This window comes from Phascolarctos cinereus, unplaced genomic scaffold (genome assembly GCF_003287225.1).
Source record: "Phascolarctos cinereus isolate Bilbo 61053 unplaced genomic scaffold, phaCin_HiC Scaffold_7;HRSCAF=346, whole genome shotgun sequence".
Classification (NCBI taxonomy): Eukaryota; Metazoa; Chordata; class Mammalia; order Diprotodontia; family Phascolarctidae; genus Phascolarctos; species Phascolarctos cinereus.
Window position 1 is genome coordinate 83,834,471 of NW_027556180.1, and position 72,089 is coordinate 83,906,559.

General features: G+C 37.2%; 1 protein-coding gene across 3 annotated transcripts; it reads right to left on the reverse strand.

Annotated features, from left to right (window-relative positions):
- Positions 1–13,957: 13,957 nt before the first annotated feature.
- On the reverse strand, positions 13,958–43,853 carry ICOS (inducible T cell costimulator). 3 transcript variants are annotated; one of them, XM_020972852.2, is made up of 5 exons: positions 43,677–43,850; positions 20,918–21,256; positions 18,496–18,605; positions 17,221–17,311; positions 13,958–15,891 (listed from the first exon to the last, which is right to left on the reverse strand). In XM_020972852.2, exons 1-5 carry the CDS (start codon positions 43,732–43,734, stop codon positions 15,878–15,880), a joined length of 612 nt encoding a protein of 203 aa, XP_020828511.1. In that variant the 5' UTR covers positions 43,735–43,850; the 3' UTR covers positions 13,958–15,877. The 3 variants fall into 3 exon arrangements, with proteins under 3 accessions (XP_020828511.1, XP_078003622.1, XP_078003623.1); XM_078147496.1 differs by having other exon boundaries at positions 13,958–17,311; positions 43,677–43,853; XM_078147497.1 differs by lacking the exon at positions 17,221–17,311 and having other exon boundaries at positions 43,677–43,848.
- Between the last annotated feature and the right edge of the window lie 28,236 nt (positions 43,854–72,089).

The window sequence follows — 72,089 nt, forward strand, 5'->3', positions numbered from 1 at the left end:
AATTAAATTCAATAAATGTTTATTAAGTACCTATTATATGTCAGGCACAGGACATTTATCAGATTCATATGTGATGTAGTAGGAAACACTAAATCATGGATCAGGAAATCTATGCTGTCCCTGGCTCTGTCACTGATTCCCTGTGTGACCCTGGGCAAGTCACTTAATCTTTCTAGGCCTCAATCTCTCTATCTGTAAAATGGGGTGGTTGGACTAATTAATTTCTAAGGTCCCTTCTATGATGCTATAGTTCAAAGAGATGGAGGTCTGGATTTTAGGATGTTTTAAGAAATATTAGTTAACTGCCATACTAAGCTTCCATCCTATTCTTGAGTTATGTTCTTACAAAAGACAAAGAGTTGGTCAATAAGTCTTTTAAAATCATTTATCCTAGAGAATAAAAAGTTGGGGAAGCATTGAATGGTCATCACCTGGTATGTAAAGAAATATCATGGAATAAAAAAAAGTCTGCAAAGACTTTTATGAAAGGTCTTCAAGTAGCAACTGGATGACCATTTGTCAAGTATGTTCTATTGTGACTTTCTTTCAGATAATTGTTGGACAAAATGACAGCTGAGATCACTTTAAACCATAAAGCTCTGTGAAATATAAACTAAGAGATGAACACTAGACAAGTTTCTGTTAAAAAGATCTAGAGGACTTCTGGGAGCCAAGATGACAGAGTAAGCACTAAACCATCATGACTCTCCATATTAACCTCCAAACAAACATAAAATAGCACCCTAAAAAAAATCCTGGAACAGCAGAACTAGCAAAAAGATGGGGTGAAGTGATCTTCGAGCCCAAGAAACTTGGAAGATTAGCAGAAAAGGTCTCCCTCAGATAAAAGGAGAGTGCAGTCTACGACAGGAAACATCCCAGCAAGCCAGCAGGAAGCCTCACCTCAGGAAACCAATAGTAGATCCCATACCCCAGTGTGGTGGAGCAGGTAAATGCCAACACCAGGGCCCACCCTCCCCCAGCATAGCCAGGAGAATGGGCAGACTCCATCTCTGAGAGCTGACATGTGCTTGAGCATAGCTCTGGACAAAGAGGCAACCTCCAGAGAGCAGACTTCATGAGTTTCAGTATAGCCCCAGGCAAACAAGTAGACTCCAACCCTATGGGTGCCTAAGCAAACAGACAGCTGCCAGAATTGGCCTCCTTTACAAGCTTCAATGTAGCCCTGGGAAAACAGGCAGACACCAGCTGCCAGACCACCATGTGCCTCAATGTGTCCCAGAGAAAGACAGAAACACCTCCACTGGCCTCAGCACATGTCAGACACCAGTACTAAATCCTTGGCTCAGCACCAGGTAAGCTGTCAGACCCCTACAGCCTCCAGCAATACCAGCCATCCCCCACCCCACATCCTTAGCATAGCACCAGAGACTAGGGTCCCCCATGGGCCTTAGGACAACATCAATGCAGCACCAGGTAAACAGCCAGGGCCTGAAGTCCCTGGCACTAGAACCTGAGACAGCACTCCTTCTACCATGGGAGCAGAACTCAAATTTAACAGAAAGAAAAAAGGCCAAAAAAAAAGATGAGCAAACAACAACACAACAACAACAACAACAACAACAAAGTGCTGACCATTCAAAGTGATTATGGTGAAAGAGAAGATCAAGACAAACTCAGAAGAGGACAACAATGTCAAAACACCTGTGAGCAAAACCCGTAGGTTTCATGTCCTAAAAAAAGGGAACAAGAAGTGGTCTCACGCCCAAAAAAGAACTCATGAAAGAGATCAAAAGGGAGTTTAAAAATCATATGAGGGAGGTAGAAGAAAAATTGGGAAAAGAAATGAGAGTGATGCAAGAGAATTATGGGAAAAAAGAGTCAACAGCTTAGAAAAAGAAAGCAGCTGCATAAAAAAATAGAATTGGCCAAATGGAAAAGGAAATACAAAGATCTGCTGAAGAAAATAATGCCTTAAAAAGTACTATTGGCTAAATAGAAAAGAAAGTACAGGAAAACAACTCCTTAAAAGTTAGAATTCGGCAAATGGAAGCTAATGGCACTATGAGACATCAAGAATCAATCAAACAAATTCAAAAAAATAATAAAAATAGAAGAAAATGTAAAATACTGCATGAGAAAGACAACTGACCTGGAAAATAGATCCAAGAGAGACAGTATCAGAATCATTGGACTGTCTGAATGCCATAATCAAAAGGAGGGCCTGGACAGCATCTTTCAAGAAATTATCAAGGAAAGCTACCCCGATATCCTAGAACCAGCGGGCAAAACAGGCATTGAAAGAATCCACTGATCACCCAGGAAAGAGATCCCAAAATAAAAACTCCAAGAAACATAATAGCCAAATTTAAGAACCTCAGGTCAAGTAAAAAATGCTGCAAGTGGCCAGAAAGAAAGAATTTAAATATTGGGTACCCACAGTGAGGATTACACAGGACTTAGCAGCTGCAGCATTAAAGGATCAGAGGTCATGGACCACGATTTACTGGAAGGGCAAAGAAGCTGGGACTACAACAAAGAATCACTTACCTGGCAAAATTAAGCATAATACATCAAGGGAAAAAAATGGTCATTCTATGAAATAGAAGGATTTCAAGCTTTCATAAAGAGAAGACCAAAATTAAACCAAAAATTTGATCTCCAATATCAAGACCCAAGAGAAGCATAAACAGGTAAAAAGGGGAAAGAAAACAAAAAGGAACTAAATAGAGCTAAACTATTTACATCCTTACATGGGAAGATGATATTTTTAATTCTTAAAAGTTGTATCACTAGTAGTAGTTAGAAGGAATATATATATAATATATATATATATATATATATATATATATATATATATATATACATATATATATACATATATATATATATACACACACACACATATATATACATACATACATACATACATACATACATACATACATATATATGGTATAGGTGTAAGGTGAATTTGAGGGAATGACAAAATAATTAAGGAATGGGAAAGAGGAGTACACTGAGTGCAGAAGGAAAGGTAGAATGTGGCAAATTATTTCACATGAAGAGGCATGAAAGATGTATTACAGTGGATGGGAAGAGAGAAGGATTAGCACTGCTGTTACCTGACAGGGAAGTCAGAGGGGAGAAGATTAAGTAAATGGGTGGTGAGAATGGGAGAAGAGAGGGCAGGTCGGGGGAAGTAGTAGACACTAGAAGCAAAAAACGAGCAAGCAGGGAAAGGCTGAAAAGAGAGAGGGGACAAACAGGATGAAAAATATGATGAAGGGAAATATATAGTTAACAATCATAACTGTGAATATGAATGAGATGAACTCTCCCATAAAAAGGAAGCAGATATCAGAATGGATCAAGAACCAAAATCCTACAATATGTTGCTTACAAGAAACACACTTGAAGCAGAGAGACACACGCAGACAAAAAGTAAGGAGCTGAAGCAGAATCTATTATTCTTCAGCTGAAGTACAAAAAGCAAGGGTAGCAATCCTGATCTCAGACAAAGTAAAAGCAAAATAGACCTAATTAAGAGACAAGGAAGGAAACTACATCTTGCTTAAAAGTACCGTAGACAATGAAGCAATATCAATACTAAACATATATGCACCAAGTGCTATAGCATCTAAATTCTTAAAGAAGTTAAGTGAGTTACAGGAAGAAATAGATGACAAAACTATGTTAGTGGGGGACCCCTCTCAGAACTCAATAAATCCAACCAAACAATAAAGTAAGCAAGTAAATAGCATGTTAGTAAAGTTAGATATGCTAGACCTTTGGGGAAAAAAACTGAACGGGAACAGAAAGGAATATGTGTGTATCTCCGCAGCACATTGCACCTACATAAAAACTGACCATGTCTTAGGGCACAAAAACCTCAAAATCAAATGTAGAAAGGCAGAAATATTAAATGTATTCATTTTGGATCATAATGCAATAAAAATTACATTCAACAAAGGGCAGTGGAAAGATAGATTAAAAATTAATTGTAAACTAAATAATCTAATGCTAAAGAATAAGTGGGTCAAAGAACAAATCATAGAAATAATCAATGATTTCAATAAAAAGAATGACAACAATTAGACAATATACCAAAGGGATATTGGGATATAGCCAAAGCAGTACTTAGGGGAAATTTTGTTTCTCTAAATTCTTACATCAACAAAATGGAAAAAGAATAGATTAATGAATTGGACACGTAACTAAAAAAAACCTAGGAAAAAACCAAAACCAAAAACAAAACTAAAAACAAAAACAAAAATCCCCAATTGAACACCAAATTGGAAATCCTGAAAATCAAAGGTGAGATTAATAAGACCGAAAGTAAATAAATAAAAATAAATAAATAAATAAACCAAACTATTGAGCTAATAAACCTAGGAGCTGGTTTTATGAAAAAATCAATAAGATAGACAAGCCCTTTGCTTAATTTGATTTAAAAAAAAAAGAAAGAAGAAAATCAAATATCCAGTATCAAAAATGAAAAGGGTGAAATCACCACCAAATGGAGAGGAAATTAAAGCAATCAATAGGAAATATTTTGCCCAATTATATGCCACTAAATCCAACACTCTGAGTGAAATTGATGAATATTTATGAAAATATAAATTACCCAGATGAACAGATCAGTAAAAAGAATGCCTAAATAGGCCCATCCCAGAAAAAGCAATTAAACTAGCCATTAATGAACTCTTTAAGAAAAAATTCCCAGGGCCAGATTGGTTCGCAAGTGAATTCTACCAAATATTTAAAGAAAATTAATTTCAATACTATATAAACTGTTTGGAAAAAAAGGCAAAGGAAAAAATAGGCCAAGCTCCTCTTATGACACAAATATGATGCTAATACCTAAACCAGAAAGAGTTAAAACAGAGAAGGAAAATTATAGATCAATTTTCCTAATAAATATCAATGCAAGATTTTGAACTAGTAAGGGGATTACAGTAATATATCACAAAGATTATACACTATGACCAGGTTGGATTTATACCAGGAATGCAATGTTGGTTCAATATTTGGAAAACTATCAACATAATTGACCATATCAATAATAAAACCAACAGAAATCGTATGATCATCTCAACAGATGCCGAAAAAGCTTTTGACAAAATATAGCACCATTTCTATAAAAAGAGATCTGTAAAGAGAGGAGTCATCCTTAAAATGATAAGCATTATCTATCTGAAACCATCAGCAAACATTATCAGTAAAAGGGATAAGCTAGAAGCCTTCCCAATGAAACCATGGGTGAAGCAAGGATGCCCATTATCACCACTAGTATTCAATATAGTACTTAAAACGTTAGCTACAGAAATAAGAGATGAAAAAGAAATTGAAGGAATTAGAATAGGCAATGAGGAAACAAAACTGTCAGTCTTTGAAGATGGTATAATGGCATACCTGGAGAACCCTAGAGAATCAACTAAAAAACTACTTGAAATAATTAACAACTTTAGCAAAGTTATAGCATATAAGCTAAACCCACATAAATCATCAGCATTTCTTAATACTGCCAACAAAGCTCAGCAACAATAAATAGAGAAAGAGAAATTCCATTTAAAATAACTGCAAACAATATAAAATGCTGGGGAGTCTACCTGCCAAGACAAACCCAGGAACTACATGAATACAATTACAAAACTCTTTCCATACAAATAAAGTCAGATCTAAACAATTGGGAAAATATCAATTGCTCATGGATAGGCCAAGGAAGGTTGCCTAGCCACACAAGATCTAAAATATATTATTAAGTAGTAATCCTCAAAACTATTTAGTACTGGCTAAGAAATAGAGTGGCAGATCAGTGGAATAGATTAGATATACAAGAGACAGCAGTTGAAGATCATAATAACCTAGTGTTTGATAAACCTAAAGAACAGAGCCTTTGGGATAAGAACTCACTATTTGACAAAAACTGCTGGGAAAACTAGAAAACAATAAGATACAAACAAGATATCTCATACCGTATACTAAGATAACGTCAAAATGGGTACATGATGTAGACAATAAAAAGTGACACCATAAACTTATTAGAAGAACAAGGAATAGTCTACCTGTAAGATCTATGGGAAAGGAAGAATTCATGACCAAACAGGAGATATAGAACATTAGAAAATAGAAGATAGATCATTTTGATTATACAAAAGTAAAAGGCTTTTGTACAAACAAAATCAATGCAATCAATATTAGAAGGAAAGCAGAAACCTAGGAAAAAATCTTTACAGCAAGTATCTCTGATAGTGGCCTCATTTCTCAAATATATAGAGAACTGAGTCAAATTTATAAAGATACAAGTCATTCCCCAATTGATAAATGGTCAAAAGATATGAAATGCAGTTCTCAATGAAGGAATTAAAGCTATCTATAGTCATATGAAAAAATGTTTCAAATCACTATTGATTAGAGAAATACAAATCAAAGCAACTCTGAGGTATCACATTACACCTATCAGATTGCCTAATATGACAAAAAAAGAAAGAAAATAATTGGAGAGGATGTGGGAAAATTGAGACACTAATAGATAGTTGGTAGAGTTGTGAACTGATTCAACCATTCTGGAGAGCAATTTTGAACTATGCCCAAAGGGCAACCAAACTGTTCATACTCCTTGATGCAGCAATACTATTACCAGGTCGTTTCCCAAAGAGATCATCAAAGAGGGGAAAGGACACATGTGCAAAAATATTTATGGCAGCTCTTTTCGTGCTGGTAAAATATTGTAAATTGAGGGGATGCCCATCAATTGAGGAATAGCTGAATAAGCTGTGGTATATAAATGTAATAGAATACTATTATACAATAAGAAATGATGAACAGGCAGATTTCAGAAAAACTGGGAAAGACTTGTATGGACCAATGCAAATTGGAATAAGCAGAACCAGGAAAACATTGTACACAGTACCAGCAACATTCTGTGATGACTAACTATGAATGACTCAGCTCTTCTCAGCAACACAAAGATCCACAACAAAGGACAAAGGACTATTGGACACTGAATGCAGATCGAAGCATATTATTCACCTACTTTATTCTTTTTCATTTTATTTCCCTTTTGATCTGTTTCTTGTTTTACAACTCTGTCTAATATGGAAATATGCTTTACATGATAGCGCATGTATAACTTATATCAAATTGCCTACCATTCTCAAAAGATGGGAGAGAAGAAGTGAGAAAATTTTGGAACTCAAGATTTGGTAAAATTGTCTTAACTGAAAAGAAATAAATTAATCTAAAATTGTCTTCACATGTAATTGTCTTGACATGTAATAAAAATAAAAAGATAGATTCTAAACGCTATGAGTCAACCACGTGACATGGCAGCCTCAAAAAGCTAAGTCTAAACTGGGCTTCAGTAAGCAATGTATAAGGTCCAGATGAGGGAAGTAATTATTCCCCTCTCCTGTACCCTAGTCAAGGCACATCAATAGTTCTCTGTTCAAGTCTGGGTCCCTCAGAAAAAAAATCTCTTTCTGGAGCATATCTAAAAAAAGCACGATTGGAAGGATGAAGAGTTTAAGATTATGCTGAACATAGATCTGATGAAGAAACTATGTATTTATAACCTGGAAAAGAAAATCTTGAGATCTGTTCAAGTATTGGAAGGCTTGACACTTTGAAGAGGGTTTAGCCCTAGGAAACAGAGCTAGAAATTAATGTGTGGAAGATAGATTTAGGCTCAATAGAGTGAAAAACTAACTATAATGAGTGTTATCCATAAGTGGCTGCTTAGTGACTATTTGGAGTCTTTTTCATTATTGATCTACAAGCAGAGGCTGAACAACTGTTTTCAGGCAGAAGTGGTTCTTGATCAAGTATGGGTAGAATGGGATGGCCTTCAATGCTCCCTTCTTATTCTATAAAATAAAGCAAAGCACATGTACAGCAGCAGGTTTGTGCGCGCGCGCGCGCACACACACACACACACACACACACACACACACAATCAGAACCAGAAAAAAGGAGTACACACTAACTACTGCGATACAGGAAAAAGTATATAAGAATGATTGGACAAAGAATCCTGATGGGGACTTAGTGAAATATTTCAACTTTGTGAATTTAAAATAATTCATTTAAGTGTAAATAATTACTAAGCATTTTTGTTTTCTTGCATTGGTGTTCAATGTCAAGTTTCTAATAACTTAGAGAGCCATGTAAGCATGTGGCAAGGGCCAACACTAGGAATTTGGTAGCTGGGTGACCCAGTAGATAAAATGCTATATTTAGAGACAGAAAAACCTGAGTTTGAATCCTGCCTCAAACACCTAATAGCTGTGGGACCCTAGCTAGTCACTTAACGTCTCTGCCCCTCATGAGTTTCCTCATCTGTAAAATGGGGATGTCCTACTTGCTGGCTTCTGATTTCCCTTCCAGCTGTATGTCTATGATTCTATGACATGGAGAGACAACCATTGCCCCTGCCACACCTAGTCTCAATTGAGTTCTCTTAGAATAGAGGTTAATAACCTTCACCACCCCTTCTTGGTTCAACTGAAGCAAGGCTGAGATTTTTCAAGACTATTACTAGTAAACGGGAGGAAGTAGGTGAGAACAAAATCCCAACAATGAGTTTACAGAGCAGAGATTTCTATTCCTGAGGTAACTAAAGTCTAACCAGATTGGCTTAGCTGACAACATTAAGAATACTCAATATCCCACACTATTCCATCCCTCAATTCTGACTCTAAGGTCCTGTACCCTTCAGGGAAGCATAGTGTTTTCATTTCTTATTCTAAGCTAGCTATACGATATTATGGTAAATACTGCCATCCATGGGGCCTTTCTTCCTTATGGCAGTTCTCTCCAAGGACCAACAAAAGACTTTCTTTTCCTGTTTCAAATCCCACACACGCATTGGACCACCTCCAAAGTCCAAACTTCTGATCTGAGAAATGACTTCAAATTTAATATCATCAGAGCAGAGATGATTGCCGTACTCTGAGCTCACTAACTGATCAAGCTGTTTCCGCAAGCAGGAAGGCAGCAGGAGTCGCCAAAAGCCATGATGAGGGCACCAACCTATTCCCTGGCGCCTGCTGAGGCAACCTGTGCCACGCTACAAAAGCAAAGCTAACCCGAGTTTCTGGGCCAATTTTTATGCTGCAGAACTGACTATATTAAGAGATGATAAGGTGGGGCTTATATGCGACAAATCAGTGAAGTTCTAGAAAAAATTGAGGTAGCTGGGTAGCTCCTCTTGTTTGACTGAATAGATGTTCTCCTTTGTGGTGCGCTGGGACCCTTATGATATCATCTCACAGAACTTTCTGGTAAGATCCCTTTCCAAACTCTAAATCAAATAAGCCAACACTGATACTGAAGGTTTCTGGGTAAATGAAGATGAACCCCAGCCCCTACAGATAGAAAGATGGTCCAAAAGAGGCATTGCCCAATCAATATCCAAAGAGTTTCATCTAGGAGAAATTCTAGGACTTTGAGGACAAAGGTCCCTAGTCTACCCGCAACCATTTTCCAAGTAACTGCTATTCATTGTACTAACCAGCATCCTAGGAGCTCTTGGTCTGGTGCTCTTTGACAAATTGTCCCCTGGCTTCATCTTTTGTGTTCTTACCCATCTGGCTCATTTTTGTCCTAAACCTTGCCAAAGCTTGTCCTGCCTGACTTCAACAGATAGAAAGAAAAGCTATACAGTTCCTGTTTTGTTTCTGTCTCTATCAAGGAAAGAATTTTTCAAGCTACACAAGCCACCATTTTGGTGAACCCATGGCAGAGAGAGTCCCCTAATTCTATGGCGACATGAGGCTGACTACCACTGAGCCAGCAGGGAGCCCTGAGGTACAAGAAACTCTGTATCACAACCATACCGGTAAATTTTTCCAGAATCCTGCAGATAGGAGGACAGGTCTATTTCCATTTCACTCAGGTATTTAGGGCTAAGGACTAAAATTATTTCTTTCACTATACATCTATAATGTGTTCTATTAGTCTTTACAAGGTTGCCTTAACCCAAAACTATACTTGTGAATATCTATCCAATATTGTTAATTACTAAGAGGCAAGAAATGTGCATTGTCTAGGTGATGGTTGACTCATAAAGGTAATATCTAGTTGACTGGCAGAGGTACAGCCCAAAATAGATGACATAGGAGTCCACATGCCCTGAAGCTGGCAGAGCCTTCAACGATCTCCTAGCAAGTCCTATATTCAATATTCACAGATATGCCTGTAGGGAGAAATGATGTTTGCACAGTATCACCAGCACAGCTGAAGCAGAAGTGGACATAATATATCTGTTGGCCCATGACTACACTGACAAAGAAAGTTTGGGTGAGAGAAAGCACTGCTTCCATAAAAGGATGATTATATTAGACAAATTTTCCTTTAGGTGGCAACCTTTGTAACATAAACCTCCTTATATCATGTGTTGCCTCCTGCCCTGCATCCTGTTCCCCTATAATTATGATGACAAGACATTGGAATGACTTCAATATTTTATGATATAATCTTTGGGCATGGCTTTATTCACCATTCTGAAATTCAATTTTTAATGCTTGTAAGGACTAGTATAACATGAGCACTTCTCCCTGCCGGCATCACACACAATCCTTTCTTTGGCCCAGTCTTCTCAGGCTCATATAGCCCGTGGCCAGAACCAGTTGTCAGGAGGGTCTTATGATCAAGTAGCTTTTCAAAGAGTTTCCAGTGAATTAAATCATACTATTTCATCTATATGTTGCTTTTGAATAGCATCAGGATTTAACTTCTCAGTAAACATACATTCTTATCCAGTTTCCCAAATGTCTTTGACAAACATCCCATGGAAACCCCTCATGTGTCCAATGGAGTCTATACCATGTAGACTCCTGAGCTTGGAATCTCTGAACTGCCCTCCTACATTTAAGTGTTCCTGAGAAACTTTCATTCTTGGCCAAGCCCAGCCTCTAGCTTACACCCTCTTGTACATAAAAACTTGGACCATAACTCTCTTTTCCGTGCTGACATCCCCTCAAGCCTAGTGATTTGTCCAATCACTGGCATATGTTAAGGACCTTTTGCAATTTTTTATAGATGGGGAAACTTGTGTGGATAGAGGCAAACTAACTTGCCCAGAGGTCACACAGTATGTGTTGGAGTTAAACTCAAGTTTTCTGACTCCAGGTCCAGCTCTCTATCCATTGTACCACCTAACAGTCCCTTCTCATGAAGCTCACAGTTGAATTAGAGAAACAGCATGTAAACAACAAGGCTGAACAACACACACACACACACACACACACACACATTTTCCTTTTTTAACTTTAAAGTACCAATCCATAGAATCCTCTTCACTCTGGAAACTCACTTCACTATGGAACCCATTTCACCCCTGGGTGAAATAAATGCCATCCCAGTGGCCTCTTCCTGTATTTAATTGGCTGGTTCCTCCCGGAACTTCCATTTTACAAAGAATGTCCAGGCCAGACTTGTCTTCATTCCAGTCCAGGCTACACTTCTGACTCTCTGAACTTTCTCTACAATGCCCCTTTCATCTCACCACACACACACACACACACACACACACACACACACACACACACACACACGGATGCACTTTTCAGCTGCCTTTTATGTGTTGACTTCTTCCATTAGAAGGTAAAATCTTAGAAAGGAAAAGACAATTTCATTTTCTCTTTGTATTTGTATTCTCAGTGCTTTGCACAGGACCTGGCACATACTAAGTGCTTAATAAACCTTATTGATTTGTTGACTTAAGGATATAAATGTTAGCTATTAAAAGGATATTTAGACTGGTAGATTAATGGAATGTCTTAGACATAGCATACCTTGATTTTATATGGCATTTGAAATTGTTTCTCATGATATTTGGGGACCCAATATCAAGATATGTGAACTGGATGACAGCCTGATTAAGTGATTTTGTGACTGACTTGCTAGAGTCATGAATACATATTATCAGATGGATTCAACTCAGAGTGAGATCAACCAATCAGTAAACATTTATTAAATGTCTACTAAGGACTTTGTAATCCAAGCACTGTGCTAAATGCTGGGGATTCAAAAAGAGATAAAAGACAGTCCCTGACTTCAAAGAGCTTACAATCTAATGAATCTAATGAGATCTCTGGTGTTGTACTTAAGGTTAGGCAACCATTCTTTTTATTAATGATTTGAATAAATACAATAAAGTATATTATCAAATTTATATATTACTCAGAGCTGAGTGGGTTAACTATATAATGTTTGATGGCAGAATGAAGATTTTTAAAATGCCGGTATCCTAGAACCACTTAGGATAAGTAAAATAAGTTGAAATTTATCAGGGATAAATGTAAATTCCTGTACTTTAGTCCAAAAAACCAACTGGATAAGTAGAAGATTTAGGAAATGTAGGAGGCTTACTTGATATGTAGGAAAATATCTAAGAGTTTTAGCTGACTATAAGTTCAATATGAGCCAACAAGATAACATGGCTGCCCAAAACAAAGAATAAAACCCAGTGATGTCTTAGATGGAATACATAGAAACATAAAGTATAGAGTAGGAAAGCATGAAGGGAATGGTCCATGTCCAAAGGAGGGAAAATCATGATGACAAAGAGTCTGGAAACAATGTTATATGAAAGATGGGTTGAAAGAAATCTGGAGATACCCTGAGAGTGAGAAGACTTAATGGAGACATAACTACTGTCTTCAAGTTTGTTCTTTCATTTATTCATTCAACAAATATTTATCAAGTTCCTCATCAGGCCTTCATAATCTCACATCTGGGCCATTGCAATAGCCTGCTAATTGGTCTGCTTGCCTCAAGTCTCTTCCTACTCCAATCCATCCTCCACTCAACTGTCTGACCATGTCATCTGCCTCCCCCCAATCATTAAACTCCAGAGATTCCCTATTGACTCCAGGATAAAATATAAAATCCTCTGTTGGGCTTTTGAAGACCTTTATAACCTGGCCCCTTCCCACCTTTCTTATCTCTTACTTCCTCTCATATACTCAGCTACCCACTGACTCTCATCTCCTAGCTATTCCTCAAACACAGCACTCAATTCCCAACTTTGAAAGTTTTTACTGGCTATCCTCCATATCTGATTTTTTTCTCTTCTCATTTCTGCCTTTTGATTTCCTTCCAAGTTTCAACTAAAATCCCACCTTCTAGAAGAAGCCTTTCCCAGTCTTCCTTAATCTTAATGCCTTCCCCTGAAACTATCCCCAATTTATCCTATATGTATGCATGTGTGTGTTGTTTACATGCGTTGTTGTTTATGTATTGATTCTCCCATTCAACTGTGAGCTTCATGAGAGCAGGGGCTGTTAGGTGGTACAATGAATAGAGAGCTGAACCTGGATTCCAGAAAACCTGAGTTAACTCCAACACTCACTGTATGACCTCTGGGCAAGTTACTTTGCCTCTAGCCACACAAGTTTCCCCAACTGTAAATGGGTATAAAAATAGCATCTACCTCATTGTAAGGAACAAAATAAATGTTTAGTACAATATCTGACACACAGTAGGTGCTTAATAAATGTTTCCTTACCCTGCCTTCCCTCTATGCCCCAGGGCTTAGCACACTGCCTTACATATAATAAGAACTTAATAAATGTTTGTTGAATTATTTAATTATTGAACATGATTGGTAAGTGTAAAGGCAGAGGAACTTGGAAACTTGCTCTGCCTCTAACTGCCTGTGTGACATTGATCAAGCAATTTCACCTCTCTGAGCCTCAGTATCCTCAGAGATAAAATGAAAGGGTGTATCAAATGATCTCTAAATCCCCTTCCATTTTGAACATCCTGTGATTCTGATTCAGGTGCTAAGGCAGCAATAGTCTGAATTTGAAAAGTCAAGGACAGAAGTTGCTACACAGGTCACTTGCCTATGATTGCCTCTGGTCCTAAAATGAAATGGTGGTGAACAGGTCATAAGTGAAATAAAGATTCCTTCCCTGTCGCCCCAACCCAGTTAGAGAGACACTTTGAGTGAAGTATTCCACACTCGAGAAAATAAGAAAACTTAGACTGTAAAAAAAAAAACCTTTGTCTTTATTACTTTTTTAATTCATTTGAAAATCTGATACTGTTAAACCAAATTCATTTAACAGGAATTTTGCCTTTTAATAAATTTACTTTGAAATGTTCAACGCTATTGACAGAAGAAGCATTGTATTAATGTGCCTGTTGGCCAAAAGGCCAACATATCAAAATTCAGCCTATTTGTCCACTCTCAATACACTTAGTCAAAAAAGACTTAGTAAAAATCTCTTCAGAACTACAAAGTTAGTCCAGGTGACTGAAGGCAGTGAACATCAAAACTTGATTCAAATTACAAGTTCAGTATTATACTGTACAAACTCAACACTATGCACACTTAAAGCACATAGGTATACATAATGATATCAATAACTAAAACATTAATGATTCTAGACTATCATTTTGCATACTACTAGACACTCAGTTCACATAAGAGGCAAAAGAGAACTTACATACATTTTTGTAACTTGGAAGCTGTGATTATATAAAAGAAAAATGAAGCTGAGAGGATATTAGAACCAAGGATTTCATTTTAAATGTATTCCTGATAAAGGAGGTTTCAAAAGAAATCCCTCCTTTGACAAAGGAGGTTTCAAAAGAAATCTATCTCATTCTATTCTAAGCATCCATCATGAATTCAGAGTTATTCTATGATCCTATCAGAAACTCAGAACTTCCTAGTGGGTTTTAGGGTGAACTGGTTCAGCATGAGGTCCCTGTGACTCCTCCAGTTATTTGCAAACCCTAAGGCAAAAGGAACTGGAGCTAGGGCATACCAATGGAAGTCATTCAACCTTTATGAAGGAGACAGACCTCTAGTGCTTATTTCAGGACCATGTGGACTATCACAGGTCCTTCCATCTTAATTCCTTGGGTCTGGGAGTTCTGAGAGCTCCTCTAGCATATAAGGATGCAAGGTTTAAATAGCAGTTTTATTGAGATTGTTGGCCATGTAGGCAGCCTAGAACTTTTCAAGTAGGTTACCGGACCCTCCACTAGAAGAGGATCACATTGCCACAGAAAATCCTCTGCTTAAATTGGATCTATGAAAATGACATTGGCTGGTAACCACCAAATACAATAGAAGACTGATAATATCCGAGGAAGCTACAGCAATGCTGAGTAGTGTTTCATATCACTGATGATGCTGAAGTAGCTGATATGATCAGATAAATTTGAAGTAACAAGATAAGTTTCTGTGACAGATCATTTGTTTTAGGGAAAACAGATTATATTTATCAAGATCTCAAAATACCATATAGTCTCAAAATACCATATAGTCTTTCTGAACTTCACAGAAATAATTTAGAAATATCCCCTTGACTCCGCTTGATAGAAAAGTAGATGCACAGAAGGAAATGAGCAAATAAGAGAATTCTGCTAGAAAATAAAATATATTTAAACTCTTTCTGAATTGCATCCTGAAGTTCCTAAGGTACTTGAAGTCAGAACAATATTGCCCTGCTGCAGGGCTACCCAATATCTTCAAAGTCCTTAGGTACAGTGCAAGTGTTTCCCCCTATTATCCTATGGGTATGTTTCAAGCTTCTAAGGTGTTTGCTAAGTACGATAAACGACTCCATGGAAAAGAAGAGGTAGTCTGTAAGTGATCTGAGAAAAAGTGCTAGACATTTTCCTCAGAAGAGATTTTATAGCATTGGCTTCATTCTTTTTTTTTTTGAGCTTTTTTTTCCAAAGGTGGATGTGTTTATTTTTGTCAGGGGCCGATGTCTGAGCTGGGCCCAACTGTCCCAACCTGTTGAAAAGCCATTGACAGATACAGTCACTGGGATCCACGTATAGTATAACCAAATGAATTCAAAGCCCCTGGTTGAATGAGAAGAATAGAGAATTCCAAGTAGAAAGAGTTGACTTGCATGCTTCCCAGCATAGACACTCTAGCTTCTGATTATGTGCTCATACCTGTAATGCAAATTTAGAATTAGTCATAAAGATACGACCATTTGCCTTTCTTTTAATGAATTACCTTGTGGAATGCTCTTCTCTTTCCTCTCCAACTATCCAAATCCTACCCATCCTTCAAGGTCTGTCTCAAATCTGACTTCTTCACTGATTCTTAAGCTGTTAAAGCTAGAAGGGACCTTAGAATTAATGTAGTCCAACCAGCTGCATATTACAAATAGGGAGAGTGAGGTCTTCAAAAAGCCTTCCCCAATCACCCCATCCCACTTTTTTTGACTTCCAGTTTTTGAAACTGCCCATATCTGTGCCATTCACTTGGCATTTAATGATAGTGCTTAAAAGGGAATGTAAACTCCTTGAGGGGAGGGGCAATTTCATTTTTCTCTTCATAGCCATAGTACCTAGCAACATACCAACATATAGGCTCTTAATAAATTGCTAATCTATTAATAAATAATAAATGTTTATTACTATGTATTATGATAAATGCTTATCATAAAAGCTTAATAAATGCTTATTTATTATATATTAAATGATTGATTGCTAGCTAGCTAGGTCTTCCAGGCCTGAAGGGAGCTGTCCTAGGTGCTCTTCAGGGCTAAGAAGAAATATATTTCCTATTCTGAAGAAGCTTACATTACATTACCTTCTTTCGAAGTTCTTTCATTCTTTGTACTTTATTCTCAGTACCTAGCATAGTTCCTGACACATAGTAGATGCTCAGTAAACATTTTATTTTTTTATTTGTTGAAAATAAAGTCCTATCAGAATCCTCATTCAAGATATATTTCTTTAGAACTCAGAAGATACAGTGCCAACCAGTGATTATAAGTAGTACCTAAATAAAGCTGAGTGTAGAACACTCATGGTTGAGCAAAAATACTTATTAAATGAGGAGATTAAATTCCATCTCTAGGGCTATGTTTTTATTATTTCTAAGATCCTTTCCTGGCCCATGTTTCCATGTTCATGTCCCTTTCCCAAAGTCAGTTGGATAGTTACAAAATGTGGTGGCCCACAGCATGCTTATTCCCTCTCTTCACTCTAGTCCTGGAGATTTATGAGCTTTTAAACTAACAGTGAACAATTCAATGCAAAGAACTAGAATAAGCACAATTCCTGAGTTCTACTTTTTAGGTAGTTAACTGATTCATTTTTCTCAATGTACTACAGTGAGAGCAAACTGCATTCTTAATGTGAAATTTCTTGCTTTTTTCAAACCTACTAGAATCAATCCAAGAAGAAAGGTACCTTTACCCTTAAAAGAAAACATAAATATTTAGGCCCTAATGCTTCTGTCATTGATTAAAGTCCTGAATTGAGACCTACCTTTGAATCCAGGGTTTTTAGCTGCAGTCACTGCTGCCATAGGCATATATTCACTATTAGTTTCATGCAAACTAGATTGGCTTTGGCTCGTCTGAAAAGAAAGAGCATCCCATGAACAAGGTGAGTCAGTTACTCTCTGTTTCCTAAACTCAAACTGCCAGCTTTGTTTTCCCTCCTTTTTCTTTTCTCTGTTGGAAGTCCCTGCCAGATTCTGACCCTGGGCAAATAATTCAACCTTTATGTACTCCAAGCAACTCCCTTGGATTTTTCTAAGTCATAGATTTGTGTTGGTTTTGGGGGTAGAAGAAAAAGGGTGTTCCCATAGCTGATGAAATCACAGATCCTTCAAATGGGTCCTGAAGTTTTAAGAGAGCTTCAACTTAGGCTTTTAGAACTCATTTATAACAGAAGCCAAAGGGAGTCAGTAAAGAGCATGAAGAAAGAGAAAGTCTGGGGCCAGAAAACCTAGGTTTCACTTCTTGTGACCTGGGTGACTTAGGCAAGTTATTTAACGTCTCTGTTCTTGAGTGTTGTTATCTACAAAATGACAACACTCTTGCATTTTATAGATGATGCAGAGGTTGTACTTAATGACCATTAAGGTTTCATCTACTTCTGTACCTATGATCCTACATGTCTGGTGGTAACCCCCAAAGGGAGAATTTTCTACACAAATACCATGCCATTACGTACATATTTTTAAGTGCAATTTTCCTCATTTTTGCCTTGGCTCCTCTACGCATACCCTGTCCTGAAGTTTTACACTCTTCCCCCCCCCTTTGAAATTTAGTCTATCATGGATTCATTTGTTTCTTTCTATTGGTATCAGGAATATTTGTGTGTTAACAGAACATTTGGTTAATTGAGGCTTCAGCTCTTTGAATTCAGAGCCACAATGAGCTATGAAGCTAAAACAAACCCAATGAAGCTAGGAAGGCTAAGGCCCTCTCATTGTGTCCTGGGTGTCTTTCATGGTTCAAGTTCAAAAGGCCGGGGAGGTAAGTCAGACTGGCATCTCCCTACTCCACTTATCATGCTGTGAACAAGCCAACAGGCAGATTTCCTCCCTGAGTACTCTTGCTGATTTATATTAAGGGCTCTTCTTCCCTTCTGATCCAGATGATTAAATTAACCAGGAGCCACATCTGGTGAATGCAATTCATCCTTCCCCATAACAAGCAAATCTCCCTGATGTTCTTCAGCCGGCTAGGTCCAAAATGCATCATCTATCTTGAAGAGGAATGGTTTTCACAGGAAAAGACAGAATCTTCTCACCTTTTTTCTTACACAGTAAGAAAACGTGCCAACAAAAATTCCGGTAAAACAGAGGAGAAATGCAATTCCAATAGATAGCCATAAGACCAGAGGGAAACAAGACTTTGATTCTAAATTGGAAAAAAACGAGACAAATATCCGTGTTAGGAGTGCAATTTTGAAAATCTTTTTTCCTGTACTAGGGAGTCACAAATCAAAGAGAGATCTTAATAGACTCAAGCTATGCTTTTTAAACACTCACGACATTCAATAAATGTAGAACAATCTAAACATCAGCTTACATTAACTCAGACACCAAAAAAAAAAGAATATATATGTGTGTGTGTATATATATACAGATATGCATGTATATACATGTATACATATATACACATACATACATATACATATACACACACGTATAGTTTATGTAGCCTGTGGTTGGTAGATAAGCCTCCTCTACACAGTGGATAGAGCATCAGCCCTGGAATCAGGAGGACCTAAATTCAAATCCATCCTCAGACACTTACTAACTGTTTTACCCTAGGCAAGTCACTAAACTGCATTTGCCTCAGTTTCCTTATTTGTAAAATGAGCTAGAGAAGGAAACGGCAAACCACTCTAGTATCTTTTCCAAGAAAAGCCAAATGGAGTCACAAAGAATCAGACAGGACTGAAATAACTGAACAACAACAACAAATATCTGTGTAAAGAATAAAAATTGCAAATGTTCAAAGTAATTTCTTCCACTCTGTTTTGTTAATCTTATGTCAAGTGACATGTTATATTCTTATATTCCCTTTATTAGTAATAATTCACAGTGAGAGGCAGTCTAATGTGAGTAAAGGGTGAACCTTGTAGTCAAGAAGGCCTAAATTCAAGTCTTAACCTCTGATGTATACTGGCTTCATGACCACACATAGATCGCTTAAACTTTCAATCTAAACTTCATCTTAAACTCTAAGACTATATGTTATTGGACATTTGCTGATTTGCATCAGTGGAGGGAGTGCCCACACTAGAAAAAACCAATATGGTCAAATAAAAACAAATGATGGACATTTCTATAGTCCTGTTAAGATTTGCAAAGCATTTCTTCACAACAACCCAGAGAGGTAGCTATTGCAAATATTATTATCCCTATTTTACAGATGAGAAAAAAAAAGAATCAGAGAGTTTAAGTGACATTCTTGTTGTTACAAATTCAATTCAATTGGACAAAACTTTCAAGCCTACTATGTGCAAGGCACTGGGGAGCCAAAATTAAAAGTGAAACAGGTCCTACCCCCAAGGAGTTTGTTTAAATCTGCTGGGAGGAAACAATGTCTATAGGGATTAAGCAGATGCTGAAATTTGAGAAGGGATTGAGGATTACTAACTGGGGAAACAGAAAATGTTTTGCCTAGGAGATGGTGCCTGCACTGAGCCTGGAAGGGAAGTAAGAAGGGAAGTAGAAGATGGAGTATGTAGTGGAGATGGGGAGACCTAAGACAGGCAGGTTATCAGAGCTGGAATCTGAATCTAGTCTCACAATTCCACAGTCAGCACGTTTTCCACTGTACCACAGTTAGTTTAGCTAAATATTTGGGAAGTTTTTGTTCATAACCTTAGATTTTAGGCTTATACTATCATCAGTTCAGGTGTGGTTATTTTTTTCTTAATATTTTTCTCAGTAGATGTTAAGTTCCTTGAAGGCAAAAACTGCTGCTCTAAATCTTTCTTAGCCTCCAGCACCTAATACAACACTTTGCACATAGTAAGGGCTAAAGAAATGTATTTTGAATCATTATTGATTTTTAGCTTTTAGGGACATGCATCTAAAAAGAATGTGTTATTAGGTAACTAAAGGGCAAAATGTAGAGAATACTTGAATCAGGAAGATTTGAGTTCAAACCTTGCCTCTGGTACTTGCTAGCTGTGTGACCCAGGGCAAGTCATTTAATCCTACTTATCCTTAGTTTTCTCATCTCTGCAAAGGGTATAATAATAGTACCTGTCTTGCAGGGTTTTATTGAGGGGAAAATTAACATATACATACATACATACATACATACATACATACATACATATGTGTGTATATACATATATATACATATATATATATATATATATATATATATATATACATACATAGTTTTGCAAACCTTAAAGAGCAATATAAATGCTAGCTATTTTGGATTTTTCACTATCATTGAGTAAAACGTTCCTATAAATTTGTCATAAAAACAAAGTTTTATGTAAAGTTATCGCCTTATGTTTTCCCATTAGAAAATAATTGTGACTTGGTGAAGCTAAAGGAATACCAACATCAAAGGCTTTTGATTTGTTGAGACATTTTATAATAGTTGGCAAAATGCATGTGCACATGTCTCTCTAACAGAATGGCTTTTTTCCCATTTTCCCATTCCCTTTTAAGCAAAATAGATTTTGAAAGCTCTCTTACCGTAGATATGTACATAAACTCCATTTGAAGTACTGTTCTGGTAAGGAGGAGGAAAAGTAATATGTAGACTACAGAAGTAATGGCCAGTATGAGTGCTGTTCAAGTCAGACAAGAAGAAAATTACACTTGTCTTGGAAAGCTCGGGCTCACAAGACACCCACTCCTTGGTCTTTTCAACAACTTGATTATCCTTTTTGAGTTCACAGATTTTTTGCTTTCCAGTCCCATTCAGCAACTGCATTTTAAAGTCCCGGGCATCTTCAGGATAGTGACAGGTCAATTTTAAGCCTCTATTATGGTATTCAATCAACTTCAGCTGGGCAGACTCATTGAAATTTTCTGCAGGAGGAAAAAAAAGAACAAGTAGCATTTTGTGTGTATGTGTGTTTCTGAGTACTGGTGTAAAGATATAAGGATAATCATCTTTCACATGTTAGCTTAAGTTAGAGCTTTATAAACTAAATAACAACATAAAATCAGGATCTTAGGAAGCAAAAAATGAATGGCTATTGACAACTGGCTAGCTTCTGTCAGTTACATCCATTGAGGTTTCTTAGTATAAATTTTAACAAAAATTACTTGACTTATAACAGTAAATAACATATATTTATGTCATTAGTTCTATTCCTGTGTTGACATCTAACTTGGACTCACAGAATCTCAGAGCTGCAAAAGACCTTAGACCATCTAGGTCAACCCACATCTAGATAGGAATCATCTTTGCCTGGACAAGCAATCATTTATATTCTACATGAAGACCTCATTGCCTAGACAGGTCCATAATACAAGATGTACCCAATAATCTGTAGATATTAATAACCTAGACTGTTTCTCTGAATAGGAAACTATTCATGTTGATTGCTTGCATGTTATATATTCTATTTGGTATATAAACTCATTTTAAATTTAGTGGAAGGGATGGGGCAGAGAATGAAGTGAATTATCTGCCTCATAACTATTCTGTCACTCTGTGACCTTGGGCAAGTCATCCCATTTCTCTCGGCTTCCATTTTCTCATCTGTAAAATGAGAGTGATGGACTAAATGGTCAGTCCTTTTCAACCCTAAATCTTTGATTCTGTGCTCTATTTTTATTCATTCAGCACCAGATGGAAGAAGTCAACAATGTTGACCTTCCCTAGGTCTTTTATTTCTCCATAGGTCAGTTGTTGGAGCTCTGGAGATCTTGAAAGTCTCTATTATCCCATACCTTATAGTCTGGATTCGGATCACGTAAATTGCTAAAGGTCCAAGATTTCTCAGCTAATAAAGAATATTTTTGAATCATTGATCCAGTGATAAAGAAATTGAGTGCCCTCAGTCTCTTTAGCAGCACATTACTTAGCAGAATCAATAAACATTTGAACAATTGTAAGCAGCCCGGTCAAAAAAGGAAAACCATGAAAATAGGACAATATTAAAAATAAAATTCTAGAGGGACAAAATCATCCAGCCTAAATATGGGTAGAGATAATTACTTTAAAAATTCATTCTTTCTCACTAGAGAAATCCTTTAGATCTTTTAGGTAAAAGATCAAAAAAGCTCTTTTCCCAAAATGAATATCTGTGAATCAGGCCATATCTACTGAGAAAAGAGAGGGAGGGAAATGGAATTGAGAATGAAAGAATAATCAGTTTCATCATTCAATCAACAAGCAAATGTTTACTATTTGTCAGAAATGGTGGGACTTTAATGAATTCACCCCATATTTTATGTCCCGGCAAGTCTGAAGATGAGGGCAGACAAAGGAGGAAGGTGTGGTTTTCCTGGCTAAGCAGCAGAAGTCTCAACAACAGATCAAGATTAACTCTAGAATGATAATTTGGTTTTGATTGAGTTTTATATTGCAAGAGTCCTACCAAAAATGCAATCAAATAATTCTGACCTTTCTTTTTATACAGAATTTCCATGTTGAAAATGATATCATCATCCAGAAGAAAATTATAAACAATATCTGTCTTATGTAAACTAGCAAATGGATTTTTAATTTGAGGATTTGATGCTAAGGAGTAAACAGGAGAAATAATGTTTGCTCATTTATGGGTTTAGTCCTTTACAATCAAAGAAAAAAGAAAGAAGAAAGGATTAGAGGTATACATACCTATACAGGCATAGCCCTCCTATAATTAATTCTATGCAAAAATAATAATACTAGCTGGCATTTTTATAACACTTTAAAGTTTTCAAAACCTTTAAGTACATCATATCATTTGATCTTTATAATAATATTCTGAAATTTATTCTTGGAGTTCAGGGATTGGCACCTGGAGCAGAGGCAAGGTAGGCATAGGTGCCTCTAGTGTGAGTGGTTGTCACCCCTAAAACACTCATCCAAGGACTCTAAAAGAAGTATCAGGATCTTTACCTAATTCTAGTATTTATGGCAGAAGTCAACTTTGCTAAGTTGACCTGTGAGTAGGGAGAGTTGTGGTAAACAGATTATCCTCACCTGTGTGGAATTGTGTGATCATGCTGAGTTCAAGCAGTGCATACACCCTTGGCATAAACAATGAGTAGATGAATTTCTTGATGGGAGCTGGGAATCAGTCCTTGCATCAGGGAGGGTATATCACTGTTAAGGGCTAAGCTAGTACACATGTCTGTGTAAATGTACCCGGACACAGAACCCTAGATAAGTTTAAGAGAATGTGAGCTTTCTGGATACTCTGGAGGTCTGGGGTGCAGTAGGTGTACATCGAGTCGCTTTACTTTAGGACTTCATCACTCTTTACTTAGATCAGTCTCCTTCTCACCCACTTTATTTTATTTTTCTTTTCCATGCTTTTTTTTGGGGAGGGAGAGGACTTGGAGGGGATGGGAGCAGCCTACTGATTAAAAGGCTACTGTAACAGGGAAAGAATTAAGGAAATACAACTTTTTCTCTCCATTAGGCCACCTGAGGAGAGTTACTCGACTTTTGGTGGCTCAGCCCTACATCCCATATCCTGACCTTCTTGGACTGTGCTCTGGCCCTGTACCTGTGTGAGCCAGGTAAAACAAAGCTACACTCCTGAAATACAGGGCAGAGGCTAGGCAGCTTATCAGGTATACACTAATCAGAAACCACCGTCCCTCATCTTGGGGGTAAATCAGAAGCTGAGAAAAATCCAGCGGAAAAAACAACCCAGAAAAGGAGGCTCCATTAGTGTCAGGTTAGATCTCCATTGGTTTTAGGCCTTTCAGGAAGTCTGAGGCAAAAAGAACAGATTACAAATATAACCATGTAGGAAGGGCTATGGGGCACACGTGAGATTTTTAAAGGCAGGTTAGATCGCAAAGAGAAAACAGAGCTGTTGACATCTGTTTTAGACAGAGGATGACTAAAATCAGCTTCTCTTTGTGTGTCTGCTGTCCATTGCTACTTGTCTTCCCAGGCCTCTTTGTGATTTCTAGGTACTACTCCTATCCCCACTCCCAAAAAGAAGTAGGGAAAAGAGAAAAATAAAATGAACTCCCTTCTAAACCTCCAAAAGAAAAAAGAAAAAGAAAAAGAACCTGGGGTGTGTTGCCTTCTGCCAAAAGTGTTTGTGAAGGTATAATATAGCCCAGCAACTCCTAAATATGTTTCTTGGTTGTTTCAAGTTTTATCAATAATAATAATGCCAGAGGTATTCTGGTACCAGTTCAAACTGGGTCTCTCTGATTATTATATGTTCAGCATGACCTTGAAAATCTGCAAATGCTACAAAGTCAGGACTTGATTTCTTATATGGTTGATTATCTAAATTTAAGAAAATGATAGACAAAATGTTAATAATGAAGATTAAACTTTAGCATGTCTGCATGTTTTTCTTTCTCAGAGAACCAGTTGGTAAACATTTGCTGGCACACTCCAGACAATTGCTCACATTTCCACTGTACTTTTCAGTTTATAAAGTGATATAGATATAGATCCATCACATGAGTCTTAAATCTATCCCCTGATGATTTTACCCCAAATTTAGACGAGGAAACTGAAGCACAAGAGAAGGTGACTTTCCCAAGATCCCATGACTACTCTTAGAATGAAGACTTGAGCTCGGATCTGACTTGAATTTGGTATCCGTTGATTTGTGATATTGCCTCTCCTTTGTGGTATGAGACAGACAAAACAACAACTTTATGGAAAGTCCAAATGACCAGGATTTGTGAAGCTTCTGCACAGATGAGCTATGTGAATTTAGACAAGCCACTTGAAAAATGAGGATAATTTTGAGAGTGCTTAGGGATCAATTCTCTCAAGATATTTGAAGGGGAGGAAAACACTAAAAAGGAATAGAGATGCAAAGGCAGTGTAGTGCCATGGGGGAAACAGTGACGTTACAAATAATGTTATACCTCTTAATGGTGGTGAGGAAGAATTGAGAAAATTGATTTTTTGCTAATTTTTTAATTAATTAAAATTAACCAATTAATTTAAAATTTACAACTTGTAAAAAGACATTGAATTGAGGTTCAGAAGGCCTGAATTCTGATGCTGGTATGCCACTTGCTACCTGAGTGTGCTGATCTGGAGCAGGTAACTCTACCTCTCTATCCCTCAGCTTCCTCATCTGTGAAATAAGAACACTAGACAAGGTCCTTTACAGCTCTAAATCTATGGCCCTATGATAATATCTGCCCTGTTCTCCTCACCAAGTGGTGAGAATCCAAGGAGACAGTGTATTCTACTTTAATTGAAGAGCAATTATATCAGCAGTGAAATATCAGTAAGGGAATATTAGTAAGCACATGGAACTGATAGGAACCCTCTTCCAGAATCAGATTCAGTTCCATTCTTTTCCAATCCATAAATACTTGTAACTTTCTTTGAAAATATCCTTTTTTTTGCTGCTCCTTTTGGAATCTGCTCAGCAATTCCATCTTTGGTTGATATTTTTCCAGTCTCAATGGCAAAAACCAGTCCATAGCTACTATTATCCCTTTCTGTGGTTGAGAGATGTTTCTTCCCTTCAATTTTTCTTGCCCACTAAAAGTCTCTAAAAGGCCTCAAGATTAATTTGGAGATAACATTTTCACATAGTCTTTTCCAAGGTCTATAACTTTAATGCCTTCTTTTAAACCAAAAATACCTAGGAAGTCTTTTCTGCTCCTTCCTCACCCCCCTGATATTCTTGGCATGCTCTCTTTAAGCTCAGGTTTACCAATGAGTATCATATGTTCTCGTTTTTGTAGTACTAGGCTGGATAAAAGGCTAGGCTTCCATTTCTGGTCCCTATTATTTAAATTTAAATTTATAATAACTCAAAGAATAGACTTCAGGAAGCTGTGCCTCAGTTTCTCTCTGACAAAAAGAGTCAGGAATATTTTCTGTGTGGGATGTCAAGGGCTCATAATTGGTCGGGTGTACACTCTTACCTCTCTGTATTTTCATCATATTCTAATTTCAAAAGCCAGTTAAGCTTTTTTTTTCATAAACATAGGACTCCAATGATTTCCAATAATTTGTTTATTTTTAACTAACAGTCCAAGTAATGCTTGATCAACTGTATTCAAATTACTCTGCATTCTAGCATTTAAGTATTTCTTCTGGGTGAGAATGAGGAATGGGGACATGAAGAAAGGCTGTGCTGCCTTTACTTTTTAAATTATATGGGTATCCTGGTCTTCATCGCTGTTTTGCGCATGTGCAAAATGTGGCTAAAGAGAGTTAGCCCTTTATCACTAAGGCATATAATGTAATGGAAAATAGCATAACGATAACCAGAAAATTGAAAGAAAAGCTGAACTTACTAGACCTTAAAGCCTTGAATGCAATTTTTCTTAATCCCACTCTACTTTTTCTTATGTCCTCCTATCTCTTCTTTTCCTTTTTCCTTTATCTGTTGATTTTCCTCTATACTTAATCTATACTTCTCCACCTTGTGTGAATATATACATACCCTTCTTTAATATCTTTTGTTTTAGTTTTAGTTATCCTCACTAACACACTTTTTGTCTCTGATACCCATAACCTAATTATGTTTCAATCATAGTTGAATGTTTGATACCACTTTCTACGAACTAATTCAAACTCATTTTCTATCATGACTCATGCCTTCCTAAACCCTAACTTCCAGTCTCCATCTTCTTTGTTCTTACTCTCTTATTACTGATTTACCCTGGAGAAAGTCACATAACAATGATAACTAGATCCACTACAAATTTATATTATCTAATTTCAACTTGGCCCTCACTGCTGTATGGCAATTCTCTTATTCTTCCCCATTGACTCATTATCATACTCTCCACAGTATCTATTCTAATACTTCTTCTTTCTTCAAGTCCCCTCTATAATACTCCCTAATCCTTCCCTCTCAGAAAGCGCCCAAACTCTTATTTTATTAAGAAAAGAGGTTTTCTATTCTGATCCTCCTCTTCTGTCCCAGGCTTGAAAATGCCTCAACATAATTTACAATTTTTTTCTTCCTTGTGCTTGTCTTAGGGAAATAAGTGGCTCTTCTTTTTCAAAAGTCTCTACTTATTTTCTCAATCTCATCCCTTACCATACTCATTTTCTCTGGGAGCTTGCCCTCCTCAAACATACCTTCTTTTTCAACTTCAGCTTCCAATACACTGGTTCTTTCCTTGTCACCTACAAGTATGCAAAGGTCTCCTCTATCATTAAAAAATAAAGCTTCGTTTTGTTACTTTCACAGCCTGGCTCCTAGAAATGGTTTTCTACACTAGTTGGCTCTATTTTCTTACCTCATACTCACTTTTCAATCCTCTAATTCTTTTTTGACCTTACCATTTCACTGGAATTCCTTTCTCAATGAATTACCAATGATCTAATTACTAAGCCAATGACCTTTTTTTCAGTATTCATTCATTTTCTCAGTACTCATTCTTCTTGACTTCTCTACACCTTTTGACACTCTCAATCTCCCTCACCTCCTAGATACTCTTTCCTCCCTTGGCTTCTATGACACTACTCTCTTTTGGTTCTCTTCCTGTGTTCCTGACCATTCCTCAGTATCCTTTACCATGCCATCATCTACTTCTCAACCATTAAGCATGAATGTTCTCTGAATCTCTGTCTTGGGCCCTCTTATCCTCTTTTCTATAGATAGATAGATAGATAGATAGATAGATAGATAGATAGATAGATAGATACATACATACATACATACATACATACATACGTATTATACGAATGTAACTAGCTGGCATTGTGAATAGCGGACTGGCCTGGCAGTCAGGAAGGCCTGAATTCAAATCCTGCCTCAGGTACTTAATAGCTATGTGACTATGAGCATATCATTTAACTTCAATGAGTGTTGGTTTCCTCACCTATAAAGCAGGGATAATCATAGCACTTATCACACCAGGTTGTTGTGAGGACCAAATGACATCACATATGTAAAGCACCTTGCAAAACTTGAAGTGCTACATCAATGCTATTATTATTATTATTATTATTATTATTATTATTATACTCTTTCTTTGTGATTTTATCAGCTCACGTGGGTTAATGATAATTTCTATGCAGATGATTCCCAAATCTATATATTAAGCCTTAATCTCTCTCTCTCTGAAAAATTGAAATGTGAAGCAGTTGGTGTACCAAATAGAAAATTATCCTTGGCCTGGAGAAGAGCTGGATGAAGGTTCCACCTCTGATAATCACTAGCTATGTAACCCTGCACAAATTATTTTATCTTCCAATGGCCCAGATGTCTCTCTAAGACCATAAATTGTAGCATAGTTGTTGGTCTTCATTGGTAGAGGGAGTTTCCTCACCAGCACATCACTACTCCAGTGCAATCTTAGTCCACACTGTCCTCTCTCCTGAACTCCAGTTCCAAACAGGAGACTCCCTGGGGGACATCCCTATCTCATTGTTCCATCAGCATTTCAAACTCAGCATATTCAAAAACCAATCTCTAACACTTGTGACATTTTTAAAAGTGGAAATAGTAAAGACACCTGCTTCACAGGGCTGTTGTAGGGATCTGATGAGATAATATATGTAAAATGTTTTGTAAAACTTGAAGTACTGTATAAATGTCAGCTGCCAATAATTAATAACATCTCATTATGTCACCACCTAAACATATCCTTCCTTCAAACCTCCTGATTGGTTGACAGAGCCACCACATTTCTAGCCAGCCGCCACATTTCTAGCCAGCCATCCAGCCTGAAGTTTGCAACCGTAAGGTTATCTTTGACTCTGTCCTCTATACATAAATACTCAAAATTCAGACAATAGGGAAGATTAGAAGTCCTAATGCAAGAGTTGGATTTGACTTCAGAGGTAATACTGAGATTAAGCAGAATGAAACCCATGCCCGGCATAAAGCTCTGGGAGCCTTTAGAAAGGAGTGCCTCTTTCAGATTGTGGTAAGTTGTATGTTGTAAGAGATAAGGACAGAGGCCATGGGAGACTTTGAGAGGTAGATTTGTATGAAACAAAGTATTTGTCCCCAGAACATAGACTACCACAGTACCTTGTTTCTCAGATACTCATTTGCTTAAGATCAACAGAGGAAACTTGGATTTAAAAAAATAAAAGGAGGGTGGAGGCCTAACAACCATTTGGTGATTGTTGGGCAGAAGATTTGAGAAATGTGCTGTATGGTCACCTCAGTTAAAAACGTGGTCTCACATTGAGGGAACTGAACCTTGACCCGGAAAGTGTTTTTAAAATTAATTCTAGAGGCTCTACCTTTCTACACTGCCACTTGATGCCTGGAACAAATCCAGCTGAAAAGAGGAACAGCTCTCCATAAGAGCAAAGTATCAGAGTCTAGTCAACAGTGGAGAAGTCCTTCCAGTAAAGGTCTGACCCTGTGAAAGGCAAACCCAACCTATTGTTGGAAAGACCCATTCCAGGAGCAGGGCCACTCAGCCCAGCCACAGAATCATCCATTTAGCACAGACACCATGCCCAGCAGTGAATTTAGTGGGGACAATTCAAGAGAAAGAGGAGACATCAAGGCCATTTTGTTCTAGACCTCTGAGTTGTGTTGGCCACCTGTGTTCTTCATTATCATGAGACTTTAAGTTTCTACCCATTCTATAGGTACTCATGGGAGAATGCACCTCAAGTTTATGGGAGAAATGTTTTATAGTATTTGTTCTTTCCTATGCTAATTGATTTTTAAAACCTCCCTTAAAAGTTGTCTACTGGCTAAATGTTAATTGGAAGCACACTAGTGGGGTCTCAGGAACTACAGTGTCATGATTGTGACTACTCACAAGGGTTGTCCCAGAAACCATGAGAGTAATAGGAGTCTCCCCTCTGGAAATCCAACCTACAAGTGTGAATGTGAGTTAGGGTACTACACATTTAATCCTATTCCAAACAAGATAGATAGCAAGTTCAGTGGAAGGGTGGAGGAGATGTAGTAAATAGAGAAGGTAGCATGGAGAAGCATTGAGGAAAGCATCTGGGTTAAGATCAATGAAGGAAGGGAGCAGCTAGGTGGCACAGTGGCTAGAACACTGGCCCTGGAGTCAGGAGGACCTGAGTTCAAATCTAGTCTCAGAGCAGACACTAGACACTTACTAGCTGTGTGACCCTGGGCAAGTCACTTTGCCCTAATTGCATAAAAAAAGAATAATTGCCATTTCTATTCAGATGACTTCCAAATCCATGTAGTCAGCCTTAATTTCTTTACTGAACTCCAATTCTGTGTTGCCAATGGTGTGCTGGATATCTCCACCTGGGCATCCACTAGGCATTTCAGATATGTCCAAAATGGATTTATGTTTTCCCCAAAGCCCATACCTCCTCCAAATTTTTCTGAAAATGATATGAGTATATTCACAGTTACCAATGTCTACAACCTTGGCTTCATCCTTGAATCTTCCCTCTCCCTTATTCGTCATATCGAATCAGTTGCCAAGTCAGTCAGTCAATGATCATTTATTAAGTGCCAACAATACTATGTACCAGGAACTGTGCTAAGCTCTGTGGATACAAAGAAAGGCAATAGACAGTCCCTGCTTTCAAGGAGCTCACAGTATATTGTGGGAGACAACAGAAAAGCAACTATGCACAAATAAGATATATACTGGATTGATTAGAGGGAAGACACTAGCTTTAGGGGACATCAGGAAAGGCTTATTGTAGAAAGTGAGATTTTAGTTGAGACATGAAGGAAGTCAGGTAAACTAGGAGGCAGAGATGAGGGGGTAAGCATCCTAGGCATGAAGGGAAGGCCATGAAAATGCCCAAAGTTGGGAGATGGAGTGTATCTCAGTCCTGATTAGTGTGAACAAAGAATCCCCTGAGTGGTTAAATGGATTCAAATTCACTTTTTGAAATTATATTTACCTAATTTTGAAATTTGAAATTACATTTACATAAATTATTTTATATTTACATAAAAATTACTAATTGGATTCCAGGATTCTGTTCTTGGAATTGTGCTAGTACTAGGAATACAAGGATAAAAATAAAACAGTCCCCGCCTCAAAGAACATTCTAAGACTTACTCTCTTTATCTGTAAAATAGGAATTCAATACAACTCAATTAAACGAGAATCACTAATGATCTTTTTATTGCTAAACCAGTGGCTGTTTCTCAGCCCTCATCCTTCTTGACCTCCCTACAGAGGCTTTTACTGCTTCTCTCAATGCTCCATCCACATATTTTGTACACGTCCTATATTTACTTCTGTGAATGTATTGTAGGCTTTCAGTGGAATATGAGCTCCATGAAGGTAGGAACTATCTCTTTTGTCTTCGTGTTTCCCGTGCTTAGCACACAAATAGTAAGAGCTTAAATTTGGAGAGGGTGATTGATTTTTTGAAACCTTTAAGAAAAGTTTCTTTGCTTGAGAACTACAAAGTTCTTAACAATTTACTCAGAAGCATGGTGACTGGGAAGACTCCTTAAATATTATTCATTGAAATGGGAACAAAGGCATTCTCCAAAATAAGACAGACCTACTTCACTTCATGCTACTTACCAAAAATCTCTGGAAGCAAATGGATTTTTGCACTGATGATAGGGCCTTCAGAGGAGCACATATTCAGGGTAAAGTTATTGATAAGAAGATAATTAAGAACATGAACTTATTAATTGATAAGTACGTGGAGAACACTTGATTTTATGATGTAAATACTCCCTCCAACAATGTAGACGTCACATGCCTTCATCATCAATCAGCAAGCATTTGTTAAATGGTTACAGTGTGCTAGGCACTGTGTTAGGTGCTGGGATAGCAGTACAAAGATTGATGCCATCTCCATTCTCAATAACTGTTCTTGATAAGTGACTGTGACCACTTTCTGGATGGTGCTCTGGGACTGGGCATTTCTGAACTAAGCCTCTATGGTCCTCATATATACCCAGTCAATATATCCAGTCTAACATTGGGCTGAAAGGAGGGCCTTTCCAGAGCTCATTGGTTATTAGTACATCCTTCACGAATGCCAGGTCATCTTATACCATGATAAGGCACCAGATTAAGGCTCTGTGGGAGGGGGAAATTTTTTAACTTCACAAGTGTGTATCATGATGAAAAATGAAAGAGAGACCTTCCCATAAAAATTGTTTTGCTTTGCAGTGATGAAAAAATCCCACAGGTGTTAACTCAGGTGGCCAGAGCATCAAAGTAAATTATTTGTAGACTTATTCTCTTATGTCAGTCACTACTTTGTGGTTTTTTTGAATGGTTGTTTTACCAGAAAGATACCATGAGGTTAAGTAAACCTGCCTTTTTTCACAGCAGTGTGAGTTATGACTGAAGTATAAAGAGAGAGAATTGCATCCATCATCTACGGAAAAGCAAGATGCCCATTCAACAACCCAAGTCCCCCCCCCCCAAAAAAAAATAGGTCCTAGCGCACAAACCAGAGCTGGCAGGAATTGTAGTAAATTCCTTCAGTCCCTTTATTCCTGCACGGTTATTCTTCTAAAGAAATAGTCTAGTGGGAAAAAAAATTAGACTTCTAGTCAGCTCTGAATTCAAGCCCTAGTTCAACTACTAATAAACTAGCAATTTGACTTTGCATATTCTATCGTGAATAGGACCCTAGATTTGGAGTCAGAGACTCTAGATTCAAATCATGCCTCTTTTACTTACTTCCTGTGTAAAAAACAGATGTTTTCCCCTCTCTGGTTTCTTGTCCAGGAAAATGAAAGAATTGATCTAAATTAGGAGGTTTTAGCTTTTTTGACTATGTGTCATGGACTGCTTTGGCACTCTGGTGAAGCCCTTTGGACCCTCCCCAGAATCATTTATTGTCATTGTTGTTGAGGAAAATGCCAGATTTCAGTTAGCAGTTAGCGAAAATAACCATGTAATATTTCTCTCACCCAAGTTCACAAACTCCCTGAAACCTATCCATGGACCCTTGTTTAAGAACTTCTCATATAAATGATCTTTAAGGTCTTTTTGAGCTCTGACATTCTGAGATTCCATGATGAAATAGTAAAGGAAGCAAGCCTTTTTCCCCTGTACACTTGGTAAGTACTTGTCCTCTATCACCAAGGAGAAAAACACAGTTAATTGATTCCCCAAAGAGCCTGCAGTTACTAAAATATCCAAGCTATTAGTGGCTGTCATTTTGAGGGGTATCATTCCTACTAGAAGCAGATGGCAATTTTGAAAAGCGTTAGTTGGTGAATTAAGCAGAAAGTTGGGTAGAGCCAGACCCCACTGTTTCAGTACCCAAAATATGGTGCAGGCACACTTCAGCAGGATATAGGTGCTGAGGGCATCTGTTTGCTTTGAGCCCTGTTCTCAGGCGACTATTTGGTTCAGGTCTTTTAGAGAGTCTCCAAAGCTGGGGCACCTGACAAGCAGCACCAGACTATGTCACATGGTAGAGAATGTTCTTTTGTGTCAATTAATCTCAAGACCTGAAGCTCCTAAGTTACCTCAAACCTTGTCTTGCTTTTAGTTACATAAAACTAATACAATGGAAGTAAGTTTCCACAGTCTAGCTTCTTTTAAAATTCTTTGTACACTTGTCTTATTTCCCCTTCCATACTCTAAGTTTCATGAAGTCATGGATTATTTAAATTGTCTGTGTAGCCCTTGTGTGTATGCCCAATCCCTTCTTCATAGAAGACAGTTAATAACTGTGAATTGGAATATGTATGTATACATATATAAATATATATTTATATATATACACACATACATGCATATATATACACATACACATAAGCATATATGCATATAAATGTATGTTTATGTGTATATATATGTGTGTATATGTATGTATACACATATGTATGTATAGATATATATATATATATATATATTAAAGAATTTCATACACTTAACTCTTAATGCAGAAGCTTGCAGGTGCTGGCTGTTACTTTGATGCAGTCTCATAAAAGAGACAGCTTTTCAGTCTGGGTCTTTAACAATTTGTCTTCAAACAATGTTTAGGGTAGAAGGGAAATGAGTGTTGGCGAAAGTAGAGGGAGAATTGGTGAAGTTTCTAAAATGAAGACTTGAGAAAGTAAAATGGAAGAGAGAAAAAAGTAGGAAAGAAATTAAAATAACATCAAAAGACACAAAGGAATAAAATAGTAAACTGATGAAATGCTCATATTGTTCATTTAGATGAAAAAATGAGCAAGGAGAGTACCTAATAATTGCACATTATTTTTATTTTTGTTTCAGTTGCTCTTGTTATAAGTGAGTCTATCTCCCAGGCTCATGAAGCTACAAATGCAAGGGCCATTCACACACTTAGTCCACCACAGAAGCTTTGACCGGTCTCTGATCTGGAACTTTTTGCCACTCCCTAAAGCCCCTGGGGGACCCCTCTACAGAAGGCTAGTGATATTAGTACCAGAATTAGTGTAAAACTCCCTTGGCTTAGCCCTACTTTAGCTCAGAACTCTCTAGCTCAAACAATTCATCAGCCCCAATAGCAAAGATTACAAGTAAGTACTACCAGGCCCAGTTCAAAAATGCTTTAAATAGCCTTACTATTGGAGCCAAGTGGATCTTATCTCATTGAAAGGATTATCTATTATGTACAGAATGACATTTTAGAAAATCATTTTAAAATATTGAATTGTTTCACTCCTAACAAGTTGATTTTACTAGTTATCAGTCTCACTAACATTTATTGATCATTCTCTTTGTCAATAACACCGCACTCATGTTTGAGAGTTTACAGAATTTGGGAAAGACATGACTCTACACTCACAGAGTTTAAATTTTAAAGGAAAAATTCTACCACCAAGTTATCTGTGAAAATTCCACAGACCTCAGTCACTCAGTTTATAAGATAAACCTTATAAAAATACTTGAATCTCTCTGGTGTCCAGTAGCAAAAAAGAAAAAAAAGAAAGAAAGAAAGAAAGAAAGAAAGAAAGAAAGAAAGAAAGAAAGAAAGAAAGAAAGAAAGAATGTTTTGACACAAAATTAATCTTGATTATAATGAATATGAAATCTCAGATTTTTGTAAAACAAAAAATTTTCCTCCATTTTAACCTTACAACAACCCAATGAGTTAAATAGATGAGCTATGATTATCCCCCATTTATAGACAAGAAAATGAAGGCTCAGAAACATAAAACATTGTTCAAAGTTACACAGCTAGTGATTGGTCATATAAATCTAACTGTAAGTAATTAATTCCGTGAAAAATTCTTAACAAGTTGATAGATTAAAGATAATGACTATTTGAGGCATTAAGAATATTTAATCCAGTCACCCTGTTTAGACACAGCCAAGGTTTCATCCAAACTTCTGAATATAAAAGTTAAAACAGAAGAAGTCAACATATGCTATACTATGTATGTCAGAAGATTTTTGATTCTAGAATTCGTGGTTATTTCTATATACACACAAATGGCTTTACATTTCTATCAACTCAGTTGGTAAACTCACTGGTCAACTGTATTTTAGTTTTTTAAAAGCTGAAGCAAAAAAAATTGGATTTTGACTAACAATAGTTTGGGAATACCATTGGGAACCTGTACTAAGAATAGGTATCTTATATTTCCCAAAATAAAATGTTGAATTCCAATACAATACTTTCAAATGCCATAAGTTATTTCATGTAAAAGAATAAAAATAAAGCAATCAGCAAAAGATGCCTTTGGCTGCCATTTTTAAAGGAACACAATTGGTTAGGACAAGAGCCCCACAGACATCCCATTCACAGGAAAATTGTTGAGATTTTATTTGCCATTGTAAACTATGAATAATTCATTAGGAATAATGTCATTTTGTCCAAGCCTAATCAATCATTTTATAAATCTAACTAAATCTTCTTAGTATTATTATACATGAGCCTTGGTCATAACCTTTGGAAGTCTAGCAAGGCCATGGGTAGTTCAGCAGTTAGAGTTAAGATAAACATTTAAGTTTTCCCTCTGTGTGTATGTGTTTTGATTCCTCCCAGAAAAGCTAATACATGTATGTGTGTGTGTGTATACATACATATACACAAACATATTTTAAAAACATATTTTTAATCTCTATGTGTACTTTCATTATTTTCACTCTCAATCTTCTAGAATCTACTTATTGCATGGTAGTTATCTAAAATTGTTTCCTTTTTTCAATGTGTCTTCTATTATGGTTTAAAGTTTACAAATTCTCCTTTAAAAATAACTTGCACTTATATAATGCTTTATAAGAACATGCTTAACATAACTTATCCCCTTTAATCCTCATGACTCTATAAGGTTCTGAGCACAGTAATACCTATATTTTCCCAATAAGGAAACTGAGTCTCAGGGAAATTAAATGGCTTGCTGAAGGATACATAGTAAAAGTCAAAAACCAGGACTCCAACTCAAGTCTTCTGACTTCAAGTATCCTGCTCTTTCTACTTTGTCATCTTATGAACTCATAAATTTTCTTTTATTATCCTGGTATTTGTAAAATTGAGGTGCACATATACCTATTTGTGTCTAATGGTTGCCATCTCTAGGCTAGTGGAGGGGAGGGAAGAAAAAAAAAGAAGCTTTCACTATAACTTTAATATATATCTGAAAGGAATAGCAAATTGTACGTAATAAATTTGTAGTTTCATGTGCATTTTTTACTATATTATGTTATGGAAATGCTTGTTTTATTCCAGAAATTAAAAATAAAATAAATAAATGTGGAAAAATTTGAGATACAAATGATGGGTTAATTGAACCAGAATTTTTTTTCCTACTTTTTCAATCCATCTCTTCTTAGTCATCTTTCAGAATCATAGTTATCAGAGTGTTGGAAGGAACTTCAGAGGCTATCTAGACTAACACATCCTTGAAAAAGGACCCATCTCTGCATCCCAAAAAGATCATAAAAAAAGGAAAAGGATCCACATGTACAAAAATGTCTATAGCTCTTTTGTGCTGGCAAAGAATTGATACCCATCAATTGGAGAATGGCTGAACAAGTTCTGGTATCTGAATGCAATGAAATACTATTGTTCCATAAGAAATGGTGAGCAGGCAGATTTCAGAAAAACCCGGAAAGACTTTCAAGAACTGATGCTGAGTGAAGTGAGCAGAACCAGGAGAACACTGTACACAGTAACAGCAACATTGTGTGATGACTGACTTTGTTAGACTGAGCTCTTCTGAGCAGTTCAATGGTTTTAAGACAATTGCAAAAGACTCATGATAGAAAATGCTATCCACATCCAGAGAAAAAAATATGGAGTCTGAATGCAGATCAAAGCATACTATTTTCTCTTTTTTGTTGTTTTTTCTTTCTCATGGTTTTTCCCTTTTGTTCTGATTATTCTTTCACAACATGACTAATGTGAAAATATGTTTAATATGATCACACATGCATAGCCTATATCAGATTGCGTGCCATCTTTGGGAGGGGAGAGTGGAGGGAGGGAGGGGAATTAGAATTCAAAATCTCATAAATAAATGTAAATTAAAAAAGAAAAAAGACCCATCCCTTTTACTATGTACCTGATAAATTTTACCTCTGTAAAATGAGCACAATAACAGCACCTCCCTCCCAGGGTTGTTATGGAGATATGTGAGATAATGTGCTTTGCAAACCTTAGAGCACTATATAAATGCTATTGTCATTATTCTACTCATTGGCTCCTAGTTCTACTCCCAGTACCAATTAGAACAAAGTGAATAAGGGCAGCTAGATGGTGAAGTGGATAGAGCACCGGCCCTGAAGTCAGGAGGATCTGAGTTCAAATCCAGCCTCAGACCAAACACTTGACACTAGCTGTGTAAACCTTGGCAAGTCACTTAACCCCAATTGCCTTAAAAAAAAAAAGAACAGAGTGAATAGCTGTTCTATCTGAGAGCTTTTCAAAAGCTTGAAGATAGCTCTCATGTCCTCCTACCCCAATGGTTCCCTTTTCTAGACTAAATACTCCCATTTTCTTCAACTGATCTCCATATGACATAAGCTCTAGGCCTTTCACTATCTTGGGAACTCTCCCCATGATATATTCCAAACTTATCAATGCCCTTCCCAAAATGTGTTTCCCAAAAATGAATTAAGTGTTTCAGGTGTGGTCTGATAAGGGTCCAAGAGAATTATCACACACCAGGCTCAAAATATTCCATTGGTTCTGTAAGTTTATCGATCTGTAAATTTGTTCCAGTGATGCAGTTAACAACTCAATACCTTTGTCCACATGTTAGCACCTCATAGCTAAATAAATTTCCCAAATTTACCGACATCGTCATGTTAATTTTGCATCCAAAACATTTCTATTTGCTGTAAAACTAAGTCTAGGCTCATCAACCTACTACTACTCAAGGTTCTTCATAAACTTACCCTGAAGTAGACTTAAAACTTCTCTCCTATACCATACTCCAGTACAAACACTGGACTTTGGTTGTCTCCTGAACTCCCCACACTTATTTCTAATCTTCTGCCTTTACTCATTCTGTTCCCTCAACTTGGAGTGCCCTCTCTTCCCTTCCAATTATCTTTCAAAATCCAACTTTGGTACCAAGACTTCTCTGAGCATTGCAGCCTGTGGATATGAATCTCTTCCTTTTCTGAAATTCTTTAGCAATTGTTTTCCATGGCATTTGACTGGTCCATCATTATATATTATTTTGTATTGTTGCTTAGCTGTTTCAAATACAAGTCCTTCAACCACATTGAAGGACCAATGATTGAAGATCAGCCAGATTATTCTCCTAGAAATCAATGACTGTATCACATTTCTTTTGTATCCCTCCCTGTACCTGGCATACTATAGGGCTGATAGTTGGTATTCAATAAATAATTACTGAGTGAATAAAAGTGCTCCACTTGTTTAACATGGAAGGGAGAGGAAGTTGAAATGGGCCAATACCCAGAGAATCAATATGATAAAGTAGATAGAACACTGAACTTGTCAGAGAACCTAAATTATAGTCCCAACTGCATTGCTAATCAACTATGTGCCTATGGACAACTGACCTTACCCTTCAGAGCTTCAGTTTCCTCATTCATTAAATGGAAATAATATGTGCACTAATCATATCATATGGTTATTGTGAGAAAAGAACTACACATATTTGAGTTCTTTGAGTTGTTATCACCACCTTGGGTTTTTCTCTTAAAATATGCATGCAAGATACCTATATAAAATCTTACAAAATGGCAACTAAGTGGTACAGTAGATGAAGTGCTGGAGACAGAAGGAATTGAGTTCAAAGTCAAATATGCATTAGCTATGTACCCCTGGCAAGTCATTTAACCTCTATATGCCTCAATTTCCTCTTCTTTAAAAATGGGAATAATAATGACACTTATATCACAGGGTTATTATGGGGATAAAATGAGATAATATTTGCAAAGCATTTGAAAATCTTAAACCATTATATAAATGCTAACTCTTATCATTATCATCATAATTATTGTTAAATCTTGTACTAAGTAGTACTTCCATGAGTACTCACTGAAAAAGCAAAGTGTGTTAATAATGCTAACATGTATATTAATAGCCTTTATTTTAGGAGAATGTTTTAGGAACAAAAAGAACCCCCCAAAAAAAACCCCAAAGAGCACACACTCATGTGTGTGTGTGTGTGTATGTGTGTGTGTGTGTGTGTGTGTGTGTGTGTGTGTGTGTGTGTGTGTGTCTTTTCCCCAAGATGAGATAGACATGTTTGGCTTGTAATTTGAGGACGGGAAACCCTTACACAATTTAAACCCCATTTCATTTGTAGACAAAGATGTATTTTTATTTTCAGCCATCCCCATGGGTGCTAACTAGACCAGGAAAGAACAAAAGGTGCTCTGTACTTCAACTCATTAACAAAACTGCCAGACGGCTTCTGACTCAAGAAGCTGTTATTGGGGACAGTGTGCTATGGCAGATGATACATTAAGTGGAACAGTTGGATGAGCTGTACACATGCTGAGCTGGGATATGTTACAGGCAGTTAGAACTTAGGAGAATGGGGGAAACTTAGTATACATGTCACTTGTGGCATAGAAAGATGCTATTTTTATGGGATAACTTCTGGGTTCTTAACTCAGTGTCAGGAAAAAAGGAAATATTTTTCTCCTTATGGGTAAGAAAAGCATGAAGTCTAAGAACCTGTGTGTAGAGTGAAAAGGACACTGAATTAAGAGCCACAAAATATGGATTCTAATCTCTGATCTGCCACTGACAAGCCACATGGGTATCTCACTTTGGCCACATCACTTAACCTCGAGGAACTTCCGTTTCATCCTTGGTAAATGTGGATATATTTAGACCATTCTTGACCTTTGCCCAGGCTACGAAGAACATGCAGGTTCTTTAAATATTGTAAAATTTGCTGAGCATGGTAGCATATGGCTATAATCCTAGCATCTGGGAGTGCTGAAACAGAAGGGTTTCATAAACTTGGGGTTTCTGAGCTGCAGTAGAGACAAGCTGATATTTGCACTAATCCCTGTGAGGTGGGGGGAGAGGGACAGACTTGGGCACCAGGTTGCCTAAGAATCATAGGACCACGTCAGAAATGAAGCATATCAAAGCTTCTTTGTTGATCAGTAATGGCATAGGGCCCATGAATAGCCCATGTACTTCCAGCCAGGTAGAGATGAGGAGATCCAATACATACATACATACACACACACACACACGTATACATATATACATATATACATACATACATATATACATACATATATATATATATATATACACACACACATTGCTTGCATTATTTCAATAAATGTTCCTAATGCTTTATGGCAGAGGAAGGAATAACACAGTGTTTTATACATAGCAGTTTCATCAATTAATTAGTAAGCCTTTATTAAGTATCTACTATGTGCCAATCATGCTAGAAACACAATAACAAAAATAAAATAGCTGCTGCATAAATGTTTGTCAAATGAATGAATGAAGCTAGGAAAGATTAGCTTACCAGTAGCCTTTAAATGCAGTTAAGAGTTAGAAATTACCTACTAAGTCAAAGCTGCTTTATATAGAAAGGAAACAAATATTAATTAAGCACCTACTGTGTGCTAAATGCTGTGCTAAGCACTTCCCAAATATTTCATTTGATCCTCAAAACAAACCTGCAAAGCCGGTGCTATTCTAATCCTTATTTTACAGTTGAGAAAACTGAGGGGATACAGAGGTTAAGTGACTTGTCCAGGGTCACATAAATAGTATCTCAGGTGAGATTTGAACTCAGGTCAGCCTGATTCTAAGCTCAGCACTGTATGCTCTCTAGCTACTTTTTGCTGTTCTATGCACAATAGACAATAACCACCATAATTAACAAAACTTAGGCTCAGTTAAACTTTTTGTTGGAGACCCAAGGAGAACTGGAATAAATAAAAAATTCCCTCATTGACCAACCTCTCCTATTTATCCACATTATTATCATCTATTTGCAATTTTTACATGAATTTCAGAACAAGCCTGGGAAGTCACATGGGAGTTACAAGCCCTAAGTTCTCATTCCTTCCATTTCTGCTCTGCCCTCAATTCAATAAATATCTATTAAGCGCCTAAGTGCCAGTCACTGTAATAGGTACTTGGGACACAAAGACAAGCTGAAATAGCCCCCTCCCTTTAGAACTCTAAATGCTACAGCACTGCTTGCATTCTACTTCTGCTTTGAGATCTTTGAATCACAGTTACTGTGCTAATCTGTAGAATTCGGCAGAGTTTTTTCATATGACCATCATTATCATTATTGTTATTGTTATGTGTCCTTAGTCAATGGTGCTTTCAGTTTCTTTAACCATCAAATGAAAAAAAGATGTTCCCTTGGTGCTATTTGTGCTATGAAATTCAGCGAATAAATGTCAAAATGATGTGAGATTAATTGTACTCTAGAAAGATTAAATTACTATACAGACTTTAAAAAATCACTCTGGTGACTTGAAATACCTCATCTAAAACTGAGTCTGAACTAGAAAAAAGGCAAATATTACCAAAAGTAACTTGGAATCTAATTGACACACTCAGATTGATGTAGAGTCCTTAGATGTTATTTGACTGTTCCTCAAAACAATACACTTTGAGAGTACAAAGAAAAATCAATAATCTTATTCAAATATAAGCATCCTGAGGCCATGTCTCATTCATTTTTACATCTCCCTCACCACCAAGCATGATGTCTGGCATATAGCATGCCATGAATAAACATCTCTTAAATAAATGAATGCTATCCAGACTTCATTTACTCTAACTAATCATAGATTTTCATTTATAGAGAAAGCACAGGCAAATATGTAACTATGGTGGCCTGGAAGTGGATTTTATACATTGCCTAGAACAACCACAAGGTCTGTGTGTCCTAAATACTTCATAGGCCTCACTTAATCAGGTTTTTTTTTCCTCCAGTGCCATTGATTCATTCTGTATCATTACAGTGCCAGGCACATACATTTGTGTCAAGACAGAGTCACTTAAAAATTTGGAGGCAAATTAAAGTGTTTGTCTCTGTACCACTCCAAAATATGTTTACTGATGTGATTAAGCCTGTCAAATTGTCTTCTTTCAACTCTGTAGTTAGCAGCACTTCTTTCTCATGTATCACTTCAGTTGTATGCCTTCCCAGCCATCAAGAGTGTGGCACAGAGATGAAGAGCAAATAAAAATAACATGAAATGAGGCATCATCCACTGTTTTTCTGAGTTAGAGACAAGGACAGTTTAATCTCAACCTATTAAAAAGGAGTCATGTGAGAATAACTTTGGGGCCTTTTTTATAGTTTATAAATAATGCATGCCAAAAGCCCTCACATAAATATCATCAAAATATGTAAGTATTTTTCTGAGGGACTTGGATGTACATTTTGTTGTTAATAGAAAATAAATAACCAGTGTAAAGATGCGGGGTGGGGGGAGGCTCCAAAATAAAAGTGTCCTCTTTACTACTCCACTCATCGCTTAAGTTCCTGTTACAGGGAAAGCTCATATCACCCAATTCCAAGGAAAATTCTGCGGCTAACTGGGCATTATGAGCCTCAGATCACAGGAAAGATGAAAATATCAAAATGTTCCTCCTCAAAGACCATCTATTTGATTTTCCTACAAAATAAGAATTCCCATTCCAAATATAGTGCTATTTATTTTAAGTAACTTAGCCGTTTAAATTCTATTGATGGAAGCCATTTTAATTTGTATCTCTCTAGGAGAGAAAGAAAATAGAATCCTACTTCCTGGCAGTGAACAGTAACTCCAAGAAGATAACAAGAATGTTATACAACAGCCTGTGCCATTTTCCTTAGCAAAAGAAGACAACATCACAGGTAATAAATAATGGAAGCACAAAAACTGAATCTGACCTCAGTGACAGGCCCAAAGTTGGGCACATAAATCTTCTCTTACAATTCCCAGTTCCCCAAGCCCATCCTCTGGGTCCTTGGCTTTTCTTGCCATGATGTTCTTAATCTCTTTATGGGTTATAACCTAATAAGAAAAGCACAGTAGGACTACTCACCTGCTAGAATTTTAGCCTGGAGGCTGAGGAGAACAAAAAGCAAGATGTCTATCTTCATATTTGCCTGAAACAGATGTTACCACTCTCTCAGGATTTTTCAAAGCTGATGAGTTCACGTGTTCAGTTGTTTTTCTAAGCTCTAGGGAGGAAGTGTGTTATGTGGGGGTTGAGTTGAGAGTTATGCAAAAGCACTAGGTCAAAGGCTTTCACTTGGCTCCCAAAGGCTGTACTGGTGTTATTGTGGCTCGTGAAAACCAAAGATAAATGTGTCCATGAATTACTGGCAGATTAATGTAGAGATGAAAAGTCGTTCTGAATATGAGAACACATGTTACTGTGTTACTAGACTGTTTGCCATAAAGCACGTATGGATTTCTCTCAGTGTTACCTTTGTTCCCCTAGAAGTACTTTCCCTAAATTATCAACTCATATGAATAAAAGTATTTCTTAGGCAATTAAGTGATGCAAATTAGTTATATTCTCACATATTTCAAATTATTCTGTTGTTTTTAAAGTTGGGAGAGCTTTTGGAGAAAGATAAGAAAAGGAGAAAGGAAAGCAATAAATTACATTTATATAATACCTAAAATTTATAAAAAACTTTCCTCCAACAGTCTCATGGGGTAGGTAGATAGAAAGAGGGAGATGGAAATAAGAAACAGGTGAAATCTTTTATTGCTGTCAGTAACTCCTAGGTAAGGAATAAGGGAACTCCCTCTACCAATGCGGTTGGCACCTTCTCTACAACTTATGGTCTTGACAGTTGCCTATGGTTCTGTGAGGCTGTGACTTGCCCAGAGTCACTCAGAGATGGGTCATGATCCCATGTCTTTCTGGCTCTCAAGACATCACTGTATTGACTATGCCATGCTGCTCCTCTTAAGATAAATTGAGCACATGCTATTTTACTGATGAGGTAAATAAGAAAGCTAGGATTAAGAGCATTGTTATGACTCCAAGGGCAGTGCTCTTTCCACTATACTACCCTGTCTTTCACTAACTAAAATAGTCAGAATGTGAAATGGGTAGGGTTCCATTCAACTCAATATAAATTTGGTGAATAACCAATTTATGAAAAGTGCTGTGGTAATCTCTACAAATAAAAACATGAAAAAAGATATTGTCCCTACAATATATCTACAGACATGTAGTAGATTCATAGGGGCTAAAGAAATAAAGTAGAATCTAGAGCAAAAACGGGGTCCAAAGCATGAAATGATGACCACAAGGATGCTAACAGGAAGCAATGTCTGGGGTTCAGGCTACAATAAATAGTCCAAGAGACAAAATGTTCCATCAGTCTGCTATTCATTAATTGGTCCCATAAAAACATTGAGTAAAACAATGTTCAGGGGACATTCAGTTACATAGGTAGAAAACTGAGCCCAGAACTTGCCAGGTAGGATTCAAAGTACAAGGAGTAGGATACCAGTGAAGATGAAGACAAAGACAGAACCTGGCAACATCCTGTCTACAGGTGAAAGCTTCTTTTGTGAGACTACATCACAACATGAAAGGATACATAAAGGAGGAGAGAAGTGAACAGGGAAATAGAGATGAGTGAGTGATGGGCTGTCAGGGTCAAATCAAGGGCTAGAAATGAGGAGAAGATGACCTCTGTGGTGTAAGAAAGAAGAGGGTATAGGGGAAGAAAAGAAGAGGAGGAGGAAAGATTGAAAGGAGAGAAAAAAGGAAAACTACCTTTCTTTGGAGGGAGGTGGGTTCCAATAGTGAATACTACATGGATGAAGAGAGATGGTCAGTGAAAGGAAATGAGAACTTTTCGCTGGATGAAGCCTAAGAGAGTTGGTGCTTGGAAAAATCTACTTGTCCTGAGAGGGAGGGAGTTGCAGCCCTTGGAGACAACTGGCATCTGGAGAAGTAGGAGAGCATACACAAAAGGAGGACATTTTCAGGCAAATATAGAAAAAAAATGATCAACGAAAGAGTGTATAGATCAGAGTTGGGCTGCATAATCAAAAACTAGTGAGGGAGGGGTCCTTCTATGGGCAGTGTCCTTTCTGACACTTGCAATATTTGTCATTGTTCTGGAGGTGTGGCACAATGGAAAAGGAGAATCCATAGGGCAAACCCTACAAGGCAGTCACAGAAAGCAACCAGAGGAGAGACCCTAGAATGGAGAACTTGGAAGCTTTGGCTGCATTAAGAATACAGAGAAAAGAGAGAGATGAGATAATTATGTGGGTCATGACTCAGAAAACAAGGGTCTAGAATGAACAGGAAAAAAAAGAGGAAGAAAATGAGAGAAATCCTTTTCAGAAAGGGGAACCAAAAATGTGAAAACTAAGGAACAAGGGGAAGATAGAAAGGGAGAATATTAAATAGAAAGAGGGGCTCAGATGTGAGGGAAAGAGAGCTAATGGGGACAGAGCCACCTTAAAAAAAGGTTAAGGTAAAGTAACTGAAGGAATATAATGCCATGTAGAAGAAGAGGGAACTGAAAACTGAAAAGCTTCTGCACAGAGAACATTAATGCACCTAGAAGAAGGGAAGTGGTAAAATGGGGGGAATATCTTTGTATCAAATTTCTCTGATAAGGATTTGGTATCCAAAGTATAGAAACAATTTACATATATACATATATATATATATATATATATATGACTAATAGCCATTCTCAAATAGATAAATGATTAAAGGATATGAACAAATAATTCTCAAAAGAAGAAATAAAAAGTATTTAGAACCACAGGGAAAAAAATGCTGGAGAAATATAAACCAAAACAACCCTGATGTTTCACTTCATACCTTGCAAATTGGCAAAAATGACCCGAAAAAAATTACAACAGTCAACATTGGAAGATTGTGGAAAGATATGCATGCTAATACATTGTTGGTGGAGCTGTGAAATGGCACAATCATTTTGAAAAGCAATTTGGAATTATGTAAATAAAGTGACTAAAATGTCCATACCCTTTGAATCAGCTCCATTACTGAGCTTATACCCTAAGGAAATCTTTATATAATCAAAATACTTATAGCAGCATTTTTTTGTGATAGCTAAAAATTGAAAAGAAAGTAAATGCCCATCTACTGGGGAATGGCTAAGTAAATTTGGTACATTAATTGAATGCAGTAAGAAATTATGTGTGATGATGAATACAGAGAAGCGTGGAAAGATCTATATGAACTGATGCAGACTAAAGGAAGCAGAGTGAAGAAAACAGTATATGCAGTAAATAAAATGGTGTAAATAGAAAGAACAATACACCAAAAAATCAAAAGCAAATATAACAAAATTATAAAGATCAAGTAGAACTCAAATGAAGATTTATGAGAAGATACCCCCAAGTATCTTTTTTTGTTGAGGTAGAAGGTGCACAAGTGTTACATGTTTCATTTGTTTTCACTCTTTCAATATATTGATTGTTGTATTGACTTCCCCCCCCCTTTCCAAAAAGGACTATTTGTCCTCTGGTACCATGCTCTGGAAGTAGGAGGAGGAAGGATACATGATGATGTAAGAAATAGAAAACATTAATAAATAATTTCTTTAAGTGCAAGGAGCCATGCACTAGCAAGGCAAGCATTTTCCAACAATGGTCTCTAATCAATACTCTATGGGTGTCCAATGGACAAAGAACTTTTCTGAGTAGAGAATATGCTGACTAAGAAGTAAGGGCAAGGCTAGATAAAGCAAAGAGCTCCCCCTGTTGGAGATTAGCTTAGCTGCTGGGCCAAGCTGGAAAACACTAGAGCTACCTAGGCAGTCTCTGAGACCACACTAGGTTGGGAGAGAGGAAGAAGAAAGGGGACACTTTATAAGAAGACTATGCTAAGCCATTTTTGGAGCTGGAGGAGAGGTTCAGCAAGAATGAGCTCTGGCAACTGGCCTACATTAAAAAAAAATTGGGTTTGGGTTTTGTAATTTTCTGGGGCAAATAAATTAATTCATATAACCTACATTTTTCACAGTATCCTCAAGCTCTGTGTCTCAGAGAACAATCCCTTATAACAAAGAATAAAAAAGAGGAGGAAAAACAATTCAGCAAAATTAACCAACTCTTTGAAAAAGTTTGACATTACGTGTAGTGTTGTACATCCATTTCCCCCCAGCTCTGTAAAGAAGTTGAGGGAAGTGTCTTCTAACATCTCCTCTGGGGGCCAAGCTTGACTACCATTTTATAGCGTTCAGTGTCAATTATTTTATTCTTATTCTTTCCATTTATACTGTTACAGTCATTGTGTATACTGCTTTCCTGGTTCTTTGCCTGGTTGTGCTTAATTTACCTTACATTGGCCTATATGTCTTTCCATGCTTCTCTGTGTTCATCATATTGGCCATTTCTTACAATGCAGTGATATACCATTATATTCATTTACTACAACTTGTTCAGCCATTTCATAATTAATGGGTATTTACAAACAAAGTAAATGATTATGATTCTTTTCTACTACAAAAAAAAGAGCACTGTTAAACATGTCGTGCTGTATATGGTACCTTTATTTTTGTCACTAACCTCCTTGGGATATGTACTTTAGCAATGAAATCTCTCAATCAAATGATTTCAACATTTTAGTCATATTATTTGCATAATTCCAACTGCTTTCAAAAATAGTTGAACTTATTCATAATTCCACCAACGTTGCATTTGTGTACCTACTTTTCCATAGCCCCTCCAACGCTGGATGCTTCTGTCTTTTGTTATCTTTGCGAACTTGATAGGCATGAGGTAAAATCTCAGAGTTGGTTTTATTTGCATTTCTCTTATTATCAATTTGTAGCATTCTTTGATATGATTGTTAATAGTTTGCAATTCTTCTTTGGATAAGTGTTTGATAATATCCTTTGGCCACTTATCTATTGGGTCTGGTCATGTTTTAATGGCATTATTATAAAATTAGATTGGCCAAGCAAATGTTACATGGACTATGAGATCCCTGAGAGCAGGAACTCTTTTACCTGTCTTTGTATCACCACCACTTAGCCCAGTGCCTAGCACACAGTAAATGCTTAGTAAATGCTTATTAATTAAATATACCTGCTTAGTGCACATTTACCCCGGCACAGCCATGATTTTAGATACAAGATGGCCTCTTTTTTTCTAATGTAAAAACTATTACCCATTCTGGATCATGACCATTGTGCCACAGTGGTGATCCTGGCCAGAAATTACTTTAAACATCATCTTTTTCTCTTATCTCAGTACTTTCTTCGGGTTACCAGATAAAGTTCCAGAATCCTGGGGGATATAACAATTTCCAAAGAAACAAACTAAAACATGTTTAAGCAAACACATTGAGGGGAAAAACAGGTTATGGAAATTATAATTCCATTAAGGTTGGACATGTATTAAGTTGGGAGGGTAAAGAAAGATGTGGAGTTTTAGTTTGTCTGAATCTCTTTGCCTTTCCACAACAGCCTGGTTTCTTATTCTTCAGAAGTTTCTGGCTAAATACCCTGTACCAAATATCAAATACCCATGGCCAAACGAGATCTTTGAGTAGTCATAACTCTGGCCCTTAATTTAATTATAGCTCATGTTGAATTGTTTCATGCATTTTCTTTCTCATTCCTCAAAACTCCAAGCATCACCAATCAAATTGCTTGTAATTTCCAATATTCAGGTTACTTTTTTAGGTGACTGGAAATTTAACCCAGTAAAAATTTCCATTCACCCCATAGGAAGCCTCTTTGTTTGTTTTTGTTCATTCTATGACTTAAAAGTGTTTTGATTTGTATATGCAGATGCCTGGGGTGGGAGTGTGTGGGATGGAAACTTTGCTATACTGAGAATTGAGAGGAATGTTTATTAATTCTTGCCTTTTAGGCATTGGAGTTCAAAACCAAATGCTGTCCTAGACTCTGCAGGTGAATAACTTTCTACTTCATAGCTTGAACCCCTGATTTCCTTCAAAATAGCTCCAACACCATCTTTTACACGAAGCCTGATACTGTCTCCCCCAACTGAAGGTAAGTTCCTTCATGGCAGGGACAGTTTTGCTTTTTCTTCACATCTCAGTCACCTAGCACAATGCCTGGCACATAGTAGGTACTCAACTAACATTTGTTGATTAATTTATTAATTGAAATATATTGGTTGTGGCATATCCTTCCATGTGCCATAGATTTTCAACTTGAATGAAAGTGGAATAGGGACGGAATTCACAGAACCAAACCTCCTACACACACACACACACACACACACACACGTTAAATGTGTTCATACAAAATTGGTGAAACTATCCAAATATGATTTGCCATCCTCAGATAGAAACATCAAAGCAAGATGATTGCACCTACATATTCTTATCTCCTAATAGGATGAAAATACCAGAAGGGAGTGAAATTACTAAGGTTTTACTCTCTGGATTATACCGTGACATAGGACTGGCAGGGAATGCAATTATTTTAACTTAGCATCAGTGTAAGAAGAATTTATTTAACACTTCCAATGACTCATGGTACCACCAGTAGAGCGCTGTTTCTTCTACTGGTTCACATGGTGAGTTCTCCCCACATTACCAGATGGATGCTTGAGTCACTGTGGTCAAGAGAATCTGCCCCTTGATGGCTGGACAACCTGTGATGCACTTCTTGGAATTTAGTTAAACTAGTTCTTGGTGACATTCTGTCACTGTCTTTGAAGCCTATCTAGCTCAATAGGACCTTCCAAAGTTTGTTGTGACTTCAGCATAGCTGCTGAGAACACTATCAAATCCTGATGAGGCATCAGTGTAAGAATTTAGTGGAATGTTAGGGTGTAATAATAGTAATTAACTCAGGTGCACTCTTGGGTTACCTGTTTTTTCCATCCTTCATTGAAACCTAGAAGAAAATTGAATTTGAAATTAGTCTAAAATGTTTTGAAGTTTTGCTTTGTTTTGTTTTTAATCCCCAAAGTGATTAATTTGTCAAAAAAAAATTCCAATATCATTCTCAGACAAGGCTACATGTTTTTAAAGAAGATAGGAAGTCTGCCCTATGAGGTGCAACTATATAATCAGTTAACAGTTAACAAGCATTTATTAAGCCCTTACTAAGTGCCAGGCACTGGACTAAGAATAGTAATGTGACTCATTTTGAAATAAACATACGGGAATTTTTATATCCAAATGAGTGTTGCCTTTCAAAAAAATCATGATGGGAGGCTGGGCCAATGGTTCTTCTCATGCTCCAGACATTTTCTGAAGCACTTCATTTAAAATTGCTTTCAGGGCTTGAGGTATAGTCTCTTCAAAATACTAATAGTGGCAAGTCTTTGTACTTTGGGGCTAGATTAAACTTTTGGAACCAGCTAAAAGTCATTCAGAGCCAAGTCTAGTGAACAATATGAATGATCAAATGGGGAAACACCAATATTTGCTGCCTATTTCATTTTCAAAAAAATAGAAAGCAATTTTACAAGTGTTTCTTTTGGGTAAGGAAGTTCTATAAAAATTTTGTGGGAGGGAGAATCTCAACAATTCCTAGTCACCAAAGGCCTCCATGCTCTGCTAGCCCCTAATTTTGTTTGGTGAGACGATTCTCTAAAAAGTCTCAGTACTGGTAGCCTTTGGTCTTCCCTGGATGCTCATCAAGTGTTAGCCTTTAGCAACCTCTTCACTAATGTACTGGTGTATTTTTAGAATCAAGTGATGACAATTCCATGCCCAGCAAAGTCATTCATTTTCCTTACCAGTAGGCTCCTTGATGGCAGAGACTATTGGGCACATAACATCTCAGATTTGGAGCTGCCAGAGACCATAGAAAAGGTTACTGACTTCAATGTTCCTTATTTTACAGATGAGAAAACTGAAGATCACAAAGTGACACAATTTACCCAGGGTTACATATCTAGTGTCTGAAGCAGGAGTGAGCTTACCATACTTGAGATGAAAATTATTAAAGCCAAATTATCACACATGACTTAGTTATGTAATATTTAGGTATAATAGCAATTAATTCTTATTGATTCCTAGGGTGAATGGTAGGGAAGATTAGGAGCAAGGATGGTTCATGGTGACCATAGGTGTTTAAAGGATCAAGATATGATTCAGTTTTGTTATGGACAGTCCCACAGAAAAACCGTTAGAAAAAAAATGGCATCACAGTCCCTAGGTTCATACATACATTTCTCCAGTGAGATTGAAGTCTTACTAACTTCAAATTAAGAACCTGAAGTCATTACAACATTCTCTCTCTGAAATCTTTAGGACCTAATTCTGTTTGCTGCACTCGTAGGACTTCTGATAGGGGTTCAAACTGAAAGGCTAAAATTTAGTCGAAGTAATATAATAGAATTCTAAAATGAAAGTGATAGAACATGAAGAAATGAAAGGTGTCAATAAAACATGAAAAAAAAAAACAGCAGTGGGCAGAAGGTAGCTTAGGAAGGAACAGACAAGCAGGAAGGTTTTGTTACAACCATGGTAAATTTAATATATTATTTATTTTAAAATCAACAAACATTTATTTTGTACCTACTATGTTCCAGGCATTATGCTAGACCCTGAAGACACAAAGATACAGTGAAATAATTCCTGAAAACTATTCTTAACATTTTCACAGTTCCCTAGACTTCCCTCATTTTTATTCTTCTTTCTATAGTTAGGTCCCTGTTAGTGAGAACAATGAATCCCCTGAAGTGGTCTGGTTGAATGTATTTGAATCCACACCATTTGAAGCCATGATTATGCAATATATAGTAATTGGGTCCAGCCCAATGGAAATATGAAGTGTGAATTGGAGAAATGTTACCATCTCAGGAGATTCATTTCCATTAATCAGGCCTAACTGCTTATTGAAACATTCCAATTTTTTGTTTAAGTTCACAATAAAAGTGAAAATGGGTATTTTAAAAAGGAATACCATTTAACTTCTTTATTACTAGAGAGGGTTCAATTTGGAGGTGGAAGTAGCACAATGTTTCCAAAAATGACAGTGATTTTAAAAACACATCAATAAAACTGTTTAAAAAGAAATAATAGCATTTAACTCAAAAATGACAGTTAGCAAATGAGCGGCAACTGATATTGCTTGAGGGTGTTTTGGTTCTGTTTTCTTTTTTTATGTGAATGGCTGACACCTACTGGCATAATCAGTAGTGGGTTTTGGGGGTTGTTTGTTGTTTTGTTTTGTTTTTTCAGAAGAAAAATGAATTATTATCTTGGGCTGAGAAGGGGGAGGGAAAGAAGCACCTATTTTGTACAAGTTGCCTTCACCAGTGAGTTAGTTGTGGGTACTAACCTGGAGCATTTTGAAATTACTTTATGTAAAAGGAAGAGGACAGGATGCCTAGGACACAAATTCATAAGACATCAGCGAAAAGGTAAGCCCTAATGGGTCACTCTACACCTTAAAAAGCTTTCATCTAGATCAAGTTTCTTAGCCTAGATCTATGAACTTGATTTTTAAATATTTTGATAGCTATTTTGATACAATTGGCTTCCTTTGTAATCCTTTGTATTTTATTTTATGCATATGAAAACATTCTAAGAAGGGGTCCATAGGCTTCAGCAGACTGCCAAAGGGATATGTAATTAAAAAGAAATAAGTTAAGAACCTCTGATCTAGAAGGAGATGGGAGTCTAGAACACATGTGAAGGAAGGAAAGGGTTTCCATGGATTAGAACAAAGAAAGGCAGCAAAGGGGAAAAGTGTGCAAATCATTATCTTAGAATCAAAGCTGGCCATGGAGGATAATTTGAAATAGTAAGTGATAGGGATGGGATCTGTGCCCCTAAAAGGAAAATACCATGTCTTTCGGATCTGGACCACAGAAAGAAAAAACCCTAGACTTTCCCATGTGGTCAAATCTCTGGATTTTGCCTGAAGCTATAATCCCATCAACTGGCCTTTCATTATCCCCTGACCAATCTCCTAATTCTCTATTATCCTTAACCTAGCCCAGCCCTCCATTGGCTGCCCACCAGCTACTTCCCACCCCAGACCTTATCTAGACCTCATTCTCAGACCTCCCAGTCACTCCCATAAAGATCCTCCCTAGATCCCTCCCACAATCTTTCTGTATATAAGGTCCATCTTGTCTCCATTAAGGTGCTCAGATTCTTTAAGAGCATAACCAAGGGCTCAAATTTTTATAATCTGGACAATAACTCACAAATGATCAGATTCCTTAAGGGTCTGGTCAATACAGCAGATCTTTAATAAATCTTGTCTTTGGCTGAAAGAAGGCTTAGATCAAATTCATTCAGGCAGGACCCACGTATCATGATTTTGGGGTCCCAGCACCCCGAAACCTCTAGACCTCAACAGTAAGGGATGGACCATGTCATCATCAGTTTAGAACCAGAATGGTTAAAGGTCATTGAATCTAATTCTTTCCTTTTACAGGTGAGGAAATTGAGCCCCAGAGAGGCTAAGAAATCAACTTAGGGTCATACTGCCAATAAGTTTCTGAGGTGGGATTTGAACCCAAGTCTATATTCTATATACTATTCCATGATGAAGATGGAGTCAGAGGATATGTGCAAAATGTCCTGGAATCAGACAGATGGAAGAGGTTGGTGGCAGAAATTAAAGAAATTACTAGACATTGGGGACACACTAAAAAATTAAATGATCCCTGCCCTCAAGGAGCTTACATTCTTTTGGGGGAGACAACATATACATACACACATATATACAGAATAAATATGAAATAGAGGCAAAGTAATTGAGAAAGAAGGAAAATGGAACTTTTTCTTATATTATCCCGTGGAAACCCAATTTTTGGATGTGTCCTAGACCACTGTCTCCTTCAAAAACAGTAGTTCTTAGTGTTGTTTTCGTTTTGTTTTGTTTGTATTATGGACCCCTTTGGCAGTCTGGGGAAACCTATGGACTCCTCAGAATAATGTTTTCAAATGCATTCCAAGAATAGAAGACACTGAGTGCAAATGCATGAAGACCCAGATGCAGTGTTGTGTGTGAGGAGCAGCAAGGCTAGTTTGGCTCCAATAGAGAGCATAGGAAGGGGAGTCATGTATAATAAGAACGGAAAGAAAGGATGGGGTTAGGTTTCAAAGAGCTTTAAATGGCATGCATAAGAATTTATATTTTATCCTAGGGGCAATAGGGAGCCCCTGGAGTTTATTGAGTAGGTGAGGGTATGCTCACACCAGTATTTTAAGAATATTACTTCAGTAGTTGGGTGGAGAATGTTTTGGAGAGGGGAAGGACTTGAAACAAAACAATAGTCCATCATTAGGTCCTGAATGAGAATGGCAGCTTTTCTAGTCAAGAGCCTTTTCCAGTTTGAGAGAAATGGTTCAGGAAGAGTTGATAAGATTTGGGAATTGAATGAATATGTGAGGTCAGGGACACCCCAGTGAAAAGTCAAGGTAATGCTGAAGTTGTAACACTGGGAAATGGAAGGATGATGCTGCCTTCTACACATTATGGTAGTTTAGAATGGCACTGAGTTGTAAAACACATAGTAGACACTTAAAAAATGTCTTAATTTGGGAGAAAAATAAATTTTCTATAAAAATAAGTTTTATGTATATAATTCCAAACATCTGGATAAAAAAGGAAACGCTTTGGAGTCAAAGAAGCTTTACTATTTATTATTTGCCTTTAGGCAAGTTACTTAGCCTTTCTGGGCCCCACATTCTTGATCTGTACCATAACTTTTATCTACATGATCATCAATGTTCTTTTCAGCTTTAAATCTATGATCTCAGTCGTTTAGCTATTCTGTCCAAATAACACCAAACATCTAGCTAGCTAACCAAATTGTTCACTTTTCATTTGGATGTTTGGCATTACACAGGCATGGTTGTAATGAACCAACTCTGTGCTAGCAGAGGGGCATACAAAAGGTGGAAAGTGGCATTTGATGTAGCCTGTTCCTTTCTTAGAAATCTGCACCCCTGCAATAAGCCTTGGAAAAGGCAATAAGGCGAATGGAAAATATAAAATATTCTGCTGCTTCTTTCTAGGTCATTCTGATTCAAGAATCTGTATTTTGGATTGGGTCAGGATGGAAGGGAAATCTGACTACATATAATAAGCAAAGATGCTTGAATTCTCTTGGTTACCTGTAGATTTCAGTTGTCCGTGCTATCCCTAGCCTCCATCTCTATAAATAATTAAGAGCTTTCATTCTGTGTACTGAACTCTTTGTCTTTCGAAAGATAAAAGGGACTCCATGGCAACATTTTCTATTATTTCATATACAAAGTCATGTTCTTTTCAATTATTTTGTTGAGTTCTATTTTTTCTACTGCCGCTGCAACACTTTCGACTGAGGGCTTCTAAATTCTCTTGTGTGCTGGAAAGACCACTTGTACTGGAAAGACCATTGGACTTTGAGTCTAAAGAACTTGGTTTAAATCCCAGCTTTTCTACTTAATAACATGTGGTTCTAGTAGGAGTAACATCTACTAAGGTTCCCTGCCATGTAGGCTAGTTTTTCCCCCCAAAAAAGGTCATGAAACTGTCCTCGAGGCTTAATTGGTCCAAAGGAGCAGTGATCATGCTATTGACATCTTCCTTGCGGACAAAGTATGAAAGCCAACATAGGAAGAACAACAGGTTCCTCCCTCATTCTTGACCATTGCACCATCATGGTTACCCCAGAGGCAGGCAAACTATGCTCACCTGGATCACTGCTGTATTTTTGATGGATATGCTTTCCATGCTATGGCTAAATAAACTTATATTGGTCAAAAAAGTATCTCATTTTTATTCCAATACTGAACCACCAGACCCACCTAAGATAATGTTATATGGAAGAAAGCCCTATGCAAATCCAAGGTATTTTTAAAAATTTATTTTATTTTCAATTCACAAAACAAAACAAGCAGTTCTATAACACAGTACAATAAAAAGGATGATTGCACATGAAAATGCAAATCTACCATGTACAACTTGCTATTCCCTCCCAAATGCAGAGCAAAGTTATTATGTAGATTTCTTTCTTTTCTTTTTTCTCCCCCCTCCACTCTAGAGATGGCTACCATTAACACAAATAGATGTGTATGTTTGTGTGTATGTATGTGTGTGTGTGTGTGTGTGTGTGTATGTGAAATTATACTACACATACTTCTATTTATCAGTTCATTCCCTGGATGCAAACAGTGTCTTTCTTCATATGCCCTTTATTTTTAATTTGTGTGTTTATCAGTCAAAATGACTTAGCTGTTCTTAAAACAAAATTGCTATTATTGTGTACACAATGTTCTCTTGGTTCTGCTCACTTCACTCTTCATTATTTCATTTAAGTCTTTCTGTGCCTTTCTAAGATCATTGAGGTCATTTCTTATAATACAGTAGTATTCCATCACATCCATACACCATAACTTGTTCAACCATCCCTTAATTAATGGGGGGGATCCCTGCAATTTCCAGTTTTTTTCCCCCACAAAGAGAGCCACTATAAACATCCCATTCACATACAAAGTTATAATTACTATTTGTGAATTTTCCTCCATCTGATTTTTGCTCACTATTTTCTTTGTCAGCTTCTCTTTTTACCCTATCCCTGCTATCTTATCTTCTCCCCCTACTCTCCTTCCCCGCTAAGATAATATTTTTAACATAGGCTTCCAACAGTGTTGATCTATCCATCTTTTTAATGCTCAAGTCCTAAAGTGAACTCAGCCCCTCTAAATATAAATGGATTCCCTGGACCCCATACTAAGATAGTAACCTTTGATTTACACTTGAGAAAATATAGATTCTCCCTCCCACCTTCTAGGGTCAGCTAGCTGTGGATAGAGTGCTGGGCTTGAAATCAGGAAGATTCATCTTCCTGAGTCCAAATCTGGCTTCAGACACCTACTAGCTGGCTGGCATCACTTCTGAATGACTCACAAGCTCCAACTCTTCTGATGACTTAACCCTGTTTGCCTCAGTTTCTCATCTATAAAATGAGCTGGAAAAAATGGCAAACCAATCCAGTATCTTTACCAAGAAAACCCCAAAGGTGTTTATGAAGAGTCAGACATGACCGAAATGACTGAAGAACAACAACCCCACCCCCTACACATACATATCCTTTCAGCAATGCTCGAAAGAAAACCTGTTTGGGGTAAGGTTATTCTGTAATTAATAACTCTTTATCCTTTTCCTGGGCAATGATTCACAGACTGATCATGCACAATTCATTTCAAATGTTGGGCCTTGAGAATTTTTTCTCGTAGCTCTGTGCCTTTTTGCAAGTTGTCCTGAACCACACCCAGAATGGACCCCCTCTTCATCTCTGCCTCTTAAATCTTTATTTTCCTTCTAGGTTCAGCTCAGGTACTACTTCCAATGCAAGCCTTTCTTCATCCCCACCCCTATTCCAGTTGCTATTTCTCTCTCTCCTTCCTCAAAATTATCTTCTGGTTTTTTTCTTACATGTATAGAATAACTCCCAAGAAGATGTAAGGTCCTTGAAAGCAGGGACTATTTTGTGCTTTTGTATGCCCAGCACCTAGCACAGTGATAGATAAATGCTTGTTGATTCGAAGTGAATTGAATTTCCTCACTATAAAAAAGTGAGAAAAGTGAGATAGCAGAATAAGAATCTTGAATTCATTCAACCAAGCTTAGTTACACCATGCTCAAACTACATAAGACAGATTCGCACCTACCCTCTCCTTAAAATTCATCAGGGACAAAAATTTCATGACTTCTCAAGTAGCAGATTCCAGTATCACTCCTTTTTTTTTCATATTCTCTCCCTTGGTCCTAAACTAAATCTTCCTTCCTACACTGTAAGTTGGAGAGAAAAAATATATAAAGGAAATAGTTACTGTAATGCAATATCCCAAACCAATAGCAAAATTTATTATAAGTGGATTTTGCCACCTCAGGTTTAATTATGCCCTATAGTGACTTTACTGCGATGTTTCATTTAAAAATCTAATAAAGCAAACCACAACTGATCAGCCAACTGGGGATGTACACTAGATAAAGGCTTAAAAATGAGTGAACATTCTACCTGCTTTGATCCTTAAAAATAGGAAAGGATTGTTAAATACAAAATATTTTCCTTCTTATGCCTGGATGTGATGTTATTGAATGATTTTCAAATGCTTCCACTAATATGATGTTTCTCTGTGGTCTAGAGGTAATCTTGAATCATTGAAATGTTGCCAATAGAATGCAAGCTCCCACAGATCTTATCAAGCTGAATGGACATCAAGGATGTGCCTTATGATGTATTATATGTATGACATACTAAAACAAGACCAAATTCATAAGGACTTATCCATAGTCCCTGATTAAGCCAATTACTAAGGCAAGCAGAGATTGCTCCTTTAGAAGGAGTATCCATACTGATGAAATAACAAATTGTTAAAAAGTGTTAAAAGGTAAATGTTGTAACATACTGGTCCATGCCCAGTTTCTGCCACACTGCTTTCCAGTTTTCCCAACAATTTTTACCAAATAATGAATTCTTGTCCCAAAATCTTAAGCCTTTAGACTTGTCAAATACAATGTTATTATATCTATTTCCTGCTGTCAATTTAATGGCTATTGTGTGCTATTGATCTACCTTTCTATTTTTCAGCCAGCACCAGCTATTTTTGATAATTACTGCCTTATAATATAGTTTAAAATCTGGTACTGCTAAACCTCCTTCTTTTACATTTTTTCATTAGTCCCCTTTATATTCTTGACTTTCTGTTCTTTCAAATGAATTGTTATTCTTTTTTGTCTAATTAAGCAAAATAATTTTTTTGTAATTTAATTGGCATACCCTTGTCTCCACCAGAACTCACAAATACACAGAATAAAGGACTGTCCATGTGGTAAATTTTCTGGTGTAATTCATCTGTCCTCAGGGTCCTAGTTCCTGACAAGATGAAACGAGGTACAATTTGGGGGAGTCTGGGAGGGATTTCTTACAAAATTTTCCTGGTTTGTGCCCTCAAATAGGAAAAACGTAACAAATACCTGTCTCATGGTCTCACACAAAGAACTGCCAGAGAAAATCAGTATGTGGTTTGTTCTGCCTTTTCTGAAAGAGTACTGAGTTCCCCTATAAGAATTCAGGCTACAAAATAGCAAACAGAGGATAGTGTTTATTTAAACCAACCAAAGAAAATCAGGACAACACAAAAACAGTGCATATGTGAGTCCCTCAATTCTCAGGTGCACTCCTCTTCATTTTCCTGAGGTCATTAAGTCATCCTCCCCTCTGGTTGGCCCCACCAGAGTCCGTATGGCTCATTTTACAGGTTGCTCATTGGTGTTGTCGGTTCACCACTGTGATGAGCTCTACTGCAAACAAGGTAAGGTCAATGAATTTGCCCTTCCCTCTTCTGTCTCTGTTGCCATCCTAGTGCCTCTGCGCAATGTCAGTTCTTCAGGGGACATGACTCTTGGTAGATACTCAGGAATGCCTAAGACTTTCTCCAGGCATGATGCCACTCAGGCTTTTTCTTTTCCATGGCCCAGAAGGTCTATTTTATGTCCTCTTCTGCATGCACTCTCAGAGTCTTCTTTGAACGAGGGGAAAGAAAAGGAAGAAAGAAAAAGAAGTATTTCTTTACATAACACTATGTGCCAACATCTGTGTCAGGTGCTTCATAAATATTATCTCCTTATAACCACCCTTTGAAGTTGGTATAGTTGTTATTCCCATTTTATAGCTGAGGAATCAGCAGCTAGGTGGTGCGTTAGATAGAGTGCCAAGCCTGGAGTCATGAAGATCTGAGTTCAAATCTAACATCAAACACTTACTAGCTGAGTGACCAAGGGCAAGTTACTTCACCATGTTTGCCTCAGTTTCTCCTCTGTAAAATGAGCTAACCACTCTAGTATCTTTGCCCCAAATGGGGTCACAAAGAGTTGGAAACAACTGAACAATAATTGAGTTGAGGAAACTGAGATTTCTTCAAGTAACCTCTCTTGGGTCTCAGTTTCTTTGTCTGTAAAATAAGGTCATTAGACTACATGATTGCTAAGATCTCCTCCAGCTTTATATCTATATTCCTATCATTTCGTTAAGCTAACATGAGTTGGCAGACTATAAGACAGTCTAAATCCAAATGTAAAAGCCATTCTTAGGCATAGGACCATACAAAAATAATCTTCTGATTGTATTAGGATATAGTTTGCCAATCCTTGAGCTGGAACACTGGGATAAATCTAGAAGGAGGAAATATAATAGTAATAAATGTAGTCGTATACTTGGGTCCAAAAAACTTACTGTACAAGTAGAAGATGGGGGGATGCGTGACTAGACAGCAGTTCATCTGATAAAGACCTTGGGGGTAGCAGTAGAATGCAGCCTTAAGATGAGTCAACAATAAGATGCATTTTAAGGCTGTATTAAGAAGGACATAGTATCCAGAACTAAAGAAGGATGGGGAAGGAGAGAGTACCCTGTACTCTGCCCTTGTTATCTCACATACGTAGTTTTGTGTTCAGTTTTAGGAAAGGCCAAATTGATAAGCTGAAGGGTGTTCAATACTTTGAGACCACATCAAGTGAGGATCATTTGAAAGGATTGAACTGGATATGCTTACCTGAAGAAAGGAAGTCTTAGAGAATGCATGATTCATTAACTGTGATCAAGTACTTGAAGGCTGTCATGTGAAAGAGGGGCAGCTAGGTGGACCCATGGATAGAGCACTGGCCTTGGAGTCACGAAGACTCATCTTCCTGAGTTCAAATCCAACTTCAGACACTTACTAGTTATGAGACCCTAGGCAAGTCACTTAATCTTATTGGCCTCAGTTTCTTCATCTGTAAAATGAACTAGAGAAGAAAATGGCAAACCACTTCAGTATCTTTGCCAAGAAAGCCCCCAAAATAGAGTCATACACAGTCAGGCACTGAAATGACTGAACAACAATAAATGTACAAGAAGGATTAGGCTCCACAGAATCATAAAATTTCAGATTTAGAAAGGACCCCAGTTGCCATCTAGTCTAACTCATAAATGAAAAACAATCTCTCCTATAAGACACTAGGCCAGTGGCTATTCAGCCTTTGCTTGAAGACTTCTGTTGAGGAGAAACCCTTTTACCTCCCAAGCTATTAGACATTTAGTCTCTACTGGTATTGCTCCACTGATCTCAGGTAGTCTTGTAGAAATGATTTGGTACATTTTCTTTCCTGGTCCTCACTCCCTGTTATTAACCTCTGGACTTTATCTCTTTTGGGTCCCTTGTTGACCGTCTTATCTCAGTCTGCTAAGTTATAGCAGCTAGAACCTCTTGCTGATGTAGGCAGGATAACCCACTAAGGAACCCATGAAGTAAAACTGAGGTAGATTAAGTCTTGTTCTGGATTAATCATACTCCTTTTTTCTGAATTATTATTTTGTATTTGACATTCCCAAGATCTTCTCCAGTTTAGCATGTAAATTAATTTGAGGCAGATAAAAGAAAAGTAATCTAGAGAAGAAAGGTCATTTTTGTCCATCTATCTAACCTCCATTTCTGTCTTTATTATGAATTCTCTGTGTCATTAGCAAAACCTTAACTTTGGTTTGGTTCTATATTTTGACTAGTGAAAAATCTCAATTTTTATTCATATGAAGAAATCGGTATGTAACATTAATTTAACAGGGAGTGGAACACTCATTTTCCATTAAGTGAGGTGTACTTGTAAAGAAAAAAACACACAATGATACAGATACAGAGACAGAGAGATGTCCACATGGAATTTCACACTGTGTAAACAGGAGTCCACTCTTGCAGGGAAGAAATAGGATATCTGGTCTTATTATCCTCTTACCAATCAAAGATGGAATTCTCAGTCACACTTTCCCTGGCCCTCTGGGAAAAATAAAAAATTAAAACAAAAACAAAAACCGAAAACGGTGATGCTAGAAATTGAATCTACATTGAACTATGCAACTAGGACTGTTTGAAAGGGAATATAAAAGGAATATAAAAAACCTATATTAGGGGACCCTCAAAGGGAGACAACAAAGTCAAAATATCTTTTCTGAGCAAGGGCTCAGAGACTGGGCTTACATGTAGTGGTTGGATCTGTGATATGAATTATCTTGGTGGAGTTCCCTTCTTTCCGTGGTCAGCTCCTACCTTTCCTGCAGGCAGTTAGATACTGGGCTTATTGATTAGAACTGTGATGTGAGTTACCTTGGTGGAGTTCTCTTCAAGGGTCTAAAGGTGAACTAGTAACTACTGCTTTTCACACCTCAAAGTGTAGCCTGCAATAGTCAACAAATCCTTATGAAACTTATTATCAGGTGCTTTAGAAGTGCTAAATGTAGTAAAAGAACAAAAATGTTAAGCATGGGTTAGGAAAAGTTAGGAAAAATAAATTAAGCATGGTGTCTGAAATGGTGTTCAGGACAGGACTCATCAAGTTTTATTTTGTTAAATCACATGGAAATCCATGTTTTCCTGGCTTCAAGGCTACTTCTCTATCCACTAGATCACACCACCACCATAAATTTTTAAATTGCATAAAATATAAAAATTGAAAGGGCCGATGACCACTAATCTCATCTTTTAAAACTTGATACTTTTACATTGAATTTTCTAAAGTGCCTTTCCTCCTCCTTTCATATATCTAGTGAGCATTCTCTGGTAATGAAGATTTTTTTAAAAGTTCATAAAAATCATACAATATCTCAATCCAATTATGATAGCATAATTGCTATATGCCATACTTATAGTTTCTCTAGTTCCCCAGATGAAGAACCTAAAAATCATTATTCTAGTCTCCAGAAGTTCCAACAATAGTCGTGGGGGGAAAAATGTCCCCAGGCTTACCAATTTCCATTCATTTCATTCACACTTCTCAATATTAGCTTGGTAATGCAAGCATTGCCAATACTAGCTATAAGGATTCAAACCTAGTTTCTCTGACTCCAAATCCAACAACCAAAAGCCTGAAGTTCTATATGTAGACTTTGGGTCAGATTCAGAAAATTTTGGTTGGTCACTGTCCTTCATTCTCAAAGAGGACCAAAATGACATCGCTATGTTGGGGTCAAGTTACGGTGTGTCCAACTGTGGCTGATGAGCCCAATATAAGTTCATAATGCTCTACCACAGCTCAGGCACAAATACTCCAGGTGAACATTTGGGGTGGATTCCCTAAATTTGTACGTCATGCATTTCTTTTGAGCTAGTCAAAGCAGAATTGAAGCAGCTCTGTAAATATCATAGTATGCATGGCCATGATAATCATAGGAAGGGAAAAGTTGGTCTACCTAAGGACTAGGCAGCAGAGGACTTTAAAAACAATAGGACTAGAGTAAACTCAGATATCTCAGTGGGAAATTGGGGAGAACTGAGCCAAGAAAAGTAGAAGACAAGCTTAATGTTTGGTCAGATGGCAGAAGGCCCAAAGTTAGAGGAATACTCTGAATCATGTTTGAGAGATCTTTTATATGGGTTAAAGGAAGAGAGAAAAGTAAGGCTATCATCTATTTTCTCTTTTTTTTTTTAGAGAGTGTGAGTATCTGGACCTGTGATTTTGTTAGGATAGGGAACTCTCAGTAAGGAAAATCCCTCCACCACCACAGATCATTAACTTTTCTGCAATTTATAATTCAAGAGTTATTTGTAGACATTGAAAGGTTAAATGACTTATATAGGATGATAAACCCAGTTTGTCAGGGGTAGGATCTGAATTTAAAACTTTTTGACTGAGACTAGCTCTCCATTCACTATGTCAAGCTACCTCTTTTTTCAATTGTTTCTAATGTATTAGGGAGAGTTGGGGGAGGGATCAATTATGTTTATTTAAAGCTATTTTTAAAAGGCAAATGGAAAGATGTAAAAGAGAAAACCCACCAAAACTGATCCTTCACAAGCAACCCCTGGAACACACTTCCAGTTGGCATATGACCATATAGGGACCCATTATTATTTCCCTCTGCCTTCCCTTTCTCTCTCTCTCTCTCTCTCTCTCTCTCTCTCTCTCTCTCTCTCTCTCTCTCTCTCTCTCTCTGTATATATATTATATGTGTGTATACACACATACAAATACTCATATGTATATATGTATATGTATATATGTGTGTGTGTGTGTTAATATATGCCAAAATATGCCAGGTATATCCTATAGACTTATTTATCCAATTGTGTTAGGGCCTATTTTGCCCTATACACAGTGTAATTGACTGTGACTCATCCCTCATATACCAGACACCCCATAATTATGAAATATTAAATAAAAATCTTTGAGTGACTATTAAGACCCAAGTTCAAATCCAGCCTCAGACATGAACTAGCTGTGTGACCACTTAAGTGTAAGCCACTTAAACTCTGCCTACCTCAATTTCCTCATCCATAAAATGGGGATAATAATAGCATTTACCTCATGGCAAGGATCAAATGAGCTAATATTTGTAAAGCACTTTGCAAACCCTAAAGAGCTATATACATGCTAACTATAATTATCACTGTGCCTATTGCATTCTTGTGTGGGACCCAGCTCAAAGTACTAAGAGAGAAGTCAGAAATTCAGATCATAAACAAACTTTGGTACCTTGTTCTTTGTGTTAACTCATGAGATTCTGCACAGGGGAAGAGTTTCTCAGATTCTAGGCAAGACATGAGTAAGCTCCTTTCTCTATAAGAATTTGATCCAAAATCATCCATGGAATGAGTAAGAATCTTCCTCTACACTGTTTCCCCCATTCTCTTTCTCCCACCTTTGACCCTTCAGACAAAATGCTCAAAGGTTTCAAAGACAGAACTGAGATAGAAGTAACAGATAGTACCTTGCTTCTTCACCAATCACAGCCCTGGGGTCCCATAAGAAGCAAAAGAACATCCTTAAAACGTGTCACAGATTGGACTTTTCCCATGCAAAAGAGGAAATTGGAGAAGTCATCTTCAGAACAGCCATAGCCCTTCCCCTCCCCCATCCCTTGCATGGGCACCAGATGTAGACTTGGAGATTTGCAGCCTCATGAACCTGCATTAGCTGTGTGGAATATCCTTCAATAAAACTTACTAAGACGCTTAATTTTTGCACAAGTTTTGTGTTTAGTTTTTTCCTTTTCTAGCATAGACATGGATTTTATGGAATCATTCATTCAGGGAGTTGTTTGCCTCCAAATGCAAGAATTAAGATGCTTTGGAGAATTTAGATACTAACTTTGCCATTTAGTTCCTGCAAAACTTTGGGAAAGTCACTTTACTTCTCTGAGATGAAATTTCCTCAACCGTAAAATGAGGGAGTTAGATTAGGTGACCCTGAGGGTCCTTCTCAGTTCTCAATCTATTATCCTTTCCATTTTAGGAAAAATCCTGAGAACTCAAGGAATAATTACGAATTGGTATACCACAAGTGGGGCCCATTAACTAGACTAAGGGGTTATCCACCCAGGCCATTTTTTTTTTGTGAATAGATTTTTTTTCGTTGTTAATAGACACAAGTTTCATTTATAATATGAGTTAGAGGATGTTGAAGCTAGAAGAAACATTAAAGATCATCTAGTCCAATAACCTCTTTTACAGATAAGGAAAGTGAGACCTAGAGAGAGGAAGAGAGCTAAACAATTGTTATGAAAGCATAACACTTTTAGATTTAAAAACTGGCTACAGTTTGAGGAACACAAATCAACTCTCCACCTACAGGTCAGAAAATTTATTTGTTGAATGAAAACATGAAAGTAACAAATTCGTAAATTCAATCTTTGGCACAAGGGCTCACTGAGAGACTATGAGACATGAGATTCTTCTTCTGGTATGGGCTGAATAATGTTGACCTCCTCCAAAAACAAATACAACTCTCTTCTTGTTGCCAACACAGGATGTTTGCTACAAAGGAAAAAACCTACTCATATAGGAAATAAGAGATACATACAAACAGAAAATAAAGATCAGGAGTAGAATTTGTTAGGAAAAAACAACAGGGATAATAATCATGATCTAAGACAAAGTTAAAGCAAAAATAGATTTCATCATAAGAGAGAAATAAGGAAACTACCCTCTATGTCAGCCATATTAATCAGCATTGTTTTAGACTATTTAAAATAACTAGACAGTATAAGGATGGAATATTTCTGTGGTGTAGGAAATGACGAGTTGGTGGATTTAGAAAAATATGGAAAGTCTTGGACTTATGAAGAAAGAGGTTATCCACCTTCAGAGAGACTGAGGACAAACAAGTATAGCATGGTCTTGCATAGATGCATATGAATGTATATATCTATACGTGAGTATGGTTCTAGATAACTAAGTATACATGTGTGTAAGCAAGTATACATATGTATGTGTGTATGCAGGTATATATCTTTGTGTGTATGTATGTATTATGCTTAGGTGTCTATGTATATATGTATGTATAAATGTGTGTGTGTATATTCACATTTAATTGTACCTTCTGGGGGAGGGGAAGAACAAAGTAAAAAGTGCACAGCAGACAACAAAAGAAAACTTATAAGGAAACAACAAAAAGATGGACAGCCCTCAACACAGCAAGTAGTATTTATGATGTAGGCTTTCTTGAAATGGAAATTTATTGCTGTATATTTTGAATCCTCTCTTAAGTTCTGCTATGCACATGGCAATGCTTTTGTTTTTGTTTTATTTTGTATTTAATTTTATAATTCTTTTCCTTTTGTTGTTATGTGCTTAAGTTTTTATATTTAAGTTTAAAATAAATAAATTTTAAAAAAGAAACCTATTCATGAGACACAAATGAAAACATTGTCTAAAGGCACAAACTGGTGGCAAGGCCCAAAGCAAGGGTGGACGTGGACTAAATAAATACACAAGCATGCATACAAATAAATGAATGAATTAATGGAGAAAGAAAGGAATGAATAAATAAATAAATAGGGGACAGATTCCTGTCATCAAGAATTCCTTATGTGATGAAACAACTAGATTAGAATAGAAAGTGCAAGGCTATGTATGGCTCCTCACACGGAGACATTTTAGACATAGCCATACAATACAGAGGAAAGAGTACTGAATTTGAGCGTCCTCATATTACAGAGCACCTGGGTTCAAACCCCTTACATAAAATCTTTGTGACTCTAGGGAAATCATTTAACTGGGCTTCAGTATCTTTATCTGCAAAATGAGGGGGTTGGATTGACTGGCTCTAAGTCTATGACCCTATGAATTTAAGTTTTAGTACTATCATCCTATTTCTTGGGAAATTGGTGAACTACGTGTGATGTAGGAAGTAATATGTTCAGTTAACCAGTGTATTTGATTACGCAGAATACCATGTTACCTGGTCATGACAAATAAGACTTTATTTGTTTGCTTAGACATATCTGTGATTAGCTGAGTCATTGCTTTCCCGTGTGTTGGCAAATGCTTGGTATGCATGGCATGTCGATGATTCTGAAACCTGGTTGCCCTTGATTAAATACAGAACCAAATCTGTCAACCAATACTCACTTCAGTGGTTTAAAAACAGTGTTTTCCATTCCTCTGGGCAGACTTAGACTTGACTTTTGGCTACTGTGTCTCATTTTTTCTGGAGGCAGAAAGAAAGCATGAGAGGGCAGCATTGGAAGGGGATCCAAGGGGAATATTCCATCACCTAAATTATCCAAAGGGTAGAAATTCAAGCCACCTCACTTTGTATTGCAACCTTGAAAAACAGTGGAGACTAAGCCAATAAAGGATGAATTTCTCACCTAAAGATACATAAATATTTTCTCTATCCATTATTTCACACATGCACAGAGGTAGTGGGCTTTAATGGAAAGAAAACTAACTTGGAGTCAAGAAAACCTGAATAGTAAATGATAGCACTTACAAGCTTTGTGAGCAAGCCACTCTGAGACTCAGTTTTCTCAAATGTCAAATAGGGACCACAATACTTTCAATACTTATCTTACAGGGCTGTCATGAAAATCAAATAGCAAGTTATATATAAAGGTATTTGTATATGTAAAGCACTATGTAAACATAAGCTTTTATTATTATTGATACTAATAATAGCTAGCACTTATATAGAACTTTAAAGTTTACCAAACACTGCACATATGCTATAACCTCATCACAACAACCCTCTGAGGCAGATATTATTATTATAATAGCTATTTTATAGATGAGAAAATTGAGGGTAAGAGAGGTCAAATGACTTGCCTAGGGTCTCACAATAAGATGATTCTTTTTGCATAGAGTCAACAAATATTTAGTAAGCACATACTATATGCCAAACACTGCACTAAGCACTGGGGAAAGGCTACAAACAATGAAAAATAATTCAGTCCCTGCTTTCTCTCTCTTTCAAGATGCTCCAAGTTTAATGGGCGGTCAGACGAAAACAACCATGTACAAACAATCTATATAGGATACATTGGAAATAATCAACATATAAAAAGCAATGATAACATTGAAAGGAATAGGGAAAGGCTCCTTGCAGAAGGTAGGATTTTAGTTGGGACTTGAAGTCATGGAAGCCAGCAGACACAAATAGGCTTGTATGCGTGTGTGCGTGTGTGTGTGTTTATGCATATGTAAAATTATTCTATATACACTTCTATTTATCATTTCTTTTTTCAGGATGCAAATAGTGTTTTCTTCATATGTCTTTTATAGTTAATTTGGGTATTTATAATAGTCAAAATAAATTATTCATTTAGGAGGCTCCAGCTTCCTAACCATGTGTGTGGGGTACTCAGGTCCTCTGACTCTCACCTGTGGTTCCAAGCTGTAGCATGCACAATGGCCACACCCTGGTAAACCACCCAATTCACGTCCAAGTCAGGACGTCACTTCATGATGTCATCGGTTTTCTTTGAAAAACTAAGGATGAGCAACAGCAACTTTAACAACAACAACAATCAGGGGAGCCAAGACGGCAGAGTGAAAGCAGTGACTTGCTTGAGCTCTCCTCCAAACCCCTCCAAATACTCATAAAAAATGGCTCTAAACAAATTCTGAAGCAGCAGAACCCACAAAAAGACAGAGTGAAACAAATTTCCAGCCCAAGACAACCTGGATGATTGATCAGAAAGGTGTATCGTGCTGGGCTGGGAGCGCAGCGCAGCACAGTGTGGGTCCGTAGGCCTCAGAGAACCTGGAGCAGGCCTCAGAGGACTGAATCGTGGGCAGCTGTGGCAGTGTCCAGACTCCTCAATCTACCAATGCCAAAGACAACTTAGAAGGTCAGTGGGAAGAGTCTGTTTCTGTCGCTGCTGAGACAGGAGGGTGGGGTCTCAGCTCCATTCCCCAAGAGCATGGCGGGGGGGGTGCAGCTGCTTCCCGAGCTTCTGGCCCACAGACCAAGGGGGAATCCAGTGGCTGATCAGAGAGGGATTGCAGGGATTTCTTGCTTTGCCCATGTTTGGATCTGAGCCACAATTCTGGGCGGCGGTGCTGGGGTGAGGAGGAACACTGGCGTGGTGGAGCTTGTAGTGGCTGTGCAGAGGATACCCTCCTCACAGTTACAGGACAGAAAGGAATACTTGTGGTCACAGGCCAGGAAAGGAGTAAACACCTCACCCCTTATCATACCACCTTGGAAGAACTGAAAATTTACAGGTCCCTACAAGTATCTCTGAAAACAGCTGTACAAACCCCCGAAGCTTGGAACAGTACATTCTCCACATTGGAAGCAGATTACCTTAACAAAGAGGTTAAATCTCAAGTAATTGGCCAGGATCATGAGCAAGCAGCACAAAAAGAGTCAGACTATATTATCTTACTTTGGTGAAAAAGATCAAAATATACAACCAGAAGAAGACAACAAAATCAAAGCTCCTACATCCAAAGCCTCCAAGAAAAATATGAATCCGTTCCAGGCCTTGGAAGAGCTCAAAAGGGATTTTGAGAAGCAAGTAAGGAAAAGAGGAAAAAATGAGAGTGATGCAAGAAAATCATGAAAAACAAGTCAACAGCTTGCTAAAGGAGACCCAAAAAAATACTGAAGAAAATAACACCTTAAAAAATAGCCTAACCCAAATGGCAAAAGAGGTCCAAAAAGCCAATGAGGATAAGAATGCCCTAAAAAGCAAAATTGGCCAAATGGAAAAGAAAGTCCAAAAGATTACTGAAGAAAATACTTCCTTAAAAATTAGAATAGAGCAATTGGAAGATAGTGACTTTATGAGAAATCAGACACAGTAAACAAATCCAAAAGAATGAAAAATTAGAAAACAATGTGAAATATCTCATTGGAAAAACAACTGACCTGGAAAATAGATCCAGGAGAGAGAATTTAAAAATTATTGGACTATCTGAAAGCCATGATCAAAAAAAGAGCCTAGACATCATCTTTCAAGAAATTATCAAGGAAAACTGCCCTGATATAGTAGAACCAGAGGGCAAAATAGAAATTGAAAGAATCCACAGGTCTCCTGAAAGAGATCCCCAAGGAATATTATAGCCAAATTCCAGAGTTCCCAGGTCAAGGAGAAAATATTACAAGCTGCCAGAAGGAAACAGTTCAAGTACTGTGGAAACACAATCAAGATAACACAAGATTTAGCAGCTTCTACATTAAAGGACGCAGGGCATATAATATTAAAGGAGATAGGATTACAACCAAGAATCACCTACCCAGCAAAACTAAGTATAATCCTTCAAGGGAAAAATGGTGATTCAGTGAAATAGAGGACTTTCAAGCATTCTTGATGAAAAGACCAGAGCTGAATAGAAAATTTGACTTTCAAATACAGGACTCAAGTGGAACATGAAGAGGGAAACAGGAAAGAGGAATCATAAGAGACTTACTAAGATTGAACTGTTTATATTACTGCATGGAAAGATGATATTTATAACTCATGAGACCTTTGTCAGTATTAGGGTAGTTGGAGGAAAAAAATATATGTATGCATACGTAGATAGATAGATGGAGGGCACAGAGTGAGCTGAAGATTAAGGGGTCATAACACTAATACATTGTTGGTAGAGTTGTGAAATGATCCAACCATTTTGGAGAACAATTTGGAACTATGCCCAAAGGGTTACAAAAATGTGCATACCCTTTGATCCAGCAATAGCACTTCTAGGGCTATATCCCAAAGAGATGAAACAAATAGGAAAAGGACCCACATGTACAAAAAATATTCATAGCAGCTCTTTTTGTGGTGGCAAAGAATTGGAAATTGAGAGGATGCCCATCAACTGGGGAATGGCTGAGCAAGTTGTGGTATATGAATGTAATGGAATACTATTGTGCTATAAGAACTGATGAACAGGCTGACTTCAGAAAAACCTGGAAAGACTTATATGGTCTGATGCTGAGTGAAGTGAGCAGAACCAAGAGGACTTTGTACACAATAACAGCCACGTTATGCAATGACTAAGATTGTTAAACTGAACCCTTCTCAGCATTATGAGGATCTAAGACATCTCCAGAGGCCTTGGGATGGAAAATGCTGTCCACATCCAAAGAAAGAACTATGGAAGTTGAATTGCTATCACTTATCTTTACCTTCTGTTGAGTTTTGTTTCATCTTTCTGATGGTTCCTCCTATTGGTTTTAATTTTTATTTACAACTTCACTAATGTAAAAATATGTTTAATGGATATGTAAATGTAAAGCCTATATCAGATTGTGCACCTTCTCGGGGAGGTTGAGGGGGAGGAAGGGGGAGAAAAATTTTCAACTCAAAAGCA

Coding starts and splice junctions, on each gene's coding strand:
- ICOS (XM_078147496.1), bottom strand. CDS start 43,734: ATGAAGATAGACATCTTGCTTTTTGTTCTCCTCAGCCTCCAGGCTAAA. Junction 21,257..43,676: donor CCAGGCTAAAATTCTAGCAG/GTGAGTAGTCCT, acceptor TTCCTCCTGCAG/AAAATTTCAATGAGTCTGCC. Junction 17,312..18,495: donor CTTACTGTGTAAGAAAAAAG/GTGAGAAGATTC, acceptor CTTTCTTTTCAG/ACGAGCCAAAGCCAATCTAG.